This window comes from Bombina bombina, chromosome 4 (assembly GCF_027579735.1).
Source record: "Bombina bombina isolate aBomBom1 chromosome 4, aBomBom1.pri, whole genome shotgun sequence".
Classification (NCBI taxonomy): Eukaryota; Metazoa; Chordata; class Amphibia; order Anura; family Bombinatoridae; genus Bombina; species Bombina bombina.
Genome location: NC_069502.1, coordinates 437,497,643 through 437,569,731, shown reverse-complemented (window position 1 = coordinate 437,569,731; position 72,089 = coordinate 437,497,643). Strand labels below are relative to the sequence as shown.

General features: G+C 39.6%; 2 protein-coding genes across 2 annotated transcripts; both read left to right on the top strand.

The window, feature by feature from the left end:
• Positions 1-28,536: 28,536 nt before the first annotated feature.
• On the top strand, positions 28,537-28,977 carry LOC128657531 (putative per-hexamer repeat protein 5). The gene has a single exon (XM_053711904.1). It carries the CDS (start codon positions 28,537-28,539, stop codon positions 28,975-28,977), a length of 441 nt encoding a protein of 146 aa, XP_053567879.1.
• A 22,978-nt stretch (positions 28,978-51,955) lies between these two features.
• LOC128655420 (receptor-transporting protein 1-like) lies at positions 51,956-56,614 on the top strand. The gene is made up of 2 exons (XM_053709053.1): positions 51,956-52,106; positions 52,906-56,614. Exons 1-2 carry the CDS (start codon positions 51,958-51,960, stop codon positions 53,402-53,404), a joined length of 648 nt encoding a protein of 215 aa, XP_053565028.1. The 5' UTR covers positions 51,956-51,957; the 3' UTR covers positions 53,405-56,614.
• The last annotated feature ends 15,475 nt before the right edge of the window (positions 56,615-72,089 follow it).

Below are 72,089 nucleotides of genomic sequence, written 5' to 3'. Positions count from 1 at the left end.
ACCTGTTACATAATTAAATATATATTAAAGGGACAGTTTACTCAAAAAATTTCTCCCCTTTAATTTGTTCCCAATGATCCACTTTACCTGCTGGAGTGTATTAAATTGTTTACAAGTAGCTCCTTTACCCTTATATTGGCATTTGAAATTGTTAATTTAGCATGTGGTATCCCCACCTATTCTGAAAGTTTGTGGCCGCGCGTACCAGCTATAGATAAGCTTTGTAAACACAGCTAGCAGAAGAAATTACACTCCCAGTGTGATAAAGCAGAGATAAGGTAATAAAATGTTGATTTTCCATTGTTCTCTCAAAGTATTGGTGATTGTTTTAAGGACAGATATAAGATAAAGAAGCAGGTATATGTGCACAATGTGATACAGTAATGAGATCTGATTATACCTACAAGCTCAACCTATTTTATTAGGCTGTGGCTTCAAAACACAAAATCAGAGCTTTAATATACAGAAATAAACCTTAAAAAGCTAATTTTCATACATTTTTTACTCTGCAGTTGGTAAAAAAAGCAATTGTAAACACATTAAGGGAAAAACTATTTTACAGTATACTGTCCCTTTAACTCTTATACGTGCCTATCCTTTCTCCACATGAAAATTGGTACAGGCACAGGCATGGGTACAGGCACAGACATGGGTACAGGCACAGACATGGGTACAGGTACAGTCACGGGTACAGGTACAGACATGGGTACAGGTACAGTCAAGGGTACAGGTACAGACACGGGTACAGGTACAGACAGGGGTACAGGCATGAGTACAGGTACAGTCACGGGTACAGGCAAAGACATGGGTAGAGGTACAGGCACAGGTACAGATATAGACATGGGTACCGGTACAGACAAGGGTACAGGTACAAGCACAGGCATGGGTAGAGGTAAAAGCATGGGTAAAGGCATGGGTACAGGTACAGACATGGGTGCTGGTACAGTCACAGGTACAGTCATGGGTACAGGTAGAGACAGGGGTACAGGAACAGGCATGAGGACAGGTACAGTCATGGGTACAGGCAAAGACATGGGTAGAGGTACAGGCATGGGAAAAAATATAGACACAGGTATCGGTACAGACAAGGGTACAGGCACAAGCATGGGTACAAGCACAGGCATGGGTACAGGTACAAGCACGGGTAAAGGCATGGGAACAGATAGACATGGGTACAGGTACAGTCACGGTTACAGGTACAGACATGGGTACAGGTACAGTCAAGGGTACAGGTACAGACACGGGTACAGGTACAGACAGGGGTACAGGCATGAGTACAGGTACAGTCACGGGTACAGGCAAAGACATGGCTAGAGGTACAGGCACAGGTACAAATATAGACACGGGTACCGGTACAGACAAGGGTACAGGCACAAGCATGGGTACAAGCACAGGCATGGGTAGAGGTAAAAGCACGGGTAAAGGCATGGGTACAGGTACAGACATGGGTACAGGTACAGTCAAGGGTAAAGATACAGATGGGTACAGGTACAGTCCCGGGTACAGGTACTGTCATAGGTACAAATATAGACACAGGTACAGGTGTGGGTATAGGCACATGCATGGGTACAGGTACAGACATGGGTGCAGGTACAGTCACAGGTACAGCCATGGGTACAGGTAGAGACAGGGGTACAGGAACAGGCATGAGTACAGGTACATATACAAGGAAAAGGAATAGTCTGGCACTGTGAAAGTGATAATACAGGAAAAAAGAGATATAATATTCCCTGGTGCTAACCCTTAATATAGATACTCTGAATAGGATAAGGGGGAAACTGGACAAGAAGGGGTTAATTAACACATTCCTATAATTAAGAGTAAATATGTTGATACATTCAACTAATAACTAGAAAGATAATTAAGTTAAAACTTATTATTTATTAAACCACTATTAAAAAGAGTGTTAGTAGGGATAACACCCTAAACCATAACCAAAATGCTCCACACTCACACTTGTGAATACCCCACTGCAATATACCCAGACAGTGGACACAGATTCAACCACCCCCCTGTATTCCTGGCCAGTAACAGGATACGCTGGCTTCAGGAGACAGGGATGGTTTCTATACTGTGTGTACCAACTCTCATTCCACAGCACGCTGATACTAAATCGCGTGTGATTCGTTAAGAGGTGGGCGTGCATTAAACGCACGCTGCGATTGGGCGAATTACACAGGAGATGGGTATATAAGGCACTGTCAGCGAGACACTCGTCTTGTCAATTTCAAACTGCACATTGAGAAAGGCTGCTACTCGGCCGAAACGCGTTTGTGCACAGCACAATAGTATGCTATTTTAAGCATAGGTGTTTTTAATAATTTTCTACTTTTGTTACTCACGAATTAGTGAATCCTCTGCAAGGGACGTGTGCACACAGTATAGAAACCATCCCTGTCACCTGAAGCCAGCGTATCCTGTTACTGGCCAGGAATACAGGGGGGTGGTTGAATCTGTGTCCACTGTCTGGGTATATTGCAGTGGGGTATTCACAAGTGTGAGTGTGGAGCATTTTGGTTATGGTTTAGGGTGTTATCCCTACTAACACTCTTTTTAATAGTGGTTTAATAAATAATAAGTTTTAACTTAATTATCTTTCTAGTTATTATTATTAGTTGAATGTATCAACATATTTACTCTTAATTATAGGAATGAGTGCTAATTAACCCCTTCTTGTCCAGTTTCCCCCTTATCCTATTCAGAGTATGAGTACAGGTACAGTCACGGGTACAGGCAAAGACACAGGTATCGGTACAGACAAGGGTACAGGCACAAGCATGGGTACAAGCACAGGCATGCGTACAGGTACAAGCACGGGTAAAAGGAATCGATCAATAATACATAAACTTTGTTTAGTCAATACACTGGGCTCGCATATGTTTATGGCGAGTATATTTGTTAATAAATATATTATGAACTCTAGGACCTCTTTGAATATCTTCAACTAGTTATTGCTATTAGAAAATTTCTTTACAGTGAATACCTCCAAATTTCTTCTAAGAACTGTTGTGCTATCTTCTAAAAATATATATACTAGATAATCTTAGGTTGTCAATAACAAACAATATATTCTTGGATGTCAATAAAAAAAGGAATATATTTATTGTAAAAAACGTTGATAGACAAAATACCTCAATATATAATCACAATGAACTACAATGTAGTAACCGGCACTCCTATTAAATTAGTATTATCATAAACACTCTCACATAAAATATAAGCAAAAAACAAATATACTGAGATCCTAAATGTTAACACTGTCTCTATGTCTATAGTGTTCACGCAGACATGCTATCTCAGCAATAAGGGTGTGTGTAAATAAAGCCTCAGCAGGCAAAGTTCAGGGTAATATTCACAAAACAAGTGCAGAACGAGTTAAACATAATGCATGCATGGAAACAATCTGAGACACTTTTGGCTTTAGCACAGTTTAAGTGTCTGTAGCGTTGACACACACCCTGTCCCAGCAGTTTAAGGTGTGTATGAAAGGAAAGCTTCAAAGCAGCACAATATAGAAGAAAAAGTGACTATTAGTGCTATGACAGATATATGACTCCTCCAATCCAGATCCGATGATATCGGTCTCCTACTATGCAGGTGGAGGGTATTTGTCAATGAGAGATTCGTACGTTCCCAAATACCTTGTGTGCTTCTAATTTCTTCAGACGCTCCTGTGTCTCCGGTATATAGCGGTGCTTATCCAGGAGGCAGAATGGCTGTTACTGCCTCACGGATAAGCACCGCTATATACCGGAGACACAGGAGCATCTGAAGAAATTAGAAGCACACAAGGTATTTGGTAACGTACGAATCTCTCATTGACAAATACCCTCCACCTGCATAGTAGGAGACCGATATCATCGGATCTGGATTGGAGGAGTCATATATCTGTCATAGCACTAATAGTCACTTTTTCTTCTATATTGTGCTGCTTTGAAGCTTTCCTTTCATACACACCTTAAACTGCTGGGACAGGGTGTGTGTCAACGCTACAGACACTTAAACTGTGCTAAAGCCAAAAGTGTCTCAGATTGTTTCCATGCATGCTTTATGTTTAACTCGTTCTGCACTTGTTTTGTGAATATTACCCTGAACTTTGCCTGCTGAGGCTTTATTTACACACACCCTTATTGCTGAGATAGCATGTCTGCGTGAACACTATAGACATAGAGACAGTGTTAACATTTAGGATCTCAGTATATTTGTTTTATGCTTATATTTTATGTGAGAGTGTTTATGATAATACTATTTTAATAGGAGTAACCGGTCACTACATTGTAGTTCATTGTGATTATATATGGAGGTATTTTGTCTAACGACGTTTTTTACAATAAATATATTCCCTTTTTTTTATTGACATCCAAGAATATATTGTTTGTTATTGACAACCTAAGATTATCTAGTATATATATTTTTAGCAGATAGCACAACAGTTCTTAGAAGAAATTTGGAGGTTTTCACTGTAAAGAAATTTTCTAATAGCAGTAACTAGTTGGAGATATTCAAAGAGGTCCTAGAGTTCATAATATATTTATTAACAAATATACTCGCCATAAACATATGCGAGCCCAGTGTATTGACTAAACGAAGTTTATGTATTATTGATCGATTCCTTTTGCTTTTCAGCGCTGACTCACACACCCCACTTTTTACATAGATTACTTTAAGGTCAGGAGGCTGCATTCCTTTGCCCATTACACAGATAACCCCTTCACCCCTATTCCCCACTTCAACTTATCTAAACCTTATCTAAAATAAACACACAGACACAGGACTTATGGCAAAATGTGGAAAGGTCACGATTTATTATTTATTGAATTTTGCCACCTTTAAGCTTTGTATTGCAAAATTCAGCCATAAATAAACTTTAAACACCAAACAATGCCACTGCATTAAAAACCAGAATTTTGGGAACCACGTCTAGGGGGGTGGACCACCACCACCACTCCCTGGCAGGGCAGTTGGAGAAGGGAGAACCCACGGCATAGCCCTCCCCCTAGATAGACCACCGGATCACCCTTCAGGGCTGAGTATGCCGCGGGATCCTCCCACCCCCCATTCTGCCCTGCCCACGTGCCGGACCCAAACTTCACCGCTTGTTGTGATTGTATCAACTAATTACAAAAACAGCAGCTGATTTTTATCCTCCAGCCAGCGTAGACCACCAGGTGACCTGCTGCCCTTCGGTTGCGCTGTCTTCTTCCCCTAATTGAGGAGCACGGGCGGCCTTACTGCGACTCCACCTCCCACCTGGCACACCTAAATCTCCTATTGTTCTCACCCAGCAGCCCCTCCCTTATGACGTTCCCCTCACATACGTTCCATACACTAGTTTAAGGTCAGGAGGCTGCATTCCTTTGCCCATTACACAGATAACCCCTTCACCCCTATTCCCCACTTCAACTTATCTAAACCTTATCTAAAATAAACACACAGACACAGGACTTATGGCGAAATGTGGAAAGGTCACGATTTATTATTTATTGAATTTTGCCACCTTTAAGCTTTTTATTGCAAAATTCAGCCATAAATAAACTTTAAACACCAAACAATGCCACTGCATTAAAAACCAGAATTTTGGGAACCACGTCTAGGGGGGTGGACCACCACCACCACTCCCTGGCAGGGCAGTTGGAGAAGGGAGAACCCACGGCATAGCCCTCCCCCTAGATAGACCACCGGATCACCCCTCAGGGCTGAGTATGCCGCGGGATCCTCCCACCCCCCATTCTTCCCCGCCCACGTGCCGGACCCAAACTTCACCGCCACCAAAAGAGCCCCTCTCTTTCGGCCAACACCTTTCCTCCTCTGTGACCTTTCCTTACCTTTACCAACTCCTGGCACATCCCTTTGATGTCTGCCAGCATCTGGTCATTCCCTTCATCCGTCAAGTGCACACCATCTCGCCTGAATAGCTCCTCTTTTTTTTACCGCTATCAGTGGTTGCTCCATCACTCTGCCCCCTATCTCCCTCATTACCTTCGCTGCTACCTGATTCACCTTCCTCCTTGATCTATAACCCGCCTTACTCGTATACGAGTTCCTCCTGTACAATCTTGACACTATGTTGGACCATATCACCAGCACTGATGGCCATGCTACCTTTAACCATCTCATTCCTTCTGCCACTTTCTCTTCCAGCTCTTTGAGCAGGTATGCTCCTATATTGTTTTCCCTGAGGTGTATAATCAGGGCATCAGGACATCCCCATCTTAACCTTGCCTGCTGTACTGTGGGCACTAACTCATCCCACCTAATCCCTCTTTTGCCTATCCATCTGATGCTAGCTTCCTTATGCAAAAAACCTATGTGTACCCCTTGCCCTGATGCTGCTGCCCTAGCCTGCGCCCAATAAGCGTAGGAATGCCCCACTATCCAGAATCTTAATGTTTTGCCTGTAATAAAACAAATTTCACACGTTAGTAACTATTCATCTGCGCTTTTGCAAACCTCGCCGCACACCAAACCAACACAGCAATAATAATACCATCTTATCTATATCCCTCCTGCCTTACTTTCTCACATCCTAATGTATGACTTATAGGCTGCCGATTTCCATCTCCCCAGTTTTTTGATCTGTTCCTCTGAACAGCCTCTGCTTGCTGCAGCGGTTGCAGCACCTATTCTAAAGGAGTGTGGCGCAAAGTATGCACTCCCCCACCCTGGCTTCCACACCACCCTCTGCAGTACGCTCTTGAATTGAAAGATTGTTACCTCTGACCCATCCGCATGCCGCAGGAATGTTCGCCCTTTGCCCCTTTGAGTTGCTAGATAACTTTTCACACAGGCCACAGGGCACAGTGTCCCTCCTGTCCCTACCATATTCAACCATGCCCCTTTTCCTTCTGTATCTGTCTTGGACCGTCTTACAAATACCAGCACTGCTTCCTCCCCGCATCTCACGTCCCCTGTTTCTACTCCCCCTTTTCCTACCTTCTTGTTTTTTGGCAGAAGCTCCCCTATCCTCATTGCTCTGTGGAAAGCCCCTATGAATGCTGTCCTGAAGATTATCGCCTCGTCTGTGCTTGTGCAAACCATTGACAATACCCCTACCATTCTTTCCAATCTATCTTCTGTTATTGGTTCCCTCTTATCTGTTACCTTCTCCTCATCTCTCCCCCATGCCCTCACAATCTTTTTCACTATGAACTTCTTAGTCCAATCTATTCCACCATATAGCTGCATGCAATATGCTATCCCCGCTTGCACTGATCCTAACCGCTCTTTTTTAACCCCTTCTCTCCTTAGCTCCATCGACCTTTCTAGGAATCTTCCTTCCTCCCCTTCTCGTGTCCCCTTCCTATGCTTGCACCATAGTCCCCAATATTTTCTGTAAACTACCCATTTACTTGGTGCCAGGGCCTTCAACGAGTTCCTTGATTCCGTCTATCCATTGCCAATCTGCCAAAGAAGTACAGGGCAACATTCACCTTCCTGTCTGGCATTGGGGGCTAAACCCTAAACTTCTCCCATTTAAAACGGGATAGCGTGTCCGCCACTACATTTCTGAAACCCGGAATATGTTTGGCCCTGATACAGATGTTATGCTTTAAACATTTTAGCACCAAATACCTTAGGTACCTAATTACTGGTAGCGATGATGCTGATAGAAGGTTGATGACCTCTACCACTCCCCTGTTGTCTGACCGACAGATTAATTTTCTATTTGCTAACTCCTCACCCCATAATTCTATTGCTACCACTATGGGGAATAGCTCCAGCAGTTCCAATCCATTTCCTTCCATCTTTCTGGTCACCCTCCTGCGCACCACTTTCCCCCTTTCCATAAAAAACTCAAGTTCCTCCTCTAGAATTTCCTTCTCCTAAATCCTCACCCCATTAAACTGTATCAAGAATGAATCCCACACTTTGAGATCTTCCTTCAATTATTTGGTTATTCTGATTTTATATTCTGGCTTCTTTATTCCACAGGTACTCAACTCCAATCTTCTCTTAAATACTCTGCCCACTGGTATAACCTTACACGCAAAGTTCAAAATTCCTAGGACTTTCTCCATTTCCCTGAGCGATATTTTTCTACTCCCTACAATTTCCCTTATCAGATCCCTGGCCTTTTTCCCCTTCTCCTCTGGTAACTGGCATTGACCCTTCACGGAATCTATGACTATACCTAGCAAGACTAGCTTGGTACAAGGCCCCTCTATCTTCTCCATAGCTACCGGTACTCCCAAAATTTTCCAACATTCCCAACTAATTCACCTTTAACCTTTCGCAATCGTTAGCTCCCGCTAAGCCCACCCACAAAAAAAAAAAAATCTAAATAGTGAACAACATTGTCCATACCAGACTTCTTAATGCTTAACCAATGCAAAAAAGAACTAAACGAAATTGAACACCCTATGGGTAAACTTTTATCAACATAATAGTTGCCATTAAAACTTGCAACTCCTTAATTTAAAACTCTCTGGGTTAAGGGGCAACGAATTAAATGCTGAATCTATGTAAATTTTTTATACCCAAAGCCTGCACCATATGCACTGCCCTGTCAAAAGACTGGTATTCAACAAATGAATCATTTTTAGCTATTGCATCATTTACTGCCCCTCCCCTAGGGTAAGATAGGTGTTGGATCATCCTGTACTTGCCCTACTCCTTCTTTGGGACTACGTCTACGGGATACACTACTAAATCCTCAATCGTTTTTTCTTTAAATGTGCCTGCCATCCTCCCTAATTTTACCTCCTTGTCCAATTTCTCTTGCAGCAAACTGGTACCACAAAACCCTCAGACAAACTATGCTCTAGAAATTTTCTATCCTCTATGTTCTCATATGCCTGTGGTTCCTGTAACAACCTATCTAACTTCAGCTGTGTTTTGGCCAACCCCCAATCCAACTCCACTGCTGGTATTACCCTGCCCTTGAAAGGAATACCTGGGCCTATTCACATTGCCCCTTTTACAATCCACACCAGAGTGACTTCCGTTACAATATCTACACACATGCCTATATTTACAGGAATTCCCTCTATCACACCTCTTATCGTAAAGACAAAATTATTTTTCTGCCATAGCATGGTGTTTATCAGCTTATATCCCCTATGCAACCCCTCCTCCTAGTGACATCACGCATATTAATTAATCAATCCAGGAGAAGCATGACCATCTGAAACTGTAAACCTGGCTTATCTAGTTTACATATCTTCTAAACAATGCCTTAGCTTAAAACAACAAACCACCCCTTACTTCCCTTTGCTAACAAAGTAACCTCCTTAAGCTGTTCCCTTAGTATTCTGTCAGTACACTGTACTAAGGAATTTAAACTTTAGTTTTCCCTTCCCTGTAATCCCATTAATTTATAACCTTCCCTTCTCCCGACTGATTTTCTTTAATTAATAATAATAAATACCGACACAAAAGTTTGGCGTTCTCTCCCCTCCATTAGATATTTTGTTCATTAGAATATCTTGGAGGTGTATTCAATAAATATTATAAAGACTTCCACAAAGGTGATTGCGTTCTTGCAGAAATAACAAGCAGGGAGAGAAGAGGTATATGTAATATAAAACTTGAGTTTATTTCTTCATTTAAAAGCAGTTATTTGAGCACAGCAGATCAAAAGTTACAGCTGACGCGTTTCCTGCCTCCACGGCAGTTCATCAGAGCTGTTATGCAAGCGTACTATGCAGCTGTTATATTATCATGGAGGAGTGTAGGTGTAACCAATCACAATACATTCTTGTTTTACACCTGAACAAGTCTCACACTTTAATAGAGAAAACCTATTAAAGGATAATCCCAGTAAGAACACAAAAAATATGGGTATAAATTTCATCACTAGTTACAGTAAACAGTATAATGATATATGTGGTATTGTAAAAAAGAGATTGCCAATACTAGAGAATGATAAAGACTTACAATCTATCTCCACAATGTGTAAATATATATCTAAACGCTCTGAAACAATAGGGGAAAAAATAATGAAAAACTTTAGCTCTAAAAGCCAAGAAATTGGAGAAGAGAACAAAAAGAATTGGCTTTCCAAAAAAATTGGCTTTTACAAGTGTGGAGGCAGACCTTGTAAATGTTGTGAATTTGCATACTTTCACCTCAACTAATACAGGCAACATATATAAAATTAGGAATAGAATAGATTGTAATTCCACTTATATAATATATCTCATTATCTGTCAATACTGTAAGTTACAATATGTAGGTCTTACCTCTAGATTATTGAAAGATAGGATCATGGAACATATTCTCTCTATAGGAGCTGAGATCCCTAAAACACCAGTGGCGAAACATTTTGCACTACACAATAGTGATTTGAAATATTTCAGCTTCCAGGGTATAGAATATGTATCCCTAGGACCCAGAGGAGGAGACAGGTACCAAGCTTTGAGTAAAAAAGAAATTTATTGGATTTATACTTTAAAAACAGGTTTTCCAAAAGGTATAAACAAAATTAGTGACGTTAAACTGTTTATTGATAGAGATTAAAATTTAATACATCACAATATTTAAAACTAGTTTGTTATTCAAAAATCATAATTAAAATTAAAACTGGAATTAAAATCATTATCTCAGTGTTAGTCATATTTAGTGAAAGTTTTTATACCACCATATAGCAGACAATAGATTCAAAGTTCCAACAGTGAATATAATTCACCAAACGAAATAACCATAAGTTTTGAACAATACATAGCTATTGAAACTTAAGTTAGCATATATATATATATGTGATAGAGATCTAAGTGTAATCCAGCACTTGAACATAACAATGGGAATAGAATATTTGCATTTGACTTATATACAGTACACTTGACATTGTATGTTAAAATAGTGTGTTCCATTGCATATTAGCCCTACCACATATTTTGAAATAAGTGTGTAAAATTAATATACGTTGACAAACGTTTAGAAATTTGTAAATTCTCCGAATTCCAAGATTGGATTTAACAAAAAAAAAATTTATTTTGGTTTTAGCAAGTGAACATGCAGCTAATATATATTCGTGATGGTGCTATACAAGAAATGAAAACATGTTGGCACCTGGGGACTGTTCAGAGTTAAATTAAGGTGTAAAACAAGAATGTATTGTGATTGGTTACACCTACACTCCTCCATGATAATATAACAGCTGCATAGTACGCTTGCATAACAGCTCTGATGAACTGCCGTGGAGGCAGGAAACGCGTCAGCTGTAACTTTTGATCTGCTGTGCTCAAATAACTGCTTTTAAATGAAGAAATAAACTCAAGTTTTATATTACATATACCTCTTCTCTCCCTGCTTGTTATTTCTGCAAGAACGCAATCACCTTTGTGGAAGTCTTTCTTGTATTTGCCTTGTTTTGGGGGTGTGGAGGATCCCCGCGTTTTTACAGGCTCAGCCGTGCTGGATGACGTATACCGGCTTTTGGGAACGAGGCTGCCCACTTCACTGAGGAGTTTGGCGATACACGCCACTACAGAGGAGCTCACAAAGTTCGTACCAGCAGAGGGGGATTTCATTGCGGTATAGTCCGTACTCCCGGTGATGAGCTAAGGAAGGGGTAAGCCTTTTGTACCTATTTATCTATCGATGAACTTGGAACTGATACTATTTAAAATTCTACACTTACCCTATATGTGAACCCGCAATTGTGGGGCTCTAATGAGAGTGATATTATCAAAGGGTTAGTGCAAGTAGGAAACTGTGTGTTACCGCATATGTGGAGCTCTAAACAGAGTAATACACACTGGATAATTACACTTGATACACAATACGCTATGAATGATTAATATATTTGAAAATAATTCAATAAATATTAGTACAATTTAGGAGTGCCCTCCTAATGAGATTATTTATGGATTATAAATATCAATAATTAATTACAATACAGTAATAATTTTTTTGTCAGCAATACCTCCAATTCATATAGTAGAATCTTAGCAGTGCACCCCAGAAAATTGTTATATAATCTCAGTAGCGCACTCCAAAATAATACTATTGAGATATCTAGCAATTAATGACAATACAATTATTATCAAATATTAATATTTAATCCCAAATAAAATATTTCCTAATTTCTGAACAGGTTATTATTATTTTTTTTTTTATAAACACAGTGATTATATTTATGCAGTAAATAGAATATTGATTATGACCAGATACATATTAATTGATTTTTACCATATTAAAATTATAATATAAAGCAAGGTATAGAAATATTTAGATTAATTAATATTCAATTAAATCGTCTGTATCCTGGATATGGTACCATATTATTAGGAATTAAAGGGACACCGAACACAAACCCCCTCCCCCGTGATTTAGACAGAGCATGCAACCCCTAACAAACCCCTAATCTACTCCCCCCATCAAATACTCCACGCCCTCCTGCTCTCCCTATCCAAAAAGGAGGCATCTAAGCTTTTTCCATAGTTCAGAACTTTGGACAGCACTTTTTTATTGGTGGAAGAATTTATCCACCAATCAGCAAGGAAAACACAGGTTGTTCACCAAAAATGGGCCGGCATCTAAACTTACATTCTTGCATTTCACATAAAGATACCAAGAGAACAAAGACAACCCGACTATAGGAGCAAACCAGAGAAGCCGGCCAAAATCTCATGCCCCATCCAATCACGAAAGAAAAAACCCGGGCCCAGCGTCCCCTGAACTTTAAATAAAACTAATAAACTATCAAATATCACAATTTAATTTTACTAGATATAACAATTATAATTCGCCAGTAGCAATAACCAATTCGGCATATGGCTTATTTAACAACGTTTAGCTAGCAAATGTCCAAACCGAATAGAATTCCTGGCTGTATAATATAGCTATCTAACCAAAATAGTCTTACATGACTTAAATAATCAATCAGAGCAATGTATACCTACAAACAGATAAATATATCAACCAATACAGCCTAATAAGTCTGATCTAGCCACAATACAATTTCCAACACATTTACCAGTAACTAAAAATTAACTTATGACTATAAAATACAAAAAAAAAAAAAACTTTTTCCACAGTGATAAATTCACTAATGCTAGTATAATTATTATATAGGATACACAAATATATTTAATATTAATTTATAGACATAACAATACACATTTAAATCACAGCTTCAGCTATGATATTGCTATAAAGAAAGCTTAAGCAGTAGTACCAATTTATACGTTACCAGCAGCAATTTAGCAATGATTGAGCTTTCAACATCCAAAGTTCTTTCCCAAACAAAGAAAAAAGGTTAGTGACTACTCCTTGCAGTCCCCTTCCTTATATCCCCTCTTTCTCTGCCCCTTCTCTATCCATTCTCTTGACCAATGCCTGTTCTTTTGGCTCCAGCAGTCTTTTCCTCTTATCTTTGCTACAACCCCCCACCTGGCACACCTAAATCTCCTATTGTTCTCACCCAGCAGCCCCTCCCTTATGACGTTCCCCTCACATACGTTCCATACACTAGTTATCTTTGACAATTTCTTGGGAAGAATTGTGTTTGTGGATCAGCTAGAGGTATCTACAGGGTAAGCGCAGTTTAAAACTTCTTGTTTGTAAACAAGCACGGGTAAAGGCATGGGAACAGATAGAGATGGGTACAGGTACAGTCACGGGTACAGGTACTGTCATGGGTACTAATATTGACACCGGTACAGGTGTTTGTATAGGCACAGGCATGGGTACAGGTACAGACACGTGTACAGGTACAGACACGGGTACAGGTACAGATACGGATACAGGTACAGACACGGGTACAGGTACAGTCACGGGTACAGGTACAGACACGGGTACAGGTACAGTCATGGGTACAGGTACAGACAGGGGTATGAGTACAGGTACAGTCACGAGTACAAGCAAAGACATGGGTAGAGGTACAGGCACGGGTACAGATATAGACACGGGTACCGGTACAGACAAGGGTACATGCACAAGCATGTGTAAAGGTACAAGCATGGGTAAAGGCATGGGTACAGGTACAGACATGGGTACAGGTACAGTCACGGGTACAGGTACAGTCATGGGTACAGGTACAGACAGGGGAAAAGGTACAGGCATGAGTACAGGTACAGTCACAAGTACAAGCAAAGACATGGGTAGAGGTACAGGCACAGGAACAGATATAGACACGGGTACCGGTACAGACAAGGGTACAGGCACAAGCATGGGTACAAGCATAGGCATGGGTACAGGTGCAAGCATGGGTACAGGTACAGATGGGGACAGGTACAGTCACAGGTACAGGAACTGTCATGGGTACAAATATAGACACAGGTACAGGTACAGACATGGGTGGTACAGACATGGGTACAGATATAGACACGGGTATAGGTGCAGCCATGAGTACAGGTACAGTCACGAGTACAAATATAGACACGAGTACAGGTACTGTCATGGGTACAAATATAGACACAGGTACAGGTGGTACAGACATGGGTACAGGTAGAGGCATGGGTACAGGTACAGACATGGGTACAGATATAGACACACTATAGGTACAGCCATGAGTACAGGTACAGTCCCGAGTACAAATATAGACATGGGTACAGGTACAGGTACAGGCATGGATACCGGTACAGATACGGGTACGGGTACAGGTACAGTCATGGGTACAAGTACAGACATTGGTACAGATATAGACACGGGTATAGGCACAGGTATGAGTACAGGTACAGTCATGGGTACAGGTACAGTCATGGGTACAAGTACAGTCATGGGTACAGGTACAGACATGGATGCAGGTACAGACACAGGTACAGGCACAGTCATGGGTACAGTTACAGACATGGGTACTGGTACAGACATTGGTACAGGAACAGAAATGGGTACAAGTACAGGCATGGGTATAGGCACAGGCATGGGTACAGGTACAGACATAGTACAGGTACAGACATGGGTACAGGTACAGACATGAGTACAGGTACAGTCATGGGTACAGGTACAGACATGGATGCAGGTACAGATACAGGTACAGGTACAGTCATGTGTACAGTTACAGACACGGGTACAAGTACAGACACGGGTACAGGTACAGACATAGGTACAGGAACAGAAATGGGTACAGGCACGGGTATAGGCACAGTCATGGGTACAGGTTCAGACATGTTACAGGTACAAACATGGGTACAGGAACGGGTACAGGTACAGACAGGGGTACAGATATACTGTTAAGTTTAAAAATGTGTTTTCTAGGAACTCAGCACAAGCCCAACCCAGCAGTCACACTTCTCACAAGGTGTAACCCAATAGTTTACACAAGGTGTTACCAGGTATAGGCACAGACAAAGGTTGTGGCGGACATTTTCCAAAGTAAAGACCTTAGTGAAGGACACAAAGGTACATTTGAAATTAAAAACATTATTTTATAGTGCTTGGTGTTATTATACTGATCCAGATACCACTGATCCTATAACCAGCCCTCCTCTGGCTATACCCATGTGCCAGTGTCACTACTGTGTCATTATATAGTGCTTGGTGTTATTATACTGATCCAGATACCACTGATCCTATAACCAGCCCTCCTCTGGATATACCCATGAGCCTGTGTCACTACTGTGTCATTGTATAGTGCTTGGTGTTATTATACTGATCCAGATACCACTGATCCTATAACCAGCCCTCCTCTGGATATACCCATGAGCCTGTGTCACTACTGTGTCATTGTATAGTGCTTGGTGCTATTATAGTGATGCAGATACCACTGATCCTATAACCAGCCCTCCTCTGGCTATACCCATGTGCCAGTGTCACTATTGTGTCGTGCTGGGTGTTGTTTTACTGATGCAGATACCACTGACCCTATAACCAGCCCTTGTCTGGCTATACCCATGAACCAGTGTCACTACTGAGTCATTATATAGTGCTGGGTGTTATTATACTGATACAGATACCACTGATTCTATAACCAGCCCTCCTCTGGCTCTACCCATGTACCAGTGTCAATACTGTGTTATTATATAGTGCTGGGTGTTATTTTACTGATGCATATACCACTAACCCTATAACCAGCCCTCCTCTGGCTATACCCATGTGCCAGTGTCACTACTGTGTCATTATATAGAGCTGGGTGTTATTATACTGATGCAGATACCACTGACCCAATAACCAGCCCTTGTCTGGCTATACGCATGTGCAGGTGTCACTACTGTGTCTTTGTATAGAGCTGGGTGTTATTATACAGATTCAGATACACATCCAGTATTTCACTCAGGCTTTATTTATTCCATAACTTATCGCCCAATATTGCTAGCCGTCTCTTGACAAGCCACTAACTTTATTCACACTACATATTTTTTTTTTATTCCTATTATTTAATCAGAAAGAAAAGATATACTAAGGTTGTGACGGACACTGCAAGGGCTAGTCACGGACACCAGTGTCAGTGTACGGACACCTTGCCTATCGCTGGGTGTTACCCTTAGTGCAAAACCAGCTTCGAAACAAAAAAGGTGTGTGAGGCGCCAAAGGCAGTCTGTTTGTAAATAGAGATCGTTAAAAAAATAATAAAGATCGTTGATAAATAGAGTAATGTTTGTACCCAAACAATCTTTATTATTTTTTTTAACAATCTCTATTTACAAACATACTGCCTTTGGCGCCTCCCACACCTTTTTTATTTCTAAGATGGGTACAGATATAGACACGTGTATAGGTACAGGCATGAGTACAGGTACAGTCATGGGTACAGGTACAGACATGAATGCATGTACAGACATGGATGCAGGTACAGACACGGGTACAGGCACAGTCATGGGTACAGTTACAGACATGGGTACAAGTACAGACACGGGTACAGGTACAGAAATGGGTACAAGTACAGGCACGGGTATAGGCACAGTCATGGGTACAGGTACAGACATGGTACAGGTACAGACATGGGTACAAGTACAATCTGGGGTACAGGCACAAGCGTGTGTACAGGTACAGACACGGTACATATACAGACACGGGTACAGGTACTATCATAGGTACAAATATAGACACAGGTACAGGCGTGGGTATAGGCATGGGTACAGGCACAGACACGGGTACAGATATAGACATGGGTACAGGTACAGTCATGGGTATAGGTACAGACACGGGTATAGGTACAGACATGGGTGCAGGTAAAGACACGGGTACAGGCAGGGCCGCCACTAGAAATATTGGGGCCCCTGACTTAACCATTGATCAGCCCCCCCCCCCCCCCTATTTTGACATGTTCAATTTTTGACCAAGTGACTAAAATGTATACATGCACTTTATTCTTAAGTGTTTATTTAAACTTGGAAATGTTGTAAAGGTAGTAACATACAGACACACTCATACACTGAAACACACACACACTCACACATAAGGATTCACATATAGACACTCTAGCAGACACACAAAGAAACACACAAACACACTCAGACACAGACACCCAAACAGACACTCAGCACTTGTTTACATTGACCTGACAAGTAATGAGGTAAACTACAGTTTTGTAAAAAAAAAAAAAAAAAAAAAGGAGATTTAGAAAACAAAATATGGAGTCCTGATTATCTTTTTGTAAAGGAAGATGCCAACTAAATGATGACAACAGCATGCAGTGGCTGAAAGGAAGGGTCCTGAACTGCCTAAACAATAATTTAAAGGTTAAATGGTAGATTGGTGACTACCGGAAAGGTCTCATTTGTCTCCAAGTCTGTAGAAAGATGTGAATAATCAGTAGTAAGGTCAAAATGTCCTAAAAAGGAACAGACAATGGACACACACAAACTCAAACTTGCACATACACCCAAGGAAACACAGACAGAGACAGCCTCAGAAAACACACAAATACATACACACACACACACAACCACAGAGACACCCACAGAAAACACACAAAGACATACACACACAGAGAGACAACCACATAAAACACAGGAAGACATACATACACACACCCTCACTGAGACATCCACAGAAAACACACAGACATACACACACTCTCACAGAGACACCCACAGAAAACACACACCCTAACAGAGACATCCACAGAAAACACAGACATACATACATACATACATACACACACACACACACACCTTCACAGAGACACCCACAGAAAATATATAAATTAAAAAAATGCATATCTGCCAAAAGGGCACCTACCATTTGTGTATTGAGGAGGAAACATTTCTGCATGGTTTTACATAGTTTTTAAATATACAGCATTCTAAAATAATCATAAATACACTACTGCTAAAAAAAATTGTTTTTATGGACCCCTGGCCCCACCATACAACTACTACCACACTGAAGTTACAATCTGAAATTGCACAAAGAAATAAAAAACATTTGCTAAGTAAGTCCCTCCTCCTATGCAAATTAAAGTGATCTGCTGTCTGACTCAGGCACACGCTGTACAAACAAAGTGCCAAGTCTGTCTCACACTGTGCATAGTGGTTTAGTGCACACTCAGAAATCCTCTCAAATGCTAATACTTTACTCCTTGTAATAACATTTCCCATGCTCAATTAGTACTCTGCTGTAGTACCCACTGGTGGCTGCCAAAATTTAAAAAAAAATATTTTTTTTTTTATTTTATTTTTTAGTTCTTGCCTCATGGGGCCCCCCTGGCCCATTGGGCCCCTTACAGGAGTCACCCCTGTCACCCCCTGATGGCGGCCCTGGGTACAGGTACAGACACGGGTACAGGTACAGTCACGGGTACAGGTACAGACAGGGGTACAGGTACAGGCATGAGTACAGGTACAATATAAGGGATGTTTTAGTAGAGCGCTGGTTATGGAGAGGATACCACACAACTTAAAATAAGAAAAGATCCTTCGTTCTTTTCAAGTGTATTTGGAGCTGGGAGAGTAATAGTAAGTGCGCTAGAAGAAGCTGAAGGTATCCATTAAATATATGTTAGGTCTTATATAGAAACTGAAATATAATTATATAAAATGTATAAAAAGGTAAAAGAAAAATTATTGAAAAATGTGAAAAAATAATAAAAATTAAAAATCAAAAAAATCTTTAAAAATTGTGGCCATATATATATAAAATATAACATAGTGTATTCCATATAAATAAAATCACAGTAATTAGAGTTTTGCTTACCCAGTATCGACGCGTTTCGGCCCCCTGTGAGGCCTTTTTCAAAACATGTTGATGTCTTGAAAAAGGCCTCACAGGGGGCCGAAACGCGTCGATACTGGGTAAGCAAAACTCTAATTACTGTGATTTTATTTATATGGAATACACTATGTTATATTTTTGTTTATAGGACACTGCATCAATTAGGACCAACACTGGGACACTATACCAAATAGGATTCAAAGACACTATCACTATTAGGATTACAACTTTTGGAAGATTTGTTTCATTGTTTTGTCTCACTGTTTCCCTCACCTTTGGATCACACATTCTTTTTCACATTTGATTTTTTCATATTTTATATATATATATATATATATATATATATATATATGGCCACAATTTTTAAAGATTTTTTTTATTTTTAATTTTTATTATTTTTTCACATTTTTCAATAATTTTTCAACATTTTTATCAACATTCACACATATTTTTCACTTCTTCATCAATTTTTGTTTTTTTCATCGTTTGCTTCACTCCAATTCTGCCACCGGAAAAATGTTTCTATTGGATTCTAAGTTTTTGTGACTGTGTTCAAATTTTTTGATTGTGTGACTTTTTAAATAGAATAAGGACTATACCCATTGGACATCTTTCTGACAATTTTTAGAATTTTTTTTTAGGAGCCTAACATGATCCGGATCTTTTCCTATTGTATTGTTTTTATATATTTTATGTCATTATATCTGTAATAAATGAAGATTTTAATCCCCAATTTGGGTGATTTTATGTGATTTTATAACTTGACATTCACTTACAGTTTTTTATTTGTGGCCTCGTTAAGCCCGTCCTAACCCAGCCTTTCAGGCACTTTATACTTATCTCTAACCTTGACTGTCCATTTGAGGCCAGCTAGGAGGCCTCACATATAAAGCATAAGGGTTCCCACCTGTTGGCGCTTTTTCTATTTATTCAATCTGTTCTATACATCCAAGCATTATATTCCTTATATATATCCTGGCTTTTAAGGTGGAAATTTTTCTTTCAAATTAATAAAAAACATATATCCTTCATTCTGGCTTATATCGTATTCTGCTTTTTGTCATTTCATTTCTTAAATTTCTGTTTGGTGTTTTTAAAAATGTGGAACTTTTCATATAGCGTATATATTACAACATTCCAATCTTACATTATTGATATACCCAAACTATAAAAATATAAAAATTCAAAATTCAAAATTAAAAGTTTTATTAACAATGATATAACCTTAAGACTTAAAAAATATAACAGATGTGTATAAATTATCTTTAACATTAGGGAGTGGATATGATCTCTCCTAGTGGATTATCCTTTATTATATATTCAAATAATTTGTTGTGTTCAGATATAATATGGTCCTTGATTATTCAAAAAGAAATGGTGAGAGGTCTAGTTCAGAGTTTAGACCTTTCGGGTATAGAGTATCATATTTATAGATTAATTCAGCCTCTTTTATTAATAACTTCTTCTCTATATTCCCGCCTCTCCAATGTCTATGTATTTTTTGTACACCCCAATATTTTAAATCCTTGGTGTTACCTTTATGGACTAATTTAAAGTGTTTATATAAATGAGTATCATCTCTCCCATTTTTAATGTTACCAATGTGTTCTCTTATTCAGTCCCTAACCATTCTTTTGGTTTCCCCAAAGTGGAAAAGGTTACAGGAACACTTTAAGACATAAATTATATTTTTATTGGTACGTCTTTAATAACATGGGGTTTCTCTAGGTTATTAATTATGATATTTTTCAGTTTATTACTATGGCTACACGCCTTACAGGAGTAGCATGGAAAAAATCCCATAATACTTTTCCCAGTTAGGTCTTTTTGTTTTTGGATGCTTTTCTTTGATTTTTTCAGTTCACTAGGGGCCAAAAGTGTTTTTAAGTTTGCAACCTTTTTGAAAACAAATTTAGGGTTATCAGAGATTTTGTCCCCTAATAAATCATCTTCTTTAAGAAGATGCCAATGTTTTTTTATAATTCTTTTTACAATATTTTGATCAACACTGTAATCTGTAATAAAAGGAATCGTAATCTTATAACTATTTTCTTTTTGCTTCTTTTTATACACTAGAAGGGACTCTCTATCAGTGCTCTTGGCTCTTTCTATGGCTTTGTCTGTAATATCATTTTTGTAGCCTCTTACTTTGAATCTTTCTAATAAAATCTCAGACTGCTGTTCAAAGTCTACCATCCTAGAGCAGTTCTTTCTGATACGTAAATATTGCCCTACCGGGATGTTCTTTTTCCACACATCTAGATGACAACTGTTTGCGTGTATATAATTACTCCAGTCAACCTTTTTGAAATGGATCTTAGTTTCAAGTTTATTCTCCACCTTCATTATTTCTAGGTCTAAAAATACTACTGAATCTTTACTGTAGTTGGATGTGAAATTTAGACCCCAAGTATTATTATTAATTTCATCAAACATGGTCTTGAGCTCTTGTTCAGTTCCCCTCCATACTATTAAAAGATCATCTATGTATCTTTTATAGAGCACAAGGTTTGCACCATAGCTAACAGTGCCAAAGAATTAAGTCTCCCAGGAACCCATAAAAAGATTGGCATAGCTAGGTGCAAACCTTGTGCCCATAGCTGTACCTTCTACCTGGAGGTAAATTTTATCGTTAAAAGAAAAATAATTATTTTCTAGTATATATTTGATGCTTTTTAAAAGGATCTATGTTGATCTGTCATAATTGGATCGGATTTAAGAAACATTTCGACGGCTTTTATACCCTTAGAGTGGTCAATTACAGTATATAGAGATGTGAAATCACATGTTGCCAAGTATATCCCCTCCTCCCAGTGTATAGATTTCAGTGTATTCAAAACTTGAGTAGAATCCTTGAGGTATGAATTTAGGTTTTTGACATGTTTCTGTAGAAAGTTATCCACATATTTGGATAAGTTAGCTGATAGTGATTCTATACCAGAAATGATTGGTCTACCGGGAGGGTTGACTAAACATTTGTGGATTTTTGGCAAAAAATAGAATATAGGGATTCAGGGAAATTTAGGTGTCAAAAATTCTAATTCTTTGTCATTCAGTATCCCAGATTTGACAGATAGGCACAGTCACGGGTACAGGTACAGACACGGTACAGGTACAGACATGGCTACAGGCACAGGTTCAGGTACAGACATGGGTACAGGTACAGACATGGGTACAGGTACAGGCATGGGTACAGACACAAGTGTGGGTAAAGGTACAGACATAGGTACAGGTTCCGATATGGGTACAGGTACAGACACTGGTACATGTACAGGCATAAGTACAGGTACAGTCATGGGTACAGTCACGGGTACAGGTACAGACATAGGTACAGGTACAGTCACGGTTACAGGTACAGTCATGGGTACAGGTACAGACATGGGTACAGGTACAGTCACTGGTACACTTACAGACACGGGTACAGGTACAGACATGGAAATAGGTAGAGGCGGGGGTACAGGCACAAGCGTGGGTACAGGTACAGACATTAGTACAGGTAAAGACATGGTACAGGTACAGACATGGGTACATGTACAGGCATGAGTACAGGTACAGTCACGGGTACAGGTACAGACATGGGTACAGATATAGACACGGTACAGTACAGGCATGAGTACAGGTACAGGCATGGGTAAAGGTACAGACACGGGTACAGGTACAGACATGGGTGCAGGTACAGACACAGGTGCAGGTACAGACACGGGTACAGGCACAGTCACGGGTATAGTTACAGACACGGGTACAGGTACAGACACGGGTACAGGTACAGATAAGGGTACAAGTACAGGCACGGGTATTGCTATAGGCACAGTTACGGGTACAGGTACAGACATGGGTACAGGTTCCGATATGGGTACAGGTACAGACACTGGTACATGTACAGGCATAAGTACAGGTACAGTCATGGGTACAGTCACGGGTACAGGTACAGACATAGGTACAGGTACAGTCACGGGTACAGGAACAGTCATGGGTACAGGTACAGACATGGGTACAGGTACAGTCACTGGTACACTTACAGACACGGGTACAGGTACAGACATGGAAATAGCTAGAGGCGGGGGTACAGGCACAAGCGTGGGTACAGGTACAGACATTGGTACAGGTACAGACATGGTACAGGTACAGACATGGGTACATGTACAGGCATGAGTACAGATACAGTCACGGGTACAGGTACAGACATGGGTACAGATATAGACACGGTACAGTACAGGCATGAGTACAGGTAAAGGCATGGGTAAAGGTACAGACACGGGTACAGGTACAGACATGGGTGCAGGTACAGACATGGGTACAGGCACAGTCACGGGTATAGTTACAGACATGGGTACAGGTACAGACACGGGTACAGGTACAGACACGGGTACAGGTACAGATAAGGGTATAAGTACAGGCACAGGTATTGCTATAGGCACAGTTACGGGTACAGGAACAGACATGGGTACAGGTACAGGCACGGGTGCAGGTACAGGCAGGAGTACAGGTACAGGCATGGGTACCGGTACAGTCACGGGTACAGGTACAAACACGTATACTGGTACAGACATGGGTACAGGTACATACATGGAAACAGGTACAGGCAGGGGTACAGAAACAAGCGTGGGTACAGGTGCAGTCATTGGTACAGGTACATTCAGGGGTACAGGCACAAGCGTGGGTACAGGTACAGACATGGGTACAGGTACAGACACAGTACAGATACAGACACGGGTACAGGTACAGGCCAGCATACAGGTACAGACATGGGTATAGTTACAGACACGGGTACAGGTACAGACATGGGTACAGGTACAGATAAGGTACAAGTACAGGCATGGGTATAGCTATAGGCACAGTTACGGGTACAGGTACAGACATGGGTACAGGCATGGGTACAGGTACAGGCAGGAGTACAGGTACAGTCACAGGTACAGACATAGGAACAGGTACAGGCACGGGTACAGGTACAGTCACGGGTACAGGTACAGACACGTATACTGGTACAGACATGGGTACAGGTACATACATGGAAACAGGTACAGGCAGGGATACAGACACAAGCATGCGTACAGGTACAGACATGGGTACAGGTACAGACACGGTACAGATACAGACATGGGTACAGGTACAGGCCAGAGTACAGGTACAGTCACGGGTACAGGTACAGACATGGGTACAGGTACAGGAATGGGTACAGGTACAGACACGGATACAGGTACAGACACGGGTACAGGTACAGGCATGGGTACAGGCACAAGCGTGGGTACAGGTACAGACATTGGTACAGGTACAGACACGGGTACAGGTACAGACATGGGTACATGTACAGGCATGAGTACAGGTATAGACACGGTACAGGTACAGGCATGAGTACAGGTACAGACATGGGTGCAGGTACAGACACGGGTACAGGCACAGTCACGGGTATAGTTACAGACACAGGTACAGGTACAGACACGAGTACAGGTACAGACACGGGTACAGGTACAGATATGGGTACAAGTACAGGCACGGGTATTGCTATAGGCACAGTTACGGGTACAGGTACAGACATGGGTACAGGCACGGGTGCAGGTACAGGCAGGAGTACAGGTACAGTCACAGGTACCGGTACAGTCACGGGTACAGGTACAGACACGTATACTGGTACAGACATGGGTACAGGTACATACATGGAAACAGGTACAGGCAGGGATACAGACACAAGCATGCGTACAGGTACAGACATGGGTACAGGTACAGACACGGTACAGATACAGACACGGGTACAGGTACAGTCACGGGTACAGGTACAGTCACGGGTACAGGTATAGAAATGGGTACAGGTACAGGCATGGGTACAGGTACAGTCGCAAGTACAGGTACAGACATGGGTACAGGTACAGGCATGGGTACAGGCACAAGCGTGGGTACAGGTACAGACATTGGTACAGGTACAGAAACGGGTACAGGTACAGACATGGGTACATGTACAGGCATGAGTACAGGTACAGTCTCGGGTACAGGTACAGACATGGGTACAGATATAGACACGGTAGAGGTACAGGCATGAGTACAGGTACAGGCATGGGTAAAGGTACAGACACGAGTACAGGTACAGACATGGGTGCAGGTACAGACATGGGTGCAGGTACAGACACGGGTACAGGCACAGTCACGGGTATAGTTACAGACATAGGTACAGGTACAGACATGGGTACAGTTACAGGCATGGGTACAGGCACAAGCGTGGGTACAGGTACAGACGTTGGTACAGGTACAGACACGGGTACAGGTATAGAAATGGGTACAGGTACAGGCATGGGTACAGGCACAAGCGTGGGTACAGGTACAGACATTGGTACAGGTACAGAAACGGGTACAGGTACAGACATGGGTACATGTACAGGCATGAGTACAGGTACAATCATGGGTACAGGTACAGACATGGGTACAGATATAGACACGGTACAGGTACAGGCATGAGTACAGGTACAGGCATGGGTAAAGGTACAGACACGGGTACAGGTACAGACATGGGTGCCGGTACAGACATGGGTGCAGGTACAGACACGGGTACAGGCACAGTCACGGGTATAGTTACAGACACGGGTACAGGTACAGACACGGGTACAGGTACAGACACGGGTACAGGTACAGATAAGGGTACAAGTACAGGCATGGGTATTGCTTTAGGCACAGTTACGGGTACAGGTACAGACATGGGTACAGGTACAGGCACGGGTGCAGACATGGGTACCGGTACAGTCACGGGTACAGCTACAGACACGTATACTGGTACAGACATGGGTACAGACACAAGCGTGGGTACAGGTACAGTCATTGGTACAGATACATTCAGGGGTACAGGCACAAGCGTGGGTACAGGTACAGACATGGATACAGGTACAAACACGGTACAGATACAGACACGGGTACAGGTACAGTCACGGGTACAGGTACAGTCACGGGTACATGTACAGACACGGGTACAGGTACAGACATGTGTATAGTTACAGACACGGGTACAGGTACAGTCACGGGTACAGGTACAGTCATGGGTGCAGGTACAGACATGGGTACAGGTACAGACATGGAAATAGGTAGAGGCGGGGATACAGGCACAAGAGTGGGTACAGGTACAGACATTGGTACAGGTACAGACATGGTACAGGTACAGACATGGGTACATGTACAGGCATGAATACAGGTACAGTCACGGGTACAGGTACAGACATGGGTACAGATATAGACACGGTACAGGTACAGATAAGGGTACAAGTACAGGCACAGGTATTGCTATAGGCACAGTTAAGGTTACAGGTACAGACATGGGTACGGGTACAGGTACAGGCACGGGTGCAGGTACAGGCAGGAGTACAGCTACAGTCACAGGTACAGACATGGGTACCGGTACAGTCACGGGTACAGGTACAGACATGGGTACATGTACAGGCATGAGTACAGGTACAGTCACGGGTACAGGTACAGACATGGGTACAGATATAGACATGGTACAGGTACAGATAAGGGTACAAGTACAGGCACACGTATTGCTATAGGCACAGTTACCGGTACAGGTACAGACATGGTTACAGGTACAGTCACGGTTGCAGGTACAGGCAGGAGTACAGCTACAGTCACAGGTACAGGTACAGACATGGGTACCGGTAGAGTCACGGGTACAGGTACAGACACGTATACTGGTACAGACATGGGTACAGGCACAAGCGTGGGTACAGGTACAGGCATGGGTACAGGTACAGACACGGTACAGATACAGACACGGGTACAGGTACAGTCATGGGTACAGGTATAGTCATGGGTACAGGTACAGACATGGGTACAGGTACAGACATGGGTACAGGTACAGGCATGGGTGCAGGTACAGTCATGGGTACAGGTATAGTCATGGATACAGGTACAGACATGGGTACAGGCACAAGCGTGGGTACAGGTACAGACATTGGTACAGGTACAGGCATGGTACAGGTACAGACATGGGTATATGTACAGGCATGAATACAGGTACAGTCACGGGTACAGGTACAGACATCGGTACAGATATAGACACGGTACAGGTACTGATAAAGGTACAAGTACAGGCATGGTTATTGCTATAGGCACAGTTAAGGGTACAGGTACAGATATGGGTACAGGTACAGGCACGGGTGCAGGTACAGACACGGGTACAGGTACAGGCCAGAGTACAGGTACAGTCACGGGTACAGGTACAGACACGGGTACAGGTACAGACACGGATATAGTTACAGACACGGGTACAGGTACAGACATAGGTACAGGTACAGTCATGGGTACAGGTACAGTCATGGGTACAGGTACAGACATGGGTACAGGTACAGTCACTGGTACACTTACAGACACAGGTACAGGTACAGACATGGAAATAGGTAGAGGCGGGGGTACAGGCACAAGAGTGGGTACAGGTACAGACATTGATACAGGTACAGACATGGTACAGGTACAGACATGGGTACATGTACAGGCATGAGTACAGGTACAGGCATGAGTACAGGTACAGACATGGGTAAAGGTACAGACATGGGTACAGGTACAGACATTGGTGCAGGTACAGACACGGGTACAGGCACAGTCACGGGTATAGTTACAGACACAGGTACAGGTACAGACACGAGTACAGGTACAGACACGGGTACAGGTACAGATATGGGTACAAGTACAGGCACGGGTATTGCTATAGGCACAGTTACGGGTACAGGTACAGTCACAGGTACAAGTACAGGGATGGGTACCGGTACAGTCACGGGTACAGGTACAGACACGTATACTGGTACAGACATGGGTACAGGTACATACATGGAAACAGGTACAGGCAGGGATACAGACACAAGCATGCGTACAGGTACAGACATGGGTACAGGTACAGACACGGTACAGATACAGACACGGGTACAGGTACAGTCACGGGTACAGGTACAGTCATGGGTACAGGTACAGAAATGGGTACAGGTACAGGCATGGGTACAGGTACAGCCGCAAATACAGGTACAGGCATGGGTACAGGCACAAGCGTGGGTACAGGTACAGACATTGGTACAGGTACAGAAACGGGTACAGGTACAGACATGGGTACATGTACAGGCATGAGTACAGGTACAGTCTTGGGTACAGGTACAGACATGGGTACAGATATAGACACGGTAGAGGTACAGGCATGAGTACAGGTACAGGCATGGGTAAAGGTACAGACACGGGTACAGGTACAGACATGGGTGCAGGTACAGACATGGGTGCAGGTACAGACACGGGTACAGGCACAGTCACGGGTATAGTTACAGACATGGGTACAGGTACAGACATGGGTACAGGTACAGGCATGGGTACAGGCACAAGCGTGGGTACAGGTACAGACGTTGGTACAGGTACAGACACGGGTACAGGTACAGACATGGGTACATGTACAGGCATGAGTACAGGTACAATCATGGGTACAGGTACAGACATGGGTACAGATATAGACACGGTACAGGTACAGGCATGAGTACAGGTACAGGCATGGGTAAAGGTACAGACACGGGTACAGGTACAGACATGGGTGCCGGTACAGACATGGGTGCAGGTACAGACACGGGTACAGGCACAGTCACGGGTATAGTTACAGACACGGGTACAGGTACAGACATGGGTACAGGTACAGATAAGGGTACAAGTACAGGCACGGGTATTGCTTTAGGCACAGTTACGGGTACAGGTACAGACATGGGTACAGGTACAGGCACGGGTGCAGACATGGGTACCGGTACAGTCACGGGTACAGCTACAGACACGTATACTGGTACAGACATGGGTACAGGCACAAGCGTGGGTACAGGTACAGACATGGGTACAGGTACAAACACGGTACAGATACAGACACGTGTACAGGTACAGTCACGGGTACAGGTACAGTCACGGGTGTATGTACAGACATGGGTACAGGTACAGACATGTGTATAGTTACAGACATGGGTACAGGTACAGTCACGGGTACAGGTACAGTCATGGGTACAGGTACAGACATGGGTACAGGTACAGTCACTGGTGCACTTACAGGAACAGGTACAGGCAGGGGTACAGACACAAGCGTGGGTACAGGTACAGTCATTGGTACAGATACATTCAGGGGTACAGGCACAAGCGTGGGTACAGGTACAGACATGGGTACATGTACAAACACGGTACAGATACAGACACGGGTACAGGTACAGGTACAGTCACGGGTACAGGTACAGTCACGGGTACATGTATAGACACGGGTACAGGTACAGACATGTGTATAGTTACAGACACGGGTACAGGTACAGTCACGGGTACAGGTACAGTCATGGGTACAGGTACCAACATGGGTACAGGTACAGACATGGAAATGGGTAGAGGCGGGGATACAGGCACAAGAGTGGGTACAGGTACAGACATTGGTACAGGTACAGACATGGTACAGGTACAGACATGGGTACATGTACAGGCATGAATACAGGTACAGTCACGGGTACAGGTACAGACATGGGTACAGATATAGACATGGTACAGGTACAGATAAGGGTACAAGTACAGGCACAGGTATTGCTATAGGCACAGTTAAGGGTACAGGTACAGACATGGGTATGGGTACAGGTACAGGCACGGGTGCAGGTACAGGCAGGAGTACAGCTACAGTCACAGGTACAGACATGGGTACCGGTACAGTCACGGGTACAGGTACAGACATGGGTACATGTACAGGCATGAGTACAGGTACAGTCACGGGTACAGGTACAGACATGGGTACAGATATAGACATGGTACAGGTACAGATAAGGGTACAAGTACAGGCACAGGTATTGCTATAGGCACAGTTACCGGTACAGGTACAGACATGGTTACAGGTACAGTCACGGGTGCAGGTACAGGCAGGAGTACAGCTACAGTCACAGGTACAGGTACAGACATGGGTACCGGTAGAGTCACGGGTACAGGTACAGACACGTATACTGGTACAGACATGGGTACAGGCACAAGCGTGGGTACAGGTACAGGCATGGGTACAGGTACAGACACGGTACAGATACAGACACGGGTACAGGTACAGTCATGGGTACAGGTATAGTCATGGGTACAGGTACAGACATGGGTACAGGTACAGACATGGGTACAGGTACAGGCATGGGTGCAGGTACAGTCATGGGTACAGGTATAGTCATGGATACAGGTACAGACATGGGTACAGGCACAAGCGTGGGTACAGGTACAGACATTGGTACAGGTACAGGCATGGTACAGGTACAGACATGGGTATATGTACAGGCATGAATACAGGTACAGTCACGGGTACAGGTACAGACATGGGTACAGATATAGACACGGTACAGGTACTGATAAAGGTACAAGTACAGGCACGGTTATTGCTATAGGCACAGTTAAGGGTACAGGTACAGACATGGGTACAGGTACAGGCACGGGTGCAGGTACAGACACGGGTACAGGTACAGGCCAGAGTACAGGTACAGTCACGGGTACAGATACAGACACGGGTACAGGTACAGACACGGTTATAGTTAAAGACACGGGTACAGGTACAGACATAGGTATAGGTACAGTCATGGGTACAGGTACAGTCATGGGTACAGGTACAGACATGGGTACAGGTACAGTCACTGGTACACTTACAGGCACGGGTACAGGTACAGACATGGAAATAGGTAGAGGCGGGGGTACAGGCACAAGTGTGGGTACAGGTACAGACATTGGTACAGGTACAGACATGGGTACATGTACAGGCATGAGTACAGGTACAGTCACGGGTACAGGAACAGACATGGGTACAGATATAGACACGGTACAGGTACAGATAAGGGTACAAGTACACGGTTATTGCTATAGGCACAGTTACGGGTACAGGTACAGTCACGGGTGCAGGTACAGACACGTATACTGGTACAGACATGGGTACAGGCACAAGCGTGGGTACAGGTACAGACATGGGTACAGGTACAGACACGGTACAGATACAGACACGGTACAGATACAGACACGGGTACAGGTACAGGCCAGAGTACATTTACAGTCATGGGTACAGGTACAGACACTGGTACAGGTACAGACACGGGTATAGTTACAGACACGTGTACAGGTACAGACATGGGTACAGGTACAGACATGGTACAGGTACAGACATGGTACAGGTACAGACATGGGTACATGTACAGGCATGAGTACAGGTACAGTCACGGGTACAGGTACAGACATGGGTACAGATATAGACACGGTACAGGTACAGATAAGGGTACAAGTACACGGTTATTGCTATAGGCACAGTTACGGGTACAGGTACAGACATGGGTACAGGTACAGTCACGGGTGCAGGTACAGACACGTATACTGGTACAGACATGGGTACAGGCACAAGCGTGGGTACAGGTACAGACATGGGTACAGGTACAGACACGGTACAGATACAGACACGGTACAGATACAGACACGGGTACAGGTACAGGCCAGAGTACAGGTACAGTCATGGGTACAGGTACAGACACTGGTACAGGTACAGACACGGGTATAGTTACAGACACGTGTACAGGTACAGACATGGGTACAGGTACAGACATGGTACAGGTACAGACATGGTACAGGTACAGACATGGGTACATGTACAGGCATGAGTACAGGTACAGTCACGGGTACAGGTACAGACATGGGTACAGATATAGACACGGTACAGGTACAGATAAGGGTACAAGTACACGGTTATTGCTATAGGCACAGTTACGGGTACAGGTACAGACATGGGTACAGGTACAGGCATGGGCGCAGGTACAGTCATGGGTACAGGTATAGTCATGGATACAGGTACAGACACGGGTACAGGTACAGTCATGGGTACAGGTATAGTCATGGGTACAGGTACAGACAAAGGTACAGGTACAGACATGGGTACAGGTACAGACAAAGGTACAGGTACAGACATGGGTACAGGTACAGGCATGGGTGCAGGCTCAGATAATGGCTCAGGTGGCTCTTGCAAGTGTGCTCCTTGTCAAAGGAAGTGCTGGTAGTATTTGTACCCATTGACACATGAAATTAACTCCGTACTGCTCCTTTAAGAGCATTTGCGTTTTCATGGGCAGTGCAAAACTGAATAAGCCAAGGAAGAATGAAAACACCAGAGGCCTGCGGCATTCCTCAGGACCTTGGGTACAGGTACGTTTCAGCCCCTTACACTTATTACATTAGAAATGATATAGAATAAAATGACAATAATATGAAATATAGGATTTTGCAATAACACAAGTTAAATGCTTCTAAGGTAAAATATTATAGTATAAAAAGTATTATAATGAGATGAAGATAAAATAAATATTGAGTTATGTAACTGCTTTGTAAATATCATACATTAAATATAGATATCAATTACCTATGCAGGTTGTATATAAAATAACCAACAAATATCAAAACTAAGTACTCTAGTTTAAGAATCTGAAATATTAAACTGATAGCATACATAAGCACTGCATTGTAAGAAATGTTTTAGAACCAGTCAGCACTCTCATTCTGTTAACACAATTGACAAGGCTTTGCAAACCAAGAGCAGTTCAGGAATCCATGTTCCAGCCAGGTTTCCTTTGCTGTGACCAATGTTTCAGGTGCAGATAAATGTACCCATACTTTAGTATGATGGAGGCACTCCAGTCTCTCTAGAGGTTGTCTAACAAGCACAATTTGAAAAGCAAGATTGCCATAAAATCTAAAAGGAAATTGTTACGGTACCAACAGGATACCAAGGGTTAATACCAGATGAACAATGTCCTGAATAGGGAATCAGCAATTCTCAACCCCAACCAGTTCCCCCCTCAAACATTGAGTGTAAAAAACAGAGTGTACTTTATTGAGGGCCATGTGCCCAGTATAAATGCAGGTCTGACCCCAGATGGGGGGTTGAAAGAATATTGTACATTAGAAAGAGGGACAACGCCCTTTGACAGGCCACAATAGAATTACATTACTTCAGCAGATAAACAAGTTAAACACAAGACACACTTAATCCTTTCTTATCACTAGGCGTCTGCTCTCTAGATGTGATTAAACAATGGGAATGTTTATCACTTAAACGTAATTATAGCACACAATAGCTGATGCCAGCAAACCTGTCTTTTAGAAAATAGCTTCTTCAAGCTGAACAAAGTTAACTCTTTCAGTACTGACAGAAGGGTCTGTCACAGAAATATAGGACATTCCAATCCATCAGAATTCCTGTGAAAAATGCCTCAAATAGCTTTTAATTGGTCTTTCAAATGAAAAGCCATTTAAATCCATTTGGAAACCCTGAGACAACCCACTAATCACAAGGTTTTCAAATGCACCTTGCATTGGAAACATATTTCACAGAGGTATCACAATGCTTCAGAAAACTGCAGCTGTTTATGCAGCATTTATAAATACATTTCAAATTCATCAGCCCTGTCCTCTTAAAAACCTACGGCTAGATTACGAGTTTTGCGTTATGAGCGGTGAGGTAATAACTTGCATGTTATTGCACTGCTCATTTTTCTCTTGTGCTGCTATTACAGGTTTATAAAAAGCCTGCGTTAGTTGGAAATATGGTTGCGTTAAGCTCCATACCGCACCAGAGCACACACCAATACCAGCGCTGCTGAGAGCTGGTTTTACGTGCTTGTGCACGATTTACCCATAGACATCAATGGGGAGAGCCGGCTAAAAAAAAGCCTAACACCTACAAAAAAGCAATGTAAAGCTCTGTAATGCAGCCTCATTGATTCCTATGGGGAAAGAAAAAGTTGTTTACACCCTAACATAAAAACCATGTCTAAACACCCTTAATCTGCCGACCCCGACATCGCCGCCACCTACATTACACTTATTAACCCCTAATCTGCCGCTCCTGACATCGCCACCACTATAATAAACATATTAACCCCTAAACCTAGCCCTAAGTCTAACCCTAACATTCCTTAACTTTAATATAATTAAAATACATCTAAATAAATATTACAATTATTACCTAAATAATTCCTATTTAAAACTAAACACTTAACTATAAAATAAACCCTAAACTAGCTACATTATAACTAATAGTTACATTGTAGCTATCTTAGGTTTTATTTTTTTTTCACAGTTAAATTTGTATTTATTTTAACTAGGTAGACTAGTTAGTAAATAGTTATTAACTATTTACTAACTACCTAGCTAAAATAAATACAAATTTACCTGTAAAATAAAACCTAACCTGCCCTACACTAACACCTAACATTACAATTAACTAAAGTACATTAATTAAATACAATTAACTAAATTACAAAAAATAAAAAACACTAAATTACAGAAAATAAAAAAGAAATTATCAAATTGTTAAACTAATTATACCTAATCTAATAGCCCTATCAAAATAAAAAAGCCCCTCAAAATAAAAAAAACATAGCCTACACAAAACTGCCAATAGCCCTTAAAAGGGCCTTTTGTGGGGATCTTTTACCTGTAAAAAATAATACAAACACCCCCCAACAGTATAACCCACCACCCACGCAACCATCCCCCCCAATAAAATCCTATCTAAAAAACCTAAGCTCCCCATTGTCCTGAAAAGGGAATTTGGATGGGCATTGCCCTTAAAAGGGCATTTAGATCTTTTTCAGCCCAAACCCTAAGCTAAAAATAAAACCCACCCAATAAACCCTTAAAAAACCTAACACTAACCCCCGAAGATCCACTTACAGTTTTTGAAGACTGGACATCCACGAAGCTGGGAGAAGTCTTCATCCAAGCGGGCAGAAGTGTTCCTCCAGACGGGCAGAAGTCTTCATCCAGACGGCATCTTCTAGCTTCATCCATCCGACGCGGAGCTGCTCCATCTTCAAGACATCCGGCGCGGAGCATTCTCTTCTTTCCATGGTGACTGAAGAATGAAGGTTCCTTTAAGGGACGTCATCCAAGATGGCATCCCTTGAATTCTGATTGGCTGATAGAATTCTATCAGCCAATTGGAATTAAAGGTGAAAAAATCCTATTGGCTGCTGCAATCAGCCAATAGGATTGAGCTCAAATTCTATTGGTTGTTCCCGTGGAAAGAAGAGGATGCTTCTGTCAACGTTCAGCCTGGAATTGAACCTGGGACCTGTCTCTATTTCTGCTGCTGTTCTTTCCAAGCCTATTGTTTTACCACTATGCCACCAGATGGCTTGATCATCAGGAAAATAATTTTGTGTTTTTCTGTTTGCTGCAACTTTGGCTCTTTGGCTCTCTGAAACCAAAGATCAGTCCTGTTGGGGCCCTCTATACTAATTCCAGTCCCCAGAATTCTCTCCTGAAGAGCCCTTAAAAAAAGATAATACCCTCTGATTGTGCATATGCCTCTGATGGCACTTTGGTACACATCAAAGATTTGGAGTTATGAGAATGCCAAGTCCATCCAGAGGTCATCCTTGAGGAGGGGGTACTGTCATGGTTCAGCCTGGAATTGAACCTGGGACCTGTCTCTATTTCTGCTGCTGTTCTTTCCCAGCCTGTTGTTTTACCACTATGCCACCAGATGGCTTGATCATCAGGAAAATAATTTTGTGTTTTTCTGTTTGCTGCAACTTTGGCTCTCTGGCTCCACTTGCTTACCAGCTGAAACAAATCATTTAATCAGCATCCTGCTTTATCTGGGAGGTTTGTTTGCAATTCTGAGCTTTGACATTAAGAGTTATACTCTGAAAGACTCTCTGCTCCTGTTTCCTGTGTGACAATACAGATTTGTTGGATTTCCTGGTTCCTGATTTCTGCTACAATTACTGACTACACTTCTGGATAATCCCTTGGCACTGTGTTTCATTTTTGGACTGATTTCCTGGCAATTGATCTTGCCTAAAACTCTATTTCCTAAAGACTGACTCAGGTATTGCTCCAACTAGAAAATTCAACTTCAGAGACTTGCTACTAAGTTGCTGTTGATTTCCAACTATTGCTTATAACATCCTGAAAGCTACAAACTGCAACTTCAAAAACGTTTATTTGTATCAAGGTATTGTGCTCTGAATCTCTAATTCTCTCAAGACTTATTTTCCTCTCAATAACTAGCAGCACCACATTTCTTTATAAAGCACCGGTCTTGTGAAAACACAGTGTGAAGACTTTAAACATTGTAACAAGCTGAAAAGGTTTTAGAGGAAAACTCCTCCCCTTTCTTACTTTTATTTTTTGCAGCCTGCTAGTTTGTTTGCTTGTTACCTGATACCACAAAGTTCCAATTTGCAGTCTATGCAAGTCTCCTGTTTGTTTCAACAAAGTTCCAAATTGCAGTCTATGCAAGTTTTCCTGTTTGTTTCTACAAAGTACCAGTTTGCAGTTTATGCAATTTTCCTTAAAGTACCAGTTCTACAGCATATGCAATTATCCTGTTTGTTATTACAAAGCCCTACATTCCTGCGTGTTATTACACAGTTCCAGTCTATAGCGTATGCAAGTATTCTGTTTGTTATTACAAAGCCCTGCATTCCTGAGTGTTTTTACACAGTTCCAGTCTACAGCATATGCAAATATCCTGTTTGTTATTACAAAGCGCTGCATTCCTGTCTGTTATTACACAGTTCCACTTCTACAGCATATGCAAGTATCCTGTTTGTTATTACAAAGCCCTGCATTCCTGCCTGTTATTACAAAGAACTGTATTCCTGACTAATACTACAACTTATAGACTTTGTCTTATCTAATTGCATATCTCTACATTGCTTTATCCTATAAATAAAACCATCTCCTTTATTTCCTAATACGTTCACTTCTGCCCGCTTGGATGAAGACTTCTCCTGGCTTCATTGAGGATGGATGTCCGGTCTTCAAAAACTGTAAGTGAATCTTCTGGGGTTAGTGTTAGGTTTTTAAGAGTTTATTGGGTGGGTTTTATTTTTAGCTTAGGGTTTGGGCTGAAAAAGAGCTAAATGCCCTTTTAAGGGCAATGCCCATCCAAATGCCCTTTTCAGGGCAATAGGGAGCTTTGTATTTTTAGATAGGATTTTATTTGGGGGGGTTGGTTGTGTGGGTGGTGGGTTTTACTTTTGGGGGTGTTTGTATTATTTTTTTACAGGTAAAAGAGCTGATTTATTTGGGGCAATGCCCTGCAAAAGGCCCTTTTAAGGGCTATTGGCAGTTTAGTGTAGGATAGGGTTTTTTTATTTTGGGGGGCTTTTTATTTTGATAGGGCTATTCGATTAGGTGTAATTAGTTTAAACATTTGTTAAACAAACAACAAAAAAAACTCTCTGCGCTAAAACCCTTCTATAAAGATGTTACACAATAATAGTGTATGAGAGACCTCCTGTGTTCAAACTCAGATTCCTAACTTACAAAATATTGTGGTATTACTGGTTCCACGGGCCCCAAGGCAGACCATTGACTTATAAGTACAAATAAACAGAGTGAAAATGTCCTGTATAACCATACAATGACAGAAGTAACACAGTTCGAAAAATGATTGGTAAATATGTGAAAAAAACCTCCTTTTCACAGGGATAGTAACATATTAGTCATTGGAAGGGTTAAGATGTTTAACCCGTTATGAGCGGCACAGTTCTTTCATTGCTCAGATTCAGTGCACTTCATCTTCACATTTTATCAACTCATTTTTAATATTTGGATTTCAAGATCCCCCTGCAAGATCATCTTTAAGTTTTACGTGCATATTGATGCCAAGCATCTGGTGAGTGTATTACTTACCCAGTTTGTATTTGTTTGTCATTTGTCCAATAAATCCACTTGAATCGAGGTGCGCTTTTTGTCTTTTTGTCTTAAAAATTTGTTATTTTCTTTTTTATTTTCTGTAATTAAGTTTTTTTTTTTTTTTTTCTAAATTAGTTAATTGTATTAATGTACTTTAGTTAATTTTATTCTAATGTTAGGTGCTAGTGTAGGGCAGTTTAGGTTTTATTTTACAGGTAAATTTGTATTTATTTTAGCTAGGTAGTTAGTAAATAGTTAATAACTATTTAATAACTATTCTACCTAGTTAAAATAAATACAAACTTAACTGTTAAATAAAAATAGCACCTAAGATAGCTACAATGTAACTATTAGTTATATTGTAGCTAGCTTAGGGTTTATTTTATAGGTTAGTATTTATTTTTAAATAGGAATTATTTAGGTAATAATTGTAATATTTATTTAGATTTACTTTAATTATATTAAAGTTAGGGGGTGTTAGGGTTAGACTTAGGGTTAGGTTAAGGGGTTAATTATTATTATTATTATCGGTTATTTGTAGAGCGTCAACAGATTCTGCAGCGCTAATATGTTTATTCTAGTGGCGGCGATGTCCGGAGAGGCAGATTAGGGGTTAATAATTTTATTGTAGTGTTTGCGATGCGGGAGGGCCTTGGTTTAGGGGTTAATAGGTAGTTTATGGGTGTTAGTGTACTTTTTAACACTTTAGTTATGAGTTTTATGCTACAGCTTTGTAGCACAAAACTCATAACTACTGACTTTAGATTGCGTTACGAACCTTGATGGTATGGGCTGTACCGCTCACTTTTTGGCCTCCCAGGCAAAACTCGTAATACCGGCGCTATGAAAAATGACTTTTTAAAAGCTGTGTTAGTTAATTTGCGTTATAGCCAAAAAGACTTGTAATAGCAGTGGTAGTGAAAAAGCAGCGTTAAGACACATAACGCTGCTTTTTCACTCATAATGAAAAACTCGTAATTTAGCCGCTAATTTGTAGCAGCATAGTTTGCCTGTTTGCTTGGCTGTTTTGTTCATGTTAATAAACACAATAATGTTCTTGTTTTATAAAACAAAAATAAAACCATAGTTCAAATCATACTTTGAAACTTTGAAACAGGTGTAAAAATAAAATATAATATTTTATGATGTGTTTGAAAAGATGTAAAAATAAACATACTCAAATTGATACGAAAAAGTTAATTGTGCACATGCCATTTATATTATTGGTTAAATGAAAAAATGCATTCAGGCATCCGTCATCAATATTAAATTAAGTTGATGTCATATTTCATGTTGGTCTTTGCATTTTGCTTCCATAAAGGGCTGTGAAAATACATTTAACACCCCACTTGGAAATTTGGAGAAATTTGTTTCATTACGTTTTTCAATTATTTAATAAGATTTTCCTTTTATAACATTTAATTAATTTCATCAGCTTTAGTAAAAGGTTATCCTTCTAATTTATTAGAATAGCTTAGAAGACAAAACAAAACAAAAATAAATCACCCAACTTTCACCAAGATTACAAGTTTTGTGCTATACCGGGTACGTAAATAACACAAAAAAATTGCATTATCACACTTTCCATGGTGCTGCCATTACAAGTTAAGCCAAAACCTTCTTTTGTTGTGCAGTATAGTGCATTAAGCTCTATACCGCACAAAATCCAAGGATTAACTTTAACGTGCTCGTGCATGCTTTCCCCCAAACACCTACGATCGCCGTAACACAACCCCATTGATGTCTATGGTGAAAAGAAAGTTATGTTAAAACCTAACACAAACCCCTAGTCTAAACACTCCTAATCTGCCGCTCCCCGACATCACTGACACTAAATAAAATGATTAACCCCTAACCTGCCACCCCCACATCGCAGCTACTATAATAAACCTATTAACCCCTAAACCGCTGGCCCCCCACATTGCAACTACTATAATAAATCTATTAACCCCTAAACCGCCGGCCCCTCACATCGCAACTACTATAATAAACATATTAACCCCAAAACCGTCGGCCCCCTACATAGCAACTACTATAATAAACCTATTAACCCTTTAACCCGCCGGCCCCCACATCGCAACTACTAAATTAAATTTATTAACCTCTAAACCGCCGGCCCCCCACATCGCAACACACTAAATTAAACTATTAAACCCTAAACCTAATACCCCCCTAATTTTAAATTAAATTTACAATATAACTATCTTTAAATAAATAAAAACGTACCTGTGAAATAAAAAAAAAAATAAGTTTAAACTATAAAGTAACCTAACATTACTATTTTAAAACAATAAAATTAACGAAAAATAAAAAAGCCTAAATTACAAATTAAAAAAATCCTAACACTGAAAAAAAAAAAAATTACATTGCAAAAAAATAAAAATTCTAAAATTACAAAAAATAAAAAACTCTAAGATCACAAAAAATAATAAACAAAATTATCCAAAATAATAAAAATTACACCTAATCTAATACCCCTGCAAAAACAAAAAAGCCCTCCCAAAATAAAAACACCCACTAACCTAACAAACTACCAATAGCCCTTAAAAGACCCTAAGTTAAACAGCTCTTTTACCTAAAAATTACAAAGTCCCCCTAACAGTAAACCCCCTCACCCAACCAACCCCCCAAAATAAAAAAAAAATAAGTCTAAAAAAAACCTAAGCTACCCATTGCCCCTAAAGGAGCATTTTTATGGGCATTGCCCTTAAAAGAGCATTCAGCTCTTTTACTGCCCATTCCTAATCTAAGAAAAAAACAACCCCAAACCCCCCCCCCCCCCACTAACCCCATAAAATCTACTCACGGTTCCTGAAGTCTGGACATCCATCTTCATCCAGGCAGCGAGAAGTCTTCATCCAGACAGGGACATCTCCTATCTTCATCCCAGTGGGGCGGAGATGTGGAGGCGCAGAGCTGTGGAGGTGCGGACATCCTGCATGGAGGATCCTCTTTATACGATCACCATCGCATACTGATGCTTCAATGCAAGGTACCCATTTAAAAATAGGGTACCTTGCATTCCTATTGGCTGACATTTTCAAATCAGCCAATAGGATGAGAGCTACTGAAATCCTATTGACTGATTTGAATTTTAATTATTATTTATTACTTGTTACAGTTTACAAGTAAGTTAGTTTCTATTTGAAGCAAAATAGCATACACTCTGCTTGACCTAGCCTAGTTTTCTGTGCACTGGCCTAGTGCACAGAAAACCATTCATGTGACTCCTCTAGTTTTGGACAGGGAGAGAAATACAGCAACTAACTGTTATCCTACAGAGTTGCCTGGCCCAGTTTTACATGCAAAGAGGTAACATACTCACATGCGTTTTCCAACAAGATAGAAGACAAGTCAATTAGACACAAATAAAGAATAAGAAAAAATAACCACTGTGGCCTATCTGACTGAAAAGCCCCTTAGAAAAAGACGACAGCTACCTTCATTAGTTTACACACGTAAGGGGATCAAAAACCTGAAGAACTTGCTCAGGCAAGTATAAGATTATAGTATCAGTAGCCATGAGTGAAACCACATTGTGAGGAACTATTCAATATATTAAAATAACTAGACAAACATTTAGAAAATCCTGATGCAAAACCTTTTACCAGAAAGTATAATTTACAGAGCACATTTAGAGTATACAGAGAAATTGATATTTTAGATGAGTGATTTTCTTTGAAATCCAGACTTTTTCATTCATATTTTAAAAATAAAATAATTAAAAAATACTATTTTTCCCCCACCAGAAGGGTCACAATCTTCTCTACCTGTATCTCTGCTTTGTTTACCTATCTGATTACAGTATTGCACTGACTTCCTGATGGTACTATGTATACAGAAGTATTAAACATGATATAAAACTACATTTTCATGTATAAGCTATAATATGTACATATTGCCTACATGACATAAGATATTGTTGTTTACACTTGGATCAATCCCCTCTCAAAACTGTCCTATTTTACAAATGCAAAAACACAAATATTAAAAAATGTAAACTATTCCCAAATCCAACCCTTTTCTTGTCCCAATTAGTTTGGATAAAGGGTTTTGCAACTGTAATAATTGATTGTTGCATTTTTATTTTATCTGTGTCATTTGGTCTTCTTTGTTTGTCATTTAGCTAGCTCCTTGGTACTAAGAGCTTGAAAAAAACACTAATTGTTCTGCACAAGTAAAAGATAAAATCCCTGAACACATCAATATTTTCTTTAAATAGGAATTGATAGTTACAAAGGACAAATTAGATTAAAGAAAAGTGGCTTTATTATTTAACTGTAAGCAAGCAGTTTTAGAAGTACCTTTCAAATACCATAAGAAGGATTTTTGCAATATAGTTGTGTTTAATGCTTATTTGAGAAGTTATTGTTGTAAAAGAGATAGCTTTTGCCATGCATGGTAATATGACAGTAGGCTGCATGCATGTGTCTTTGCCCCCCTGTGTGTGCCAGTGATAGAGCACGGCAGCGTGTTGCCTCTATGTAAAATGGGAATTAGCATTAATCTCAATCCTAGAAAAATTGTTATATTATTATTAATAAATCATTTGATAAGCTTTTGTACAGGATTGTGACACACCCCATAATTAGGTCTTCATTCCATCCCATCCAAATTTACATGCAAATATCATTTAATTTTTCTATGCTCATTTTACAGATTTGAAGCAATACCAATCTGTTTGAAAACATGCAACATTCTACTTATCATAAACTTTTCAAATGCTTTTGTATAATAAGGTCCCTTATACTTAGCTCCTGTCTGAGTAAGCAGGTCTTGCATAATTGAGAATTTACAAAGGGGTCAATCCTTTAGAAAAACACCATTAAATTCTAAAAGGATTTTTGTAGATAAATCTTTTGATACATTTGTCTAAAGGATTGTGATCAACCCCTTTTTCAGTGGGTGGCAGTAAGAGCCTTAAGAAAAACGAAATTTATGCTTACCTGATAAATTGATTTATTTCTTGACACGGTGAGTCTACCGATCATCATCAATAACTGTTGGGAATATCACTCCTGGCCAGTAGGAGGAGGCAAAGAGCTCCATAGCAAAGCTGTTAAATATCACTTCCTACCCACAACCGTCCCAGTCATTTGACCAAAGGGAAAGGAGAGAAAGGAAGCAACACAAGGTGCATAGGTGCCTGAGGTATATAGAACAAATAACTGTCTGAAAAACTGGGCGGGCTGTGGACTCACCATGTCAAGAAATAAATAAATTTATCAGGTAAGTATAAATTTCGTTTTCTTTCTAATGACACAGTGAGTCCACGGATCATCATGAATTACTGTTGGGAATCAATACCCAAGCTAGAGGACACAGATGATAACAGAGGGACAAGACAGATAACCTAAACAGAAGGCACCACTGCTTGAAGAACCTTTCTCCCAAAAGAAACCTAAGCCGAGGCCAAAATATCAGAAACTCTCCAAGCAGAAAAAATAGCAGTAAGAAAAAACACCCTCCAAGATAATAACTAAATATCTATGAAATGCCTTGGCTCAAACGGAGCCTGTTGCAAAACTTTAAAAACAAGGTTAAAGACTCCAAGGTGGAGCAACAGACATAAACATAGGCCTGATTCTGACTAAGGTCCGACAAAAAGATTGCACATATGGCCCATCCGCCAGATGGTTGTAACATGAATAGGGCAGAGATCTGACCTTTCAGAGTACTGACAGACAAAAACCTTCCTCCAGAAATTCCTGGAGAAAAGATAAAATTCTTGGAATCCTAACTCTCCTCCAAGAGTATCCCTTGGATTTACATCAATAAAGCAAATTCACACCATAACTTATGGTAAATCTTTCTAGTGACAGGCTTACGAGCCTAAATCATGGTCACAATGACCAACTCAGAGAATCCGTGCTTGGATAAGAATAAGCGTTCAATCTCCAAGCAGTCAGCTTCAGAGAAACAAGATTTGGAAGAAGAAAAAGATCCTAAAATAGAAAGGTCCTTCCTCAGAGGGAGTCCCCACAGTGGTAGAGACGACATTTCCACTAGGTCTGCATACCAGATCCTGCGAGGCCACACAGGAGTGATTAGAATCACTGAAGCACTCTCCAGGTTGATCCGAGCACATAACTCGTGGAAGGAGAGCAAATGGAGGAAAACAGATATGTCAACCTAAAGTTCCAAGGAACTGCCAGAGCATCTATCAGAAGGGCCTGAGAATCTCTGGACCCTGAACCGTACTTTGGGAGCTTGGCGTTCTGACGAGACTCCATCAGATCCAATTCCGGTAACCCCCAATTGGTTGTTAACTTGCAAAACACATCCGGATGGAATTCCCACTCCCCGGGATGGAAAATTTGTCTGCTCAGGAAATCCGCTTCCGAATTGTCTACTCCTGGAATGTGGATGGCAGACAGACAGCAATTGTGGGCCTCCCCCCACAGAATGATTCATGCCACCTCCTTTATGGCTAAGGAACTCCGAGTTCCCCCCTGGTGGTTGATGTAAGCCACCGAGGTTATGTTGTCCGACTGGAATCTGATAAAACGGGCTATGGCTAACTGAGACCAGTCCATCAAGGCATTGAAGAGCGCTCTCAACTCCAAGATGTTAAAGAGGAGAGCAAACACTTCTGACCTTAAACAAAAACCCAGACTGCTTCCTAGCACAGCAGGTTGGCATCCATAGTCACATCACCCAGGTAGAATCAGACCAATCCCTTCCATACATTGAATCATTGAACCCCTTGGTTGCAAGAAGACTGCACTATCAACTGGACCACCAGAGCTTGCTGCTGGCCGGACAATAAACTGACGAAATAGGAAAGGAACAAATCCTAGATTATCTGACCTCTGTTAGAAATCTTCTCCTAGATAGAGAATCTATTATGGTCCAGATTAAAATCCTCCATGGGAAAAAGATAGGAAGAGATCTTTTCAAGAGAGTGACACCTGAACCTATATATTGTCCAGGAAGGAACCCTCGCAGCATCCCAAGACATAAAGTCTCATAGGATGGAGAAACTCAGAAACCTGAGAAAAACCCAAAATATGGAAACAATACATCCTTTAGGTCTATGTTCATCATGAACAGACCCCTTGAACTAAAGTAGAATGAATACTACTGAGAAGGTCAGAACCTGTGAAACTCAAAATAAATACCTAGATCCCGTTCTGGGACTGAAACCATCACTCCCAGAGAGGATGGCCCTGAACCCAGTTCAAGGAATACCTCTCATCATAACTGGATTGCAGATACTCTTAGAAGAAAAAATCTGCCCTGTTAGGAAATATTAGATTCGACTAAGTTTGATTGGATAACAACCAACAAGACTGACCCTTCAAAAAGAGAAAAAGAAGAACATTCTTTTAATCTTACTCTCTTGACGAGTGGAAGAAAGACCCTATTTTACCCATAAGGTAAGATGATAATTCTTCCAGACCAAGAACAAACAAGGTCTCATCCTTGAAAAGAAAAAAATGAAAGCGTGGATCTGGAGGCAACATAAAATATTGAATCTACAACTGCAGAACTACAAAACCTAGGCTGTACCACTAAGCCCCAGGTAGGCTTCTCAGCTGCCCAAGATTCCATCCACAATGCCCTACGGCCTAGCCCAGCAAATCTAATAAGACAGGGCATTGCTCAAAAAGAACAATTGACCTCTTTAAATGGACATCCAGTACTAGCAGTTGGATTCAAAACATCAACCTTCGAGTTGCAAAGCCACAGAGAGCATTAGCTTGCATCCCGCTTTTAAACCATGGATATGCAAAGGAGTAGCTATCCTCCATAGGGATATCAATTCTCTGAACCATAGCAGAAAAAAACCCTCCCTTCTACTAAGGTACTGTGCAGTAAAATGGAGTCAGCGACAGGAAGACCCTATAAAGGACAGGAGACATGGAGAAGGGTATCCCTAAAGTCTCCTATTCCTGGGAAAATATCCAAGACGCTTCTATGGAAAACTTCCTCATAGAAAAGAACAACCTAGAATGAAAACGTTCACAAAACCTTTCAAAGTATGACAAGACAGAGGTAACTATGTCGTCCAAGTAGCCCAAACCTCCTTTAACAGTACACGAGGTGAACAAGCATACGTCTGAAAGAGACCACTTCAGCATCTGATGAAGGAATTATACTGTCCAAATTTGAGACTTTACCCATAGAAGCTACCGGTGAATTCTCCTCATCAGACCTAGGAGACAGAGTAATCTGTGTAGCAGAATAGGGAACAGAAACCTTACTATCTGAATTTCCAGACATCCTCCTGCATTTTCCCTGTAGGATAGGAAAAAACGGATAAAACCACAGATACCGTAGAGACTACCAGGGTTTTAAAATCTGTACGCAAATACACTCTACCAAGATCTTGAGAGGAACAGCAGGGCACTGCATGTGATGCTTTAAAGGCTTGGGACGTTAAAGGGACAGTATACTATAAAATAGTTTTCCCTTAATGTGTTTCCAATTACTTTTTTTTTACCAGCTGCAGAGTATAAAATGTTTAAGATTTGCTTTTTTAAGGCTTATTTGTGTATATGAATGAGCTGATTTTGTGTTTTGAAGCTACAACCTAATAAAATGGGTTGAACTTGTAGGTATAATCAGATCTCATTACTTTATCACATTGTGTAAATATACCTGCTTCTTTATCTTATATCATTTCATAAACCAATCACCAATCCTTGGAGAGAACAATGGAAAATTAACATTTTATTACCTTATCTCTTCTATAAGCCTCGAGGCCAAAAACTTTCAGGATGGGTGGGGATACCACAGGCTAAATAAACTAATTCAAATGCCAATATAAGGTTAATGGAAATACTTGTAAACAATTTAATACACTCCAGCAGGTAAAGTGTATCATTGGGAACAAATTAAAGGGGATAACATTTTTGAGTAAACTGTCCCTGTCTTGATAAAAGAATCTGAATCAGGACACCTAATTAATTCACCTCCTCCTTGCACTAGAGGCAAAGAGAATGACTGGGGGATTGTGGGTAGGTAGTGATATATTTTTTATTTTTTTTAAACAAATTTTTTATTGAGGTTATGTAGGATGTTACATACAGAATCACAAATAAACAATACCAACTGTGTAGTAGGACATACATTTTTTAACGCATAGACATAGCGAAAAAAAGAAAGAAAAACAGTGCTATAATGGCTCTAGGCATACATCTTGGAGAAATGTAAAACAGTAAGAACACGGTGCCTACAGAGTGTAAAGTTTAGTCTATAATTCCACCTGTCTGTAGAAGGAAAAGCAGTCCACAAAAAGAAACTAGTAAGTGGGAGTAACAGTCTAGAATAAATCAAACTAGTATGTCCGTAGGAAATTTATATAGTGTGTAATAAGACCTCGATTTTATATTATAGAAAGAATAAGAATGGTCCCCGTATTGCAGTGCAAAATATGGAAGTGGTATTTAACAGCTTTGCTGTGGTGCTCTTTGCCTCCTCCTGCTGGCCAGGAGTGATATTCCCAACAGTAATTGATGATGATCTGTGGACTCACCGTGTCATTAGAAAGAAAATCTATCAACTGATTTTTCTAAAAAAATCCTTAAAGATTTTTTTTTTCTGCTTAAAAGCATTAGATTAGTTTTTGTAAAGGATTGTAATCAACCTCATGGTTATTAATAGGCAGCTAGGCAACTGAGGTGTGAGATGTCCATGGAGTTGATCACAATCTTGTATAAAAGATTATCAAATGATGTATCTACAAGACTTCCAATAGACTTTAATGGGGATTTTCTGTAAAAAATTCTAAAGCATTGTGATCAACGCCCATATTTCTTTAGAAATAATTGGGTCGATCACAATCTTTTAGAAAAACGTATCTAATGATTATAAACAGAACAGCACAATTACAGTCAATGGGGAATTTCATAGATAAATAATTTGTTACATTTTCATAAAGGGTTGTGATCGACCTCAATGATTGAGACTGAGTAATCTCTCAAGATTTAATTAGCCTGAATGACTAAGTGGATGGCTAAAAAAACGTAAATGTTAGGGTTACTCACAATACTTTAGAAAAGCTTATCTAGGCTCCTAACGCTGGTTTTGGGCTACCGCTGGTATTTAGAGTCTTGTAGGTAAGGGTCTAACGCTCACTTTCTAGCCGCGACTTTTCCATACCGCAGATCCCCCTACGCCAATTGTGTAGCCTATCTTTTCAATGGGATCTTTCTAACGCCGGTATTTAGAGTCTTGGCTGAAGTGAGCGTTAGAAATCTACCAACAAAACTCCAGCCGCAGAAAAAAGTCAGGAGTTAAGAGCTTTCTGGGCTAACGCCGGTTCATAAAGCTCTTAACTACTGTGCTCTAAAGTACACTAACACCCATAAACTACCTATGTACCCCTAAACTGAAGTCCCCCCACATCGCTGCCACTCTATTATAATTTTTTAACCCCTAATCTGCCGACCGCACACCGCCGCAACCTACGTTATCCCTATGAACCCTTAATCTGCTGCCCCTAACACCCCCGACCCCTATATTATATTTATTAACCCCTAATCTGCCGCCCCCAATGTCGCCTCCACCTACCTACAATTATTAACCCCTAATCTGCCGACCGGACCTCACCGCTACTATAATAAATGTATTAACCCCTAATCCACCTCACTCCCACCTCAATAACCCTATAATAAATAGTATTAACCCCTAATCTGCCCTCCCTAACATCGCCGACACCTAACTTCAAGTATTAACCCCTAATATGCCGACCGGACCTCACCACTACTCTAATAAATTTATTAACCCCTAAAGCTAAGTCTAACCTTAACACTAACACCCCCCTAAGTTAAATATAATTTAAATCTAACGAAATAAATTAACTCTTATTAAATAAATTATTCCTATTTAAAGCTAAATACTTACCTGTAAAATAAATCCTAATATAGCTACAATATAACGAATAATTATATTGTAGCTATTTTAGGATTAAAATTTATTTTACAGGCAACTTTGTATTTATTTTAACCAGGTACAATAGCTATTAAATAGTTATTTACTATTTAATAGCTACCTAGTTAAAATAATTACAAAATTACCTGTAAAATAAATCCTAACCTAAGTTACAATTAAACACTACACTATCAATAAATTAATTAAATAAAATACCTACAATTATCTACAATTAAACCTAACACTACACTATCAATAAATTAATTAAATACAATACCTACAAATAAATACAATTAAATAAACTAACTAAAGTACAAAAAATGAAAAAGAACTAAGTTACAAAAAATAAAAAAATATTTACAAACATTAGAAAAATGTTACAACAATTTTAAACTAATTACATCTACTCTAAGCCCCCTAATAAAATAACAAAGCCCCCCAAAATAAAAAAATGCCCTATCCTATTCTAAAATTAAAATAGAAAAACTCTTTTACCTTACCAGCCCTTAAAAGGGCTTTTTGCTGGGCATACTCCAAAGAATTCAGCTCTTTTGCCTGGAAAAAAAAACATACAATACCCCCCCACCAACATTACAACCCACCACCCACATACCCCTAATCTAACCCAAACCCCCCTTAAATAAACCTAACACTAAGCCCCTGAAGATCTCCCTACCTTATCTTCACCACACCGGGTACCACCGATCCGTCCAGGCTCCGATATCTTGATCCAAGCCCAAGGGGGGGCTGAAGACATCCATCCTCCAGCTGAAGTCTTGATCCAAGCGGCGGCTGAAGAATTCCATCATCGGGCAGAAGTCTTCATCCTATCCGGGCAGAAGAAGAGATCCGGACCGGCAAACATCTTCATCCAAGCGGCATCTTCTATCTTCTTCCATCCATCGACTAGCGGCTCCATCATCAAGACCTCCGGCGCGGATCCATCCTCTTCTTCCGATTTCCTAAGAACGAATGAAGGTTCCTTTAAATGACGTCATCCAAGATGGCGTCTCTCGAATTCCGATTGGCTGGTAGGATTCTATCAGCCAATCGGAATTAAGGTAGGAAAATTCTGATTGGCTGATGGAATCAGCCAATCAGATTGAGCTCGCATTCTATTGGCTGTTCTGATCAGCCAATAGAATGCAAGCTCAATCTGATTGGCTGATTGGATCAGCCAATCGGATTGAACTTGAATCTGATTGGCTGATTCCATCAGCCAATCAGAATTTTCCTAACTTAATTCCGATTGGCTGATAGAATCCTATCAGCCAATCGGAATTCGAGGGACGCCATCTTGGATGATGTCATTTAAAGGAACCTTCATTCGGACTTAGGACGTCGGAAGAAGAGGATGGATCCGCGCCGGAGGTCTTGAAGATGGAGCCACTCGTCGATGGATGGAAGAAGATAGAAGATGCCGCTTGGATGAAGATGTTTGCCGGTCCAGATCTCCTCTTCTGCCCGGATAGGATGAAGACTTCTGCCCGATGATGGAATTCTTCAGCCGCCGCTTGGATCAAGACTTAGAGTGTTAGGTGCAGACATAGGAAGTGTTTCCCCATAGGAAACAATGGGGCTGCGTTAGGAGCTGAACGCTGCTTTTTCAGCTCAAAATGCCCTATTGTTTTCTATGGGGGAATCGTGCACGAGCACGTTTTTGAAGCTGGCCGCGTCCGTAAGCACCGCTGGTATTGAGAGTTGCAGTGGCGGTAAATTATGCTCTACGCTCCCTTTTTGGAGCCTAACGCTGCCCTTCTGTGAACTCTAAATACCAGCGGTATTTAAAAGGTGCGGGGAAAAAAAAGCCAGCGTTAGATACGCGGGTCGTTACCGACAAAACTCTAAATCTAGCCGTAAGGGTTTTTGAAGATAAATAATTTGATAATTTTTAAAGAATTGTGATCAATCCCAAAAATAATTTGATAAGAATTTATAAAGTATTGTGATCAATCTTGTCTTTTTTGGCACCACATATAAGGGTAGATTACAAGTAAGGCACAAATGGTTTGGGTGCAAGCGATATTGTTTTTTTGCAGGCTTTTTTTATTCTGTTGATATTACAAATTGAGCGAAATTGGGTTTTTGCTAGCGCAATTGCCATTTATGCTTCAATCCTTACCGCGATCTCAGAGCTGTGGTTAACTGTTTTCCAAAACAAAAAAGTGTCACAAAACACTTCAAAAATACATTATAAAGTGCAGTTACACTTATAATAACACTATCTAATAAAAATTATTTAAAAAAAATATTGAACAAAAAAGTTATAACGGATCAAAGATATGAGATCTCTGGTGTTAGAATAAAAAGCTGCGGAGGGGATTTAACATTGAGACACATACATATACATTACTTTAGATGTATGTGTATATATATATATATATATATATATATATATTTATATATATATATATATATATATTTATATATGTGTACATATATATTAATGTATTTATATGTGTCTATCTGTATTTTCAGTCATATATACACATATAAAACATTAATATACTGTATATGCACCCATATACAGTATAGTATGTATATATATATAGTATGTATATATATATATGTGTGTGTGCATTAGAGCCATTTGCCAGTAAGTAGATGAAAACATGATAAGCATATTTATGCAATATTTATATTTGATAAAGATTTTAAAATATTTGACATTTGCTAATGCAAATATGACATTTTGTTTGACTTTTATGGGGAATGCGTAAATACGATGGCATTTGTGCGATCTTGCATGTTAGATATTTTTTCCTACTTTTTCTATAGGGGAAAACATGCACGCACAGTTTTTTTCTCACTATTCAGGTTGCCACTTGCGCAAAATATGTTTTTTTTTTTAACTTACTAACGCAACCCGACTAGCAGAAAAAGTTTAACTGTAGTTGAGTTTTTCCAATCGGTAAAAAATATATACCACTACCATATATACGCCACTTGTAATCTAGCCCATAGTATTTTAATAAAGTATAATTGATTTATGTATTATGCTGTGGGGGATACAGACATTTCTTATCTCATATGATAATGTATTTAAAATATTTTTATATTTGTATATTAATAAAATGAATTAGCAATCTCTTCATCAAGTGAGTCAAGTAATATATCAGCTGACCTTCCAGTAAATTGTGTTTATATGAAAATGGCTGAAACCTTTCTGCACGGAATCTGCTGTTTCCAGTTGATTTTCTGCACCTAATGAACATAAGATATAACAGGGGTGTGTGTACTGGGTATGTAGTGTAGGTTTTATTGTTCAACAATAGTTTCGATTTCCTGGGCTGTGAATACCAAACACACCCACTTGATCTTAAAACCAGCAAACTATTTTACAGTCATACTAAAAGAAGATTTGTTAGGACAACAATGGATCATCTTGATGAGTGGAGCAATACTTTTTCACAGAAGATTGAACAGATTAAGCCATCAGATAGATGGATACTGGAGATTGATAATAACATATGTGACAGCAGAAGTGGATGGGAATACTTTGTTCAGGATGAAGCATTTGGATGGTGAGTGCATGCTTATTTCTAGTGTTAAAAGATTTACTGACAGAACTGTTAAGGGAAAACATATAATGTAGTCATATGTTTTTTATTTATTTATTATGCTGCCTTTTTATGAAGCATTTCACTACATTGTATATAGCTGTGGTGCTATATAAAATATACAATATTGCCATACACTGTTAGAGGGCTAGTATATGGTAATATTAGTTTCACCTTAATGTGATCTCAGTTATTACACCAGTTGCAGAGTATTAAATGTATTGGAATATGTTCCTTTATGTTAATTGTTGTATTTGAAATAACTGATTTTGCTCATTAACACCACTACCTATATAAATGCAAAAAATAGCAGATCTTCTTTTTGTATCTCACTTTCTCTATACACAATTGCAGTGTTCAAATATTCATTTTAGGTGTGGTGTCAATGAGCAAAACCAGCTATTTAAATTGAAAAAATAAACCTAAATTGACAATTTCCAAAACATTTATTACAGTTAATTACAAACAGAATAAAGGGGGAAATGAACAGTACACTATCCCTTTAATACTATATATACATTAGAACATATTCAGTAAATCTGTTTTTGTGAATGTTAATAACAGCATAGCTAGATGATATATTAACATAGAAAGGAATATATATCAGCTGTAGAACCCAACGCTTTAAGTGTTGTGTAACTTCTGAAGAAGACAAATATTACATGTAAAGTTCTGTTAGAAGCCATGATATTACCGATATGAAAAATATACCTACATCCAGAATATCTACTTACATACATCTCTATATAATCATGTTCCTTAGGTTTCACTGCTCCCAGTGCTATAACAGCTGGGAATCAGTTAATGTGTGTGTTGTGTTCCATATGAAGCTGGATCACAATAGCGGATACATGAAGCAAGGCACAGTGAAGATGAGACAGTTGAGACAGAGATGTCATAAATGTAATGGAGATAATTTTGTGAAACCTGAGTTCCCTTCAAATGTGAGAAACAACATCCTAGATAATCTAATCATTCAAATACGAAAATACTGCTACAAGGAGAGAAATGTTCCTAACCTCCGTGATGTGCGTTGTGGTAACGTTACTCATGGTCGCCACATAAGCTCACACTGTGAGGCATGTAAGTGGGGAATATGTAAAAAGCAAAGAGTTACTATGACTTCCATTCTACAGTACCAATGTAAGATCAGAGAACACACGAATCAGGAGCACAATATTTGCAAGTGCTGTTGTTTTTGTTTTTTGATCATTTTACTTATTCTCACTGTTTTATTTGTTGTGGCTAACTCAGAGTTGTAATTCAAACAATCTTCCTTCCATAATAATTGTCAGAATAATTGTTGTAAAACAATTCCCCATTGTGTTATTGCATATAGAAATCAAATCACATTTCCTAATATTATGTTATGCAGGTATAAAATGAATCATGTGTATTACTATAACTTTTATATTTAGGTATGCATGCATACAGGTATAAAACACCAAGTGAACTTATATATGGAGCACACATATCAAAACCACAAAATAAAAATATCTAAAATTGCAACAAATGTGCCAATAGACACATAAAACCCAACGGAAATGGGAAATTTAATAAAATACAAATTGAAAAGTCTAGTCTTATCAGAATCTATAAACTGCATTGTCCATATTGCTAGGGATGCTCCACTTAAACCACTCAGTTAATGGTTAGATTTCATATGCAAAGTTAAAGAAACTAGAAAAACTATTTAACCAACTGGCATACTCAACAGGTGTAGTCCCTCTCCAACGTTCTGTGTCTTATTAAACAGTTGCTTAAGCTGAGAAATGCATTGTAACAGTATTTAGTTTTCATGGATAGACCTGGTTCCTTGGTGTCCTCTCACTGAACGATGGAGAGAAACTTCACCTGGTGTACAGCAAGCTGACCCCTGAGAGTGTCAGCCAGCATACTTAGCAGTAATCCTTATAATGCCACCAACCATATGAGTATCTTAACTGTTGAGCTTAGCAGATGGCGAAACAGCATAATGCTATGAGGCACCCACTGTTGTTTGTTATGCTTCTATACACACATGCATTAATTTGTTTAATTTGTTATTAAATGGACATAAAAAAAACAATTTTTCTCTTTTATGATTCAGATAGAACATACAGTTTTAAACCACAATACACTTTACTTCTATTATCAAATTTGCTTCATTCTTTTGGTATTCTATTTTGAAGGAGTAATAATGCACTACTGGTGGCTAGCTGAACTCATCAGGTGAACCAATAACAATAAGCTTACATGTGCAGCTACCAATCAGCAGCTAGCGGCCAGCAGTGCATTGTTGCTACTAAGCCTAACTAAGTAGCCTACCTAGGTATACTTTTCAACAAAAGATTTCAAGAGAACTAAGTAAATTAGATAATAGAAGTAAATCAGAATTTTTTTTAAAATTGCTTGCTCTATCTTGATTTTGAGAGAAGCGGGAATAACTACACTGACGGACAGAGGAGAATTACATATAATTGATAAATATGAAATAAACCTGCATGAACCTATGTTGTTAATGTGATTAATAAATTTAAATTTGTATTTCAAGTTTACTTATTTTTTTCAGGTGAGCTAAAAAGTTCTGTCTTACCTTTTATAGGGCCAGATTACAAGTGGTGCGCTAACTGTTTTGTGCAAGTGATATCGGGTTTATCACGGCTATTTGCACATGTCAGAAGGAGCACTCATATTAGTTGAAGCAAAATGCTACCTCAGAGCTCTGGTTAACAAAACATTGTCACAAACATAAAAAATACATTGAAAAATACAGTTACTCTCATAATAATACTATCTAATAAAAATTATTAAAATAAAATATTGCAAAAAAAATGTTATTAGAGCTCAAAGATATGAGGTCTTAGTTTTTAGAAAAAAGACATGAAAAATTGCTTTAACATAGAGATACATTCATATACATGTCTATATATGTTTATATGTGTGTACATATTTATTTATGTATTTATATTTGTATATATGTATTTACAGACATATATTCACATATAAACACATAAATGCACACATACGCACATTGAAGACCTTTGCAGTTAAGTAGCTGAAAGTGTTATACTGTGTTTTTACTGTATATATTTCACATTCCAATGTTCTGCACATAGAAGAATATGTTCTATGCATTTTCAAATAGCTATTCCTATATATCTGTATATATCTATACCTATATTATATATTAATAAGTAGAGTATATTCCTCTATGTGAAGTACATTGGAATGTGAAATATTAATATATTCAGAAAATGTGATCGGGTTTGTGGTCGAGTAGGTTTCTACCCCCACTCTTTGCGCTCCATTGAAGTCTAGGGAGGAATACGTTAACACGGTCACGATATTCTAACTACGGCTTGTTGTGCGCATCGGGTTAACGTGCAAGCAAAAACTTTTTACCTTCAACTTGTAATACGAGTGCTATCTGACGCGCAAGCGTGAGCAATAAATAGCACTCCACTCGTAATCTAGCCCATAGTTTCAAGTTTTCAGTTTTTATTAGGTAATTCCTGTTACCTATTCTTGTCTGTCAACAATAATGCTGGTTCAATCAAGAATATGGTAATACAATTATCCATATGGTTTTACATTATTATTAGCTTACCTGAGAATTTAAAAAACAAGTATTTCTGTTAATCTCTTAAACCTGCAAGCTATTGCAAAAATAAATAATTTAGAGAAGGATGATAATTAAAACATTGTAGTGATGTATGCTTATTGATTTGCTTTATTCAAATTGTGCTTGTTATATCCAATTGATAATTATCTAATAAACTATTTTGCTGATTAATCTGGTCTCGGTTTAACTGATTGAGCTATAGTATCAAAACTAAAATGATCCTGTTTTATCAATTTTCCTTTGCAAATTATTCAATTAATATTACTTGAGTTGTTCTGAGCTCTGAGCCCGATGATGGAATGTTTGTCACCAAAAACATGAAAAAAAAAAAATTAGCCCTGCAGGGACAGCCTTAGAGCAATTATCAAGGAAAATGAGTTGTCCCTGCTAGTGGCAAGCTGTCTCCCATAGAAATGTAATAGTTCACAATTAAGGATGAAGTACACAGGGAGAACCTGGCATATGTTTAAACTTTAATATTGTGACTAATACAAATCAAAATATGATGTTTTTAGTGCACTGTACTTTAAATGTGCTGTTATTGTCATATGCATATGTATATTTTTAGTAATTGGCAATATAGTAGAGTAATTGGCATTTTGGGTATTTTGATGAAAGCTCACCACCTTTTAATAAGCAAGAAAAAACAGTGATATCTGTAGGGTGGAAATGTTTAGATAATTAAGCTTGGATTTGAGGGACAATTTTATACACATAAATATATGTTTTGTATTTTGTACTTATCAGTACGAATTTCCATGTGTTTTTGCACATTCAATGTACTTAAATTACAATTTATGATGTACATTTTTAATACAATTTATTCCTGTGTAATTTACATACAAATTAAAGTTTTTGATAAAATGCAGTTTTTGATTTACTATTTTGTTACGACTTTTGATGCACTTTTAAAATATATATTTTTTTCCTGTGTATTTTTGTGTATATCATTCAATTATACATTTTGTATGATTTTTAAAATTGATTTTCACTGTGCACTTTTGTAATCCAATTATCTCCTTATACGAAAATGCAGTATACCCTTAGCGAGACACCCTATTTATATATATATATACAGTATATATATATATATATATATATATACACACACAGTGGCAAGAAAAATTATGTGAACCCTTTGGAATTAGTTGGTTTTCTGCATGAATTGGTCATAAAATGTTATTTCCAGGGACGTAACTACAGGGGGCCCGCAGCCACTGCTCCCTCTAATCTTTGTTCTTAATACCATCATTCTCTCTAGACCAGCGCACAAGCATTTTAAAATTGTGCACAGGATCTGGATGGTGTGTATTTTTTATGTAGCAACTTCAGTAGCTCTGCTGATTTGAACAGCCAATAGGATTTCAGAAGCTCTCATCCTATTGCCTGATTTGAATTTCAAAAATCAAATCAGCCAATAGGAATGCAAGGGACGCCATTTTGAATCGCGTACCTTGCATTGAAGATTCAGTATACGGCGGAGACCGCATGAAGAGGATGCTCCGTGCCGGATGTCTTCAGGATGGACCCGCTCCGCCCCTCTGGGAGGAAGATAGAAGATGCCGCCTGGATGAAGATAGAAGATGCCACCTGGATGGATGAAGACCTCGCTGCCTGGATGGAGACTTGGCCGCCTGGATGAAGACTTTGCCGCCTGGATGTCCGGACTTTAGAAACTGTAAGTGCATCGTCGGGGGTTAGCGTTAGGTTTTTTAAACTTTTTTTGGGTGTTTTTTTTTTTTTGTTTGGGTTTTGGCGTTCTTAAAAGAGCTAAATGCCCTATACAAATGCCATTTTCAGGGCAATGGATAGCTTAGGTTTTTGTTATAGTTAGGTTTTTTATTTTGGGGGGTTGGTTAGGTGGTACGTTTTACTGTTGGGGGGACTTTGTATTTTTTTTACAGGTAAAAGAGCTGTTAAACTTAGGGCAATGCCCTACAAAAGGCCCTTTTAAGGGCTATTGGTAGTTTATTGTAGGCTAGGGTTTTTTTTATTTTGGGGGGCTTTTTTATTTTGATAGGGCTATTAGATTAGGTGTAATTGTTTTTATTTTGGATAATTTCATTTGTTATTTTTTGTAATTTACTATTTTTTATTTTTTGTGATTTAGTATTTTTATTATTTGTAATTGTAGATTTAATTTTTTTAGTAGTGTTAGGTTTTTTAATGTGTAATTTCATTTATTTAATTGATAGTTATTTTAATTTATTATTGTTAGTTTAATTTATAGTTTAAACTTATGTTTTTTTAATTTTCCAGGTAAGTTTTTATTTATTTTAAGATAGGGATCTTGTAATTTTAATTTAAAGTTAGGGGGTTGTTTAGGGGTTAATAGTTTAGTTTTTTGCAATGTGGGGGGCTGTCAGTTTAGGGGTTAATAGGTTTATTTAGTGGCAGTGATGTGGGAGGCCAGAGGTTTAGGGGTAAATAACTATTTAGTGGCGGCGATGTCGGGGATAGGCGGAATAGGAGTTAATAGCTTTATTATAGTGGCGGCGATGTTAGGGTGCAGGGGAATAGGGGTTAATACCTTTATTATAGTGGTGATGATGTCGGGGAGTGGCGGAATAGAGGTTAATACATTTTATTAGTGGTGGCGATGTTGTGAGTGGCAGATTAGGGGTTAATAGGTTTATATAGTGTTTATATAGTGTTTGCTATGCGGGAGGGTGGCGGTTTAGGGGTTAATAAGTAGTTTATGGGTGTTAGTGCACTTTGTAACAGTTTAGTTAAGAGTTTTGTGTAACAGTTTTGTGGCGCAAAACTCATAACTACTGGTCTCAGATTGCGGAACGGATCGTGTTGTATAGGCTGGAACGCAAGCATTTTAGCCTCACCACAAAACTTGTAATGGCAGGGCTATGGAAATCCCACACAAAACGTAAATTTTTTGAGGTCAGGATTGACGTTGCGTTACAGGCTAAAATGCTTGCGGTACAGCTATACTGACAAGACTTGTAATGGCTGCGGTCCGTTTTTTACGCTGAAATTGACATTTTTTCAGCGTTAAAACCCGAATGCAAAACTTGTAATCTAGGTGAATGTGCTTAAACGAACAACACACAAACAATTATAATCTTTCATGTCTTTATTGAACACATCCCTTTAAACATTCACAGTGCTGTGGAAAAAGTAAGTGAACACTTGAATTTAAAAGCAGGTTGATCCTCCTTTGACAGCAATAACCTCAATCAAGCATTTCCGGTAGCTGTGGATTGGACCTCCACAACGTTCCTTTGGACCACTCTTTCTTACAGAACAGCTTCCACAGTATATATAATATAGCTCTTTCTGTATACCATATACCTTTGAATACTCATAAAATATTTAAATGAATTATTTTATCAGACAGTGTATTTTAATGTATTAATGTTTTGTTTAGTGCACTTTTTTTTAACACTTACACTGTACCCAAGAACTTCACACTAACCAATCAAGTGTACCGCTCACTTTTAACTTGTAATATGAGCACAAGTAAACTTTAGTGCAACACTTTTAATTTACTTGTAATCTAGCCCTATGTCTATATGTGTATGGTATGTGTACATATACATATTTACACATATAAACACATGTATACACATGTATACATACACATATACACATATTTGAACATAGGTGTAAGTAATAAGTAACAGATAACATGTATGTAAACACATAGTTAAAGTGGTGGTAAACTTTACATGTTTTAAAATCAGGTCTGGAATCTAAGCAATATTTTAAAGGGACTTTAATTGATCACTTCTAATGAATATGCTCTGTAATCTACTTTTTAATCTATCTGTGGCATTGTAATACCCTGTGCTCCAGCCGCCCACTTCAAAAGTATTTTTTTATTGTGAGCTAACCGTCTGACCTACACTCCAATCATTGCTTCAGCTACAAAAAAAAAAGTGCTGTATGGCTAGAGCACTGATTGTAGAACAGTTATAACCCTTAGCTCACCAAAACAGAAATGAGCTTTGAAGAGGGAGGCTGGGGCATGGGGTATTAAAATAGCACTGCTAGATTAAAAAGTAAGTTACAGCGCATCTTTATTAGAAGTGATCAATTAAAGTCCCTGTAAAATATTGCTATCACTTTAAACATTCCAATAGCACCCCAGTAAGGTTTACTAACCCTCCCTTATTTCCAAGGATCTCCCATATTTCCCAAACCATTTTTTACTGACTCCCTTATATATTTGCTCTTTTTTCTCACTTAATTTGTACATGTAAAATCTAAAATCCAAACATTTAGGGCTAGATTACAAGTGGAGTGCTAACTAACGCTTGCGCTAGAGTACTAAATGCACTAATGGTAAGTCATTTGAGCAAGTCGGGTTAAGCTGGTAGTAAAAAAAAATATTGCTCTAGCGCTAACCCAGACTTGTGTAAATGACCTACCGCTAGTGCAATAACCTACTGCTCCATAAAAGTCAATGGAGAAAAAAGAAAAAAAAACACCCTACTCACGCGCTAACCTGAATAACCATAAGCTCCTAGTTTCATAACCCCTAAACCTCCTCACAGCCCACACAAAGTTTCCACTACATTATTAACTCCTAAACCATCACACCCCTGCATTGCAATTCCTAAACTGTACTATTAATCTCTAAACCCGCATCCCCACATTGCAATACCTAAACTATACTATTAACCACTAAGCCACCATCCCCCTACATCGCAAAGTAATAAACTAACATTTAAACCCCCTAACCTAACATACCCTAACCCAAATTAAAATACCCCAAATTTTACAAAAAAAATCATAACTATCTTAAAAAAAAAAAAAAAACTTACCTGTAAAATTAAATATACATTAAATTATAATTAAACTAGGCGATATGCCTGCCCAGAGGGCAGTCTATGTTTAAAAAATACAAACCGCCAAGCTAATTTTACTAAAAATAAAAAATGTTAAATTACAGAAAAAAAATAAACAAAGCTATCCAAAATAAAAAATTTAAACCTAAACTAATACCCCTATAAAAATAAAAACACCCCCTAATCTAATACTAAACTACCAATAGCCCTTAAAATCGCATTTTGTAGGGCATTGCCCTAAGTTAAACAGCTCTTTTACTTAAAAAATTTGCCAACTTCCCCCTAACAGTAACACCCCCCACCCAACCAACCGCTCCAATATAAAAAAACTAACACTAAAAAAAACCTAAACTACCCATTGCCCCTAAAGGGGCATTTGTATGGGCATTGCCCTTTAAAGGGCATTTAGCTCTTTTACTGCCCTTAAAGGGGCAATCAGCTCTTTTACAGCCTATTAAATCCCTAATCTTAAAAATAAAAAAGACCCCAAAAATAAAAAAATCCTAAAACTAAGCCCCAAATAGGTACTCACTGTTCCTGAAGTCCGGCGGAGAAGGTCTTCTTCCAGGCAGCTCCATCATCTTCTTCATCCTGTGCAAAGGTGGCGTGGAGTGGAGGTCCGGAACGGTCTTCCCTGATGCGCTGATCCGGAACAGCGGTCCTCAGCGGAAGTTCTCAGCAGCGGTCCTCAGTGGCAGCGATCCTCAGCGGCGTGGAGGCTATTCTTCATCTGATCTCTGGCGTACACTAAAAATTTAATGGAAGGTACCGCAATCAATTTGTGGTACCTTACATTCCTATTGGCTGAAATTTTGAAATCAGCCAATAGGATTAGAGCTACTGAAATCCTATTGGCTGTTCAAATCAGTCAATAAGATTTCAGTAGCTATTATCCTATTGGCTAATTTCAAAATTTTAGCCAATAGGAATGCAAGGTACCCCAAATTGATTGCGGTACCTTCCATTCAATGCATTTAATCTTCAGTGTGCGAAGATAATGAAGCCGCCTGGAAGAAGATCTTCTCCGCCGGACTTCAGGAACGTTGAGTACCTATTTTGGTCATAGTTTTAGGATATTTTTTTATTTATTTTTTATTTTTTTATTTTTAAGATTAGGGATTTAATGGGCTGTAAAAGAGCTGATTGCCCTTTAGGGGCAATGGGTAGTTTAGGTTTTTTCAGTGTTAGGTTTTTTATTTTGTGGGGTTTGGTGGGTGGGTTTTTTTTACTGTTGGGGGGACTTAGTATTTTTTAAATGTAAAATAGCTGTTTAACATAGGGCAATGCCCTTCAAAGGGCCCTTTTAAGGGCTATTGGTTCTTTAGTTTAGATTAGGAGGTGTTTTTATTTTGGGGGGCTTTTTTATTTTCATAGGGATTAGGTTTAATTTTTTTTTATTTTTGATAATTTTGTTTATTTTTTCTGTAATTTTAGAATTTTTATTTTTTTTAATTTTAGATTATTTTTTTTTTAATTTAACATTAGTTTTCATTATTTTAAGTGTAATTTAGTATTGGGATTAATTTAGGGGATGTTAGTTTAGGGGCTTAGTAATTAAATGAGTGATTTGTGTTGTGGGGGGTTGGCAGTTTAGGAGTTAATAGGTTAATTAGGTTTATTGTGATGTGGGAGTTTGGAGGTTTAGGGATTAATAGGCTAATTAGGTTTATTGCGATGTGGGGGGTTGACGGTTTATTGTTTAATCTTTTAATTATGTTATTTGCGGGTTAGGGGTAATAAGGCCTGATTTCAGGACCCTGGACCCTTTAACCACTTGCAGCTTTCCACGTCTCCCTTCTCTGGACTCTGATATAGCATTGCAAACTGTAATGACAAGCTCTTGGAGAACCGTCTTACAGAACACACATAGAGGCCTATTTACTAAACGTCTTGCAGACCTGATCCGACAGTGCGGATCAGGTCCCCAAGACATTGCTGAATGCGGAGAGCAATACGCAATCCATATACAGCATTGCACCAGCAGCTCACAAGAGCTGCTGGTGCAACTCCGCCCCCTGCAGACTCGCGGCCAATGGTCTGCCAGCAGGGGGGGTGTCAATCAACCCGATCGCACTCGATCGGGTTGAATTGTTGCAATCTCTGTCCACCTGCTCAGAGCAGGTGGACAGGGTTATGGAACAGCGGTCTTTAGACCACTGCTCCATAACTGCTGTTTCTGGCGAGTCTGAAGACTTGCCAGAAACACGGGCCCTCAAGCTCCATTCGGAGCTTGATAGATAGGCCCCATTGAGATATGGTTTGCAAAACAGCTCTGGTTTATTACGTCAGGATGGTCAGTTTAGATACTATTTAGACATACAATGAAACACATAATCATTAGCTCATTTCTAAGACACGGAAGTACAGATGTGTCCTGTAAGTTGTATTTCATCCTTTTTTTTTTTTCTTCCAAATGTATTTTACTGAGGTTATAAACATATAAACACGAGCAAGGTTACAATGTAAATATGTACATAAGCATATGTCTATCTATGTAACAGACTGTCCACAGAGTCCATAAGATATACAGAAATATTAACATGTAGAACAGTAGTTTCAAGTTTATCATAAAAATGATGAAAAATGCCAACCTTACACCTACAGTATCATATGGTACAAAGATAAGCATAGTATCTCTAGGTATAAGTGTAACTAGTTTAGAAACATTGAACTATATGAACAATGATCAACCTCTTTTTTATATTTATGACGGACTATTTCCCAATGTACTAGTTGGTCACTCTTGGACCACAAAGAATAACAATACAGGGAGTGCAGAATTATTAGGCAAATGAGTATTTTGACCACATCATCCTCTTTATGCATGTTGTCTTACTCCAAACTGTATAGGCTCGAAAGCCTACTACCAATTAAGCATATTAGGTGATGTGCATCTCTGTAATGAGAAGGGGTGTGGTCTAATGACATCAACACCCTATATCAGGTGTGCATAATTATTAGGCAACTTCCTTTCCTTTGGCAAAATGGGTCAAAAGAAGGACTTGACAGGCTCAGAAAAGTCAAAAATAGTGAAATATCTTGCAGAGGGATGCAGCACTCTTAAAATTGCAAAGCTTCTGAAGCGTGATCATCGAACAATCAAGCGTTTCATTCAAAATAGTCAACAGGGTCGCAAGAAGCGTGTGGAAAAACCAAGGCGCAAAATAACTGCCCATGAACTGAGAAAAGTCAAGCGTGCAGCTGCCAAGATGCCACTTGCCACCAGTTTGGCCATATTTCAGAGCTGCAACATCACTGGAGTGCCCAAAAGCACAAGGTGTGCAATACTCAGAGACATGGCCAAGGTAAGAAAGGCTGAAAGACGACCACCACTGAACAAGACACACAAGCTGAAACGTCAAGACTGAGCCAAGAAATATCTCAAGACTGATTTTTCTAAGGTTTTATGGACTGATGAAATGAGAGTGAGTCTTGATGGGCCAGATGGATGGGCCCGTGGCTGGATCGGTAAAGGGCAGAGAGCTCCAGTCCGACTCAGACGCCAGCAAGGTGGAGGTGGAGTACTGGTTTGGGCTGGTATCATCAAAGATGAGCTTGTGGGGCCTTTTCGGGTTGAGGATGGAGTCAAGCTCAACTCCCAGTCCTACTGCCAGTTTCTGGAAGACACCTTCTTCAAGCAGTGGTACAGGAAGAAGTCTGCATCCTTCAAGAAAAACATGATTTTCATGCAGGACAATGCTCCATCACACGCGTCCAAGTACTCCACAGCATAGCTGGTAAGAAAGGGTATAAAAGAAGAAAATCTAATGACATGGCCTCCTTGTTCACCTGATCTGAACCCCATTGAGAACCTGTGGTCCATCATCAAATGTGAGATTTACAAGGAGGGAAAACAGTACACCTCTCTGAACAGTGTCTGGGAGGCTGTGGTTGCTGCTGCACGCAATGTTGATGGTGAACAGATCAAAACACTCACAGAATCCATGAATGGCAGGCTTTTGAGTGTCCTTGCAAAGAAAGGTGGCTATATTGGTCACTGATTTGTTTTTGTTTTGTATTTGAATGTCAGAAATGTATATTTGTGAATGTTGAGATGTTATATTGGTTTCACTGGTAAAAATAAATAATTGAAATGGGTATATATTTGTTTTTTGTTAAGTTGCCTAATAATTATGCACAGTAATAGTCACCTGCACACACAGATATCCCCCTAAAATAGCTAAAACTAAAAACAAACTAAAAACTACTTCCAAAAATATTCAGCTTTGATATTAATGAGTTTTTTTGGGTTCATTGAGAACATGGTTGTTGTTCAATAATAAAAATAATCCTCAAAAATACAACTTGCCTAATAATTCTGCACTCCCTGTACAATAGCTTGGGAATAGTATTACCAAGATCTCTGGGTTAGGGGATATATGGGATAAACATTAATTGTACGTCATCATATTGTCAACCGGAATTAGTGAGTGTTGTGATAACATTGGATAATGAAACCAATTGACATATAGCTAATACCAGAGTGGGTTTCCAAAGGATATATTTTCCTCTGCTTACAGAGTAAGCACAAAGGTGTATAGAAATAGGGTAAGGATATAACTATATGCCTTAAAAATTGGGATTTCTGAGAAGCAGCGATATAATGTGAAAACATATAAGGGGAAGGGAGGGATGTTCCATAAAAATGTTGATGATGTCAGGGGAAGGGGAAAATGGATATGGGGAGTGAAGGGATAGGGGGTGGGGGGCGAAGCCAAGAGACATAATTTTTAAAATGGGATTGGCATAAAGTAAATATAGCCTTGGACTAAGAACTATGTATAAAGTTATAACCACATACGATAAATTCCTATATCTATCAGGTAAATCTATGGAATGGGAGGATCAATTTAGGGTTAAATGTCCGGTAAACCAGGGGGACAGGAGGTAGCTCAAAATATAAAGCTTATAGCCACATATATTTAAATGAAGCCTGCAGCAGAAATCCAGTCATGACTGAACCTGTACACTCCTCTAGTGTCGAAAATAGAAAGCTACACTTTGTCACCAGAGATATTACACAGCTTTTGGGGGAAATTCTCAATGCTGATTATTCAGCATAGGGTATAATATGTACTCTCTACCTCACCTTTTACATTGAAGTACTAATAAAATATAGCCTACCGATATTTTATCATGAAACAGCTCTAATATATTGTGTTGCTGATATAGGAGGTATGTTTGAATCCTGTCACTTTTAATTATTGAAAACCAACTAGTTATTAACATTATTTCAGCAACGGATCTTATCACTTGGGTATAGGCCCTATACCCAAGCAACTTGTTGTTTACATTATATAGAAAGCGATGTACAGGAGACTTCCAATACCCTATTTATGACTAAAGTAATGTAACCTATGGCTGAGTTCTTGGTCATGCATAGTTTACCCCAACAGACCAGTAAAAGAGAGTAACTAAAATTGAGTAGCTTCAATAATGGCATGTAGGGCAGATAATGTAACCTCTTCATCTAGATGCTAGGTAACTAAGTGATTATACATTCCCAAATAGAGTCAGGGCATCTCTCTTTTAGCAGACCAGACTATGTGTTCATATGACTACTGTCATTGTGTTTCGCTAGCCACGCTATATTGTTAAGTGGTTGAGTTACACTGAAAGCTGCAACTTAAAAAGTCACATAAATAATCAACCTGCTATAATATAAACATAAAATAAACCATAAAACCTCTTGCTGGATACACTACACATAAATATATATATATGATAAACAGTGTGTTAATGTAGTTTGTGTCAGAGAGGATATTTACACCATGTGAGAGGTTATTATTATATGAGCAGGGCACAGTAACACATATACAGCAGTTTTGTTTATTCGGCAACCTATGAGCCAGTAAAAGACTAACTAGATTCCCACAACCGTAACATGTGAAACTGCTGTCTCCGAGCATTAACAAATAGCAATGAATCTGAGTGAGGGAATCTGACATGGCTTCCAGTCGTTAGTGATTTTGCGAACCTAAAATTTTCGGTTCGCGAACGGCGGACTCGAACTTCCGGTATTAAATTCAATAGGCAGGCGAACTTTAAAACCTACAAGGACTCTTTCTGCCCACAATAGTGATGGAAAAGTTGTTTCAAGGGTACTAACACCTGGACTGTCGCATGCTGGAGGGGGATCCCTGGCAAAACTCCCATGGAAAATTACATAGTTTATGCAGAGTCTGCTTTTAAGCCATAATGGGCCTAAATCAACTAACATTCCCAAAGTGGCTGTCTCAAAACATCCCGGACAGAAGATAGATTGATAGATAGGATAGATAGATATACATAGATTGATAGTTAGATAGAATCGATAGAAGAGAAATAGATAGATTTGTTAGATATATAATTACCCTGATAAAGTCTAATAATTAAACATGCGTTCTTGGACCCAACTAGGTTGTGTTAAGTAGTACTGTTCTTCTCACTTTGAGCCCTGTAACTCCCCCTATTGGTGGAGGTCTATATGGCGGTTATGATTACCCTGACAAAGTATAACAACAAGACACATGGTCTGGGACCCATGGTAATTTTGTTGTGTTAAGTAAAACGTTTCTTCTCACTTGAATCCCTCTTACCCCCCCTTTTCTTGGAGCTCTATATGGCCTGCATGATTAGCCTGACAAAGTATAATAATAAAACATCTGGTCTTGGACCCATGGTAATTAGGTTGTGTTTAAGTACTACTATTCTTATAACTGTAATCCCTGTTACTCCCCCTATCAAGGGAGGTCTATATGGCCTGCATGATTACCCTGACAAAGTATAACATCAAGACACACGGTGTTGGACCCATGATAACTAGCTTGTGTTAATTACTTAGCACTTTTCTTAGCACTTTAATCCCTGTTTCCCCCCCCCCCCCTATCGGGGGTGTTCTATATGGCCTGCCCGATTTCCCTGAAAAAATATAATAATAAGACATGCGGTCTGGTACCCATTTTAACTAGGTTGTGTTTTAAGTACTACCATTCTTAGCACTTTAATCTCTGTAACTCCCCCTATTTGGTGAGGTCTATACGGCCTGGATGATTACCCATACAAAATATAATAATAAGACATCTGCTCTTGGTCTGCGACCCATGGTAACTATGTTGTGTTAATTAGTAATGTCCTTCGCATTTTAATAGCTGTTACTCATACTCACCCTATCGGTGGAGGTCTATATGGCCTGCTTGATTACCCTTACAAAATAAAATAACCAAACATATGCTCTGGGACCCATGGTAAGTAGGTTGTGTAAAGTAGTACTGTTCTTTGCAGTTTAATACCAGTTACAACACCAGTTGGTGGCAGGTCTATCTGGCCTTCATGATTAGCTGCACCCAAACACAAAAAAAAGCAGAGTGGTCTTAGACTAACACCCATGGCTAACTCGGTTGTTTCAATTTGTACTATTCTTAGCACTTTCATCCCTGTTACGGGTGGTCTACATGGCCATCATGATTAGCCGAACAAAACACTACAATCCAACCTTTTGCTTCATAGGCCCTTCATTGGCTGTATTTTGATAGTACAGTTCTTATTATTTTTATAGCTGATACAACACCGAATGGTGGCAGCTCTATATGGCCTGCATGATTAGCCGCACCCAATACAAAAATAAATCCAAGCGGTCTTGGATTAACACCCATGGCTAACTCTGTTGTTTCAAGTAGTACTATTCTTAGCACTTTCATCTCATCATCCCAGTTACTTCCAGGACTCTCGGTGGTGGTCTACATGGCCATCATGATTAGCCTTACCAAATACTACAATCCAACCTAGGCTCAGTCTTCATAAGGCTCTTCATTGGCTGTATTTTGGTAGTACTGTTCTTATTAGTTTAATACCTGATACAACACCGAATGGTGGCAGCTCTATATGGCCTGCATTAATAGCCGCACCCAAAGCCAAAAAAAAGCCAAGCGGTCTTGCACTAACACCCATGGCTAACTCTGTTGTTTCAAGTTCTACTATTCTTAGCTCTTTCATCTCATCCCTGTTACTTCCAGGACTCTCAGTGGTGGTGGTCTACATGGCCATCATGATTACCCTCACCAAAATATAACAACAATACGTGCGTGCAGGGAACCATGGTAAGGTTACTTTCTTTCGCAAAATTGAGTATAACAGTTGCAGGCAGAGGTTCTGACCCTGCATTATGGCTGCACCTCTCCCTAAAAGAGGCATGCGTTACAGAGTCTGTGGGCATGTATGCAAAGAGCTGGCCTGCATAAAAAGAGGAGCAAGTCTGTACAGGTTGTTCTCCTTCAGCCGTTTTATACGCTGTCCCACGGCCACGACCCTCAACAACCACAACAGAATGAAACACCACATATGCCATCCTTTTGAACAACAGAGTACAGGTATGGCATTGATTTTAGTTACACAGCGATATTTATTATGAACCGTGAAATTGAAAACAAAAACATGATTGGACACCCAGTACAGTACAGGTCGTTCTCCTTCGACCTTTTTAGAATAGTGTTCCGGACCCCCAACAAAAACAACAGCAGGAAAGAGGACATATGGCATCCTTTTGAACAATAGATGACAGGTAAGGCATACATTTTACAAAGCCATAGATAATTTTTTTGTCAACTGTGAAATAAAAAAAAAACATTGATTGGACACCCAGCACACTTCTTTATCCTTAGGCCTTTTTATAAGAGGCTCCAGGAGCCTCAACAGAATCAACAGCATGAAAGAGGACATATGGCATCCTTGTGAACAATTGATTACAGTTAAGGCATTGATTTTAGAATCCCAGAGATCATTTATATGACCCGGGAAATAGAAAAAAACATTGATTGGACACCCAGTACACTTCTTTATCCTTAGGCCTTTTTAATAAGAGGGTCCCGGAGCCTCAACCGAAACAACAGCATGAAAGAGGACATATGTCATCCTTTTGAATAATAGATTACAGGAAAGGCATTGATTTTAGAAACCCACAGATCATTAGTTGCAACCGGGAAATCAAAAAAAACATTGATTAGACACCCAGTACACTTCTTTATCCTTAGGCCTTTTTAATAAGAGGGTCCCGGAGCCTCAACCGAAACAACAGCATGAAAGAGGACATATGTCATCCTTTTGAATAATCGATTACAGGAAAGGCATTGATTTTAGAAACCCACAGATCATTATTTGCAACCGTGAAATCTAAAAAAACATTGATTAGACACCCAGTACACTTATTTATCCTTAGGCCTTTTTAATAAGAGGGTCCCGGAGCCTCAACCGAAACAACAGCATGAAAGAGGACATATGTCATCCTTTTGAATAATCGATTACAGGAAAGGCATTGATTTTAGAAACCCACAGATCATTATTTGCAACCGTGAAATCTAAAAAAACATTGATTAGACACCCAGTACACTTATTTATCCTTAGGCCTTTTTAATAAGAGGGTCCCGGAGCCTCAACCGAAACAACAGCATGAAAGAGGACATATGTCATCCTTTTGAATAATAGATTACAGGAAAGTCATTGATTTTAGAAACCCACTGATCATTAGTTGCAACCGTGAAATAGAAAAAAACATTGATTAGACACCCAGTACACTTATTTATCCTCAGGCCTTTTTAATAAGAGGGTCCCGGAGCCTCAACCGAAACAACAGCATGAAAGAGGACATATGTCATCCTTTTGAATAATAGATTACAGGAAAGGCATTGATTTTAGAAACCCACAGATCATTATTTGCAACCGTGAAATCTAAAAAAACATTGATTAGACACCCAGTACACTTATTTATCCTTAGGGCTTTTTAATAAGAGGGTCCCGGAGCCTCAACCGAAACAACAGCATGAAAGAGGACATATGTCATCCTTTTGAATAATAGATTACAGGAAAGGCATTGATTTTAGAAACACAGAGATAATTAGTTGCAACCGGGAAATCTAAAAAAACATTGAACAGACACCCAGTACACTTCTTTATCCATAGGCCTTTTTAGCAGAGGCTCCAGGACCCTCAACAAAAACAAGAGCAGGGAGCTGGGCATAGGAGTACAATGGAGTGTGACAATAATAATGTGAAGGGGAAGATTGCGGAGTTGTGGCATTTTAATTTTGTTATCGTGGGAAGTACTTGCAATGACCTTGCTCTGGTGAATCCATTTCGCAAATGTGTTTTTTAAGGCACTGTTTGTCTATTTTTTGAATATCAGCATTTGGTAAATGAAGCTCAACTTAAGGCTGGTGAGAACCGACCTTTCTTCTGGCTGTTTGCAAATGTTGTGGCTCTGGACAAACATGTGAATAAGGGGCCATCAGCCATATTCTGCACGCAACCCCTTTGATGATTGACGATAAACATGTGTCACCTGCAATCAGAGCTCGTTACTTCTGTCTAAATCATCTTCCTGGTATGGACAGGCCACTGTTTCCCACAGCAAGTCCGAAGCTTGAACTACAAGATTGTCTTGAGTATGGTAGGAAACCAAAGTTTATTTAATTCTGTACTATCACCACAAAAGCTGAACTTCTTGAAGCAAGGAAAATGCAAGCAATTTCATGTGCTTATGGATGACAAGGACGTCCTGTCCTGTGGTGCACAGAGATGGAGAGGATTTTGGGCCTCCCTGTACACTACCCAGATGTCTCCAACATCACCAGAAACACAAGACAGCGACTCTTGGGAAATTCCTGGAGTGTTCCGGTAGCCATCTCTGCGCCCCGAAAGGAATACTTTATCAGTGTTTTTGTATACATCCGACAACAGCTTCAGAGACTGTGGTGACGCACATGTTATTTACTGTTGTTCCAGCTATGGCAATATCAATTGGCATTAAAAAGTTAAGATTTGGGGGGGCGGAGCCTATAGCTGTTGCGGTAGGACGTGTGTTTGAGGAGCTCCAGGTCTTACAAGTTACTTTGGAGTTAGTTTTCAACCTTAATTTAATTTTCTTTTTGGGATTCATAGTCACACTTTCTGGGGCTATCCAAGAGGAGCCTGGAGATACCTTACTCATATCGGCTTACCTATGTTCCTCAGCTGACTGCGTTACAGCTAGCCGCGACACTGAGAGGCCTCTCTAGCCTGATAGTGCTGTCAAAGCTGCCGCCAATATACCCCCCCAGGACCCTGGGTTATCAAACCAGTTCTATAGTAACTGGACAACTCGTTAATCACAACTATTGACAAAGAGAAGGAAAAGCACTAGTCACCCCTTATATCAACGGGTACGGAGACCTGTATTTTGCCTTTCCAATATTGCGCTGGTCAGCAAACTAATCCTGAATGAAAAAAAAGGTAAGATTTGGAGACTAGTGACGCACATTTTATGATCGCTGTGGCAATTGCAATTTGCATTAAAAAGAATCGGCTAGCAACCACTACCTAGGACCACACCTGACTCCTGAAGTCATGCTTCAGTTATTAACTCAAGTTAAATTATTATTATTATTTTTTTTTTATTATGCTCAGCAGATTCAAAACATACCATTCTTCTAGTCATATCACATGACATGTCAAAATGCTGCATGGAAAATGGCAGTCCGCAAAGTCATAATCTTAGTGAACCTATAATCTGCTATTTGTAACTGGCCC

Bases quoted from the DNA above. Each gene is read 5' to 3' on its own strand.
- LOC128657531 (XM_053711904.1), top strand. From the start codon at position 28,537: ATGGGTAAAGGTACAGACACGGGTACAGGTACAGACATGGGTGCCGGT.
- LOC128655420 (XM_053709053.1), top strand. From the start codon at position 51,958: ATGGATCATCTTGATGAGTGGAGCAATACTTTTTCACAGAAGATTGAA. The intron at 52,107-52,905 runs GTGAGTGCATGC...CATGTTCCTTAG, and splicing joins CAGGATGAAGCATTTGGATG to GTTTCACTGCTCCCAGTGCT.